The 72,089-nt window shown below is 33.3% G+C and overlaps 1 protein-coding gene across 1 annotated transcript; it reads left to right on the top strand.

Annotated features, from left to right (window-relative positions):
- Nucleotides 1-27,504: 27,504 nt before the first annotated feature.
- EMC7 (ER membrane protein complex subunit 7) lies at nucleotides 27,505-54,252 on the top strand. The gene is made up of 4 exons (XM_076504158.1): nucleotides 27,505-27,849; nucleotides 32,501-32,759; nucleotides 47,205-47,285; nucleotides 52,202-54,252. Exons 1-4 carry the CDS (start codon nucleotides 27,647-27,649, stop codon nucleotides 52,325-52,327), a joined length of 669 nt encoding a protein of 222 aa, XP_076360273.1. The 5' UTR covers nucleotides 27,505-27,646; the 3' UTR covers nucleotides 52,328-54,252.
- Nucleotides 54,253-72,089: the final 17,837 nt, after the last annotated feature.

Raw genomic sequence — 72,089 nt, 5'->3', positions numbered from 1 at the left:
AGTAAGTAACATTGGCTTCATAATTAATAGTGAGCAATTTAACAACATCATTATCAAAAAACAATTTGAATTATAATATGACATTGAAGCTTCTATATGTCCTCCTCATGCAGACACAGTAAGTCATAAGGAAGACAGAAGCGTAATGAACAATGAGGAAGTTGATGCATATTTGGCACTGTGCTAAGGATATTCAGAACTGCAGACAAATTATTGGTAGCACGAAAGGAACTAAACAAGGCTTAAAAAAGGTTAGTTTTTAATTACTGTTAAATGTTTTATTAATTAAATTCCTGGGCTGGAGAATTCTAAGAGAAACTTTTCTTGGTTAACACATTTCAACTGATAATACAATGTATTCATATGAGTCAATTAGCTTACACTTCATATCAGATGATCAGCAAAGAAAATCCCAGACATAATATTACTTCCAACGGTATAGAATCAAGCTTGTTTCACTCCCAACTTTTAAATCTCTTTTAATTTCCTTCATTATGCTTATTCCATAGAATGCAGCTGTAGAACACACTTTCTTAGTGGATGAAGACTTCGACTGATGGAAAACAATTTCAAGAAGTCGATGCTACTTTACTTGAATAACAAATCACATAAATAATACAAGTCAATAAGAACACGTTTTATAATAAATCCTAAATTAATTCTTATATGATCTTGTTACACTGATAATTTTACTGATACATTACTGAAGAAAGTTCAAACACATTCAGCCACAATGTAATTTTTTTTAGATTGAATGTAAACATGAGTAAAAATGAAGATGGAGTGTACCCCCAGGAAAATAAGAAACATTTATTTATTCATTCAGTATATGTATATGAATGTTTTACACAATTCACAATTTCACATCACTTCTCCCTCCTCAGAAAATTTCTGTAGACATGCATTAATGTACATTTCTTAGTGACTATCTACTAGAATCAAGGATCAATCTTATTGTTATAATTTGTTTCCTTCAAGCTCATCACAATAAACTTAATTTAGTCTTGTTCCTATTCCAGGATATCTCACTGGTCATTGAACAGAACATGTTGTGCAGTGACTTTTATATGATCTGAATTTTTTATTCTAAAAATACTGTACATCAAGCTTCATATACCACTTTTGAACCAACTATTGAAAATACTATGTCACCAATACTACCAAAGCTATAAAGATTACCCAAGATTCCTTGTTATCATTTCAGGCTTTCAGAAATTAAATGGAAGTAAAATGAAAAATGTCAGACTAAACATTCAAAGTTTGTTACAGGTCAAAGTAGATTTTCTAAAATGTTTACTAAAGAACTACAGTGTTGTAGCCATCCATAAATCCATCAAAGCAAAACATTACTTGGGACTAACCCTACATGTGTGAGTTTGTATCAAAGTTCACCTCTCAATTTCTTTAATAGAGTGACATTCAACTTGGTATTACATACTTGAAATCAACAGTTATCAATTACATAATTTACTTCAAATTTTAGATTCATTCACAGTTTATGGTAGATGAGTAAACACTTAATATAAAACTGTAGGATGGATAAAAGTATATTCTATTCTTCACGTGAGCATAATCTTTTATTTACTCATTTTAAATTATTTATTTTGTTACTGTGTATTTTAATTCCTCTTCATAAGATGTTGGAACTTTGTAAACTTAGATATCTTTGAATATAATATTTTACCTTATTTAAATTTATAATCCTGAAAATAGAATATTTAAAACCATTCTAGTATTAAATGTTTCAGAGTCAAATGTTTATGTTACTGTTGTCTTTTTATTCATCATCCCTGAAACAGTTATATGAATTCATATTTCATATTACAGAACCAAAGACAAGTAATTAATTGGTGCAAGAACTCACTCGGAGAAACAAAACTTATAAATTGCTAAAATTATTAAGCGTATTTGAACTCTGTACAGCTAAGAAATTCCATTCTTTATTCAGTAGCAGTTAAGTAAGAGTTTTACAAGACAACTATGATGTACATTTTATAGTAATTAAATCATCAATGTTAAAGTGAAAAAATAAATTTCCTTCATAGAAAATTGTAAATAACTATATTACTGTACACATTTATTACAAAAAACGTGATAGAGTATCAAATTATGTTAACTTATACAGTGTAAAACCTGTGAGAAAATCTAATACTTTCAAGAGACACACACTATTTTACAGATGAGCATTTCACTGTTTAGCAATAACTAAAGATTTTTAATGTTTTATATAAAACACTAAATTATATCCTGTTAACTTATGATTAAGGCTAAAATTATTAGGATAATGATTTTTCCATTTATCCGAAAGTATGAAAATAAAAATCTTCTTTCGTCAAACAAAACAGGCATAGCAGATAGCTGTTTCTAATAAAGAGTAAAATCGCGTATTTATAACACAGGCTCTCGTGTTACTGACCCTGTAGATGTTGTCAATATTTTAATGATTATTTTGCTAGGCACGGTGTTATTCCTAGTAAATCAAGTGTCAACACAAGTCTACAAGCAGACTAGTCCTTCTACAGCTGGATGGATAATATTCTAAAATTAGTGATTCAGTATTGGATCCTTAACTTTACTTGTAAATAAAATATGTACAATTAGTAAATTTCCTGAGATTATTCAAATTGCTAAGATCATTCCCATCTGCAAGGGTGGACATCGTGATCATGTGCAAAAATTATCTTACTACATTCAGTTCTATCATTGACCGTATATTTTACAATATAATTATTGTGTGTTGTTTGTAATTAAGCAAAATGCCACACAGTGGGCTATCTGGGCTCTGCCCACCACGGATATAGAAACCCGGTTTTTTGCGGTGTGAGTCCGCAGACATTCCGCTATGCTACTGTTGGGAGGGAAAATTATTTTATTTTTTGAGAAAAACAATATTTTAACTAATTCGTAGTTTGGTTTCTGTAAACAAAGATCTACTGAAAAGTGTTTAATGGATATGAATACTAAACTTGTTAAGGCTTATGAGACCAAGAAATCTGTTTTAGTCTGTGTTCTTAATAGCATATATTATTAAACTGTAGGAGTTGTGTATGTTACAGGCAGAGCAACATAGTGTACAATATTAAATTTTGGGAGTTGTTTATGGTACAAGCAGAGTAGCATAGTCTACAGTATTAAACTGTAAAAGTTGTGTATGGTGCAGATATAGATGGGATTTAAACATCCTCACGTCGCTTTTCCTCCGAAAGAACGTAAGCTAGCAATAAGGAATTGTTTGACAATATGTTAAAATTTATACCTCTTACATTTTTGTAGGCTTAGCGTACTGTGTATAGTCATTATGTTCTTTATAAAAACAAGGTTTATAGTGATCGTGTCACACTCGCTACTAGCACTCTAGTGGCATAGCGATATGTCTGCAGACCTACAGCGCTAGAAGGCAGGTTTTTTCCCGTGGTTGGCAGAGGATAGATGGCCGACTGTGTAGTTTTGTGTTCAATTACAAAGTAACAAAGAAACCGTTCACTACCGTCACATATTTGAAGAAACCAAGTAAGAGTACCTGTTGGGAACGTGATGATACAATTAAAATGTTTTGCCACGAATGTTTACAACACTGAATATGAATGGTAGTCACACTGAACATGGTTAATTTGTTGACTATGCGAATTTCGCCACTAGTGGTCTCTGGAGATAATCTTTTTTGGCACTGTTTCAGCAAGTGAATATTGTGGTTACAATCCATTATTGTAAAGCATGATAGTAGTTGTTTATCTTTTTTTTTTCGCATTTATAAGTTACGTATACACCAAAATAAAATTACTTTATATAACACACACATGTATATATATATAGAGAGAGTACTGTGTACATCCACGAATTGAGTTGTTTTTTTTTAACTTAAGTTCGTAAAATGTGCACCAACTGTATTAGTATTATTACAGTTTTCTAACAAGACCTACAAATCCACGCTGTTTTAAAAATTCAGTTTGTTGTATATTTGACTCAATCAACACTCCTCATTTCCTATATTTAGCCAGCACACAAGCTTAGACCTGTTTTAAGTGATGAATATGTTGATATGTGCACAAAGTATTTCATAACGTATAGCGTGTAGTGTTGACAGCCAATAAATAAACGTCAGTAAAGAGACACCAATGCAATTATATAAGTAGATGTTTATTTAAGTTCTCTAACGAAAATACACTGCTAGTCGGTTCGTGATTTTTAGGAATCAATATATTCGAAATTTGTTTCTGTTCTGAATTTAGCAAAAAAACTTTGAGGTCGTGTTTTATTCCATAGAACAAAATACTGTGAGATTGTTTGGTTTCGATCTTTGGTAAAGTAACATAATACGTAAACGTGTTTAAACAAAGCCTATTTTCTAGAGCTACAACTGACAAACTTAAATGAAAGTAATCGTCAAAAATAGATGTTGTGGAATATGCAAGGAAAAGAGTAGGTAAGAAATTACAATTGTATGTGTTCTTGGTTCTGTTTGTCGATTAAAGTGTGATTATGTTTAAAATATTTTTATTGTAAAAAATTTGCTTTTATTTTCATTGGTTTACAGCTCAGTTAACAAAGGTAAGTTTTAAAATCAAGTGTTTGATTTTTAAGATTCTAGCATCGAAATCTTGATATATTTTAATTTCTCTTGCTTATGTTAAAAGTAAAAATGTAAAAATAGGACAGGAAATGAAACACGTGACTTTTTTCCTTTAATATTAATTATAAGGTAAATATTGCAGTAAACAGTACGTTTTAACATTCAGCTATTCAATATTACCTATTTCAGTTGTCCTCTGTTGTAGCTGTTATTGTGCTATTTACCTTCTGAACATTTAAAGTTGTTATACTTATTTAACATTTTTCATTCAGAACTAGAATGTAAAAGCGGTTAATATTTCATTTCCCAAGTTACCAAAATCCAATTGCAAAGCGACTTACAGAATTTTATCTATTGAACGTGTTATTGGTAGATCCTACATTCCAACTTCAATAGCTGTCGGTGGGCGCTGTTAACTAGCTGTGATCCCTGCAGTTTATAGTAAGGAGCTACTACTACCAGAAAGAACTGTATAATATATTTGGAGTATTTGGTTATTTAGAGCAAAGCCAAATTGGGCTATCTGCTGTGTTGGTTCGTTTGTTTTTGAATTTCGAGCAAAGCTACACTAGAGCTATCTGGGCTAGCCGTCTCTAATTTAGCAGTGTAAGACTAGAGGGAAGGCAGCTACTCATCACTGCCCACCGCAAACGTTTGGAATGCTGTTTAACCAACGATTAGTGGGATTGATCGTTACATGGCAACGCCCCACGGCTGAAAGGGCGAGAATATCTGCTGCCACGGGAAAGCGAATCCTGGATTTCAGAGTTATAAGTACATAAACTTACCGCTGTCCCACTAGAGGATTTTTTCTTGAGGGAATTGATACAAAATAATAGTAATAAGTGACTTTATTAATAAGTTACAAGTTTTTATTTGAACTTTACTCCATATGCTGAAAAGTTCGCTAGTCATCACCTCCTACCGCCATCTCTTGGGGCAGTCTGTTACCAAGAAATAGTGGGGTTGACCGTTACATTTTAACGCCCTCACTGTTGAAAGGGCGAGCATGTTTGGTATGAGGGGATTCGAACCTGCGGATTACGAGTCGAGTGCCTTAACCACCTGGTTATGTCGGGCCTATTCTCTAAGGAGGAAGGTGAAATAGGTTTTCATCTGTACATTTATTTGAGTGTCTACGCTTGTTTCTGTATAGTTTTCTTTTTTACATGTGATGTATATTGTTTACTATGTATTGCGCAAGGCCCATCTGTGTTTTAAACTTCTAAAGAATTCTTGAAATTGGAAAGCAATAATATTTGTTTGATGAAAGCGCTCGAGAACAGTGGTAAAATATTACAAACTTGCGTGGTTCTTATAAATAAGCCCAGAGACGAAAAACGGAATATTGTTGGTGATCTACAGCCAGTGTGCTATAGGTCTAGGTCTCTTGGAAGATATAACGCTGAGGCCATCTGGCCACGCGTAAGGCGTGCAGAATAAATCCGAGGGTCGCGGGTTCGCATCCCCGTCGCGCTAAACAACCCTTCAGCCGTGTGGGCGTATAATGTTACGGTCAATCACATTATTCGTTGGTTACGGAAGCATTAAATATCTTCGGCGAAAGAAATGAATTAGTAAGGATGTGGGACTAGCTAATAAAGACGGTTTGTTTGTTTGTTTGTTTTAGAATTTCGCGCAAAGCTACACAAAGGCTATCTGTACTAGCCATCCCTAATTTAGCAGCTAGTCATCACCAACCACCGCCCACTCTTGGGCTACTTTTTCACCAACGAAACGTGTGATTGACCGTAACATAACAATGCTCCCACGGCTGAAAGGGCGAGCATATTTGGTATGACGGGGATTCGAACCCGCGACCCTCAGATTATTAGTCGAACACCTTAACCCACCTGGCCAAGAAAGACGGCAACTCAGAATTAATTTCTACTGCGTCCGGATATAAGACTCAGTATTGTCTGTGAGTTTGTAAAACTTGTATATAAAGTATCATTTGTAATAACTATTAGAAATAACCGTTATTACAAATTGTATTGTTTTTATATTAAAATATGGTTGTGTTAAAAGAAAGGAAAATATGTGTGTCAATCTTCTGGGCAAATAAAAAAGGTAATACATATTAACATTGGTTCAAATTTGAACTTTCAGTTATTTGTGATAGTTATACAGATGTTACAAACAATAATAAATCGGAGACTCATCCGAAATCAAATTATAGTACGTAACAATGTAAAATATGACATTGTTTAATTCTCATTGCTCTATCTACGTTACATCTCTTTTCATACACAGTTTCATTTCGAAACGTTTCTTAGAGTTTGTTGTTAACTAAAAAGAACGGTTGCTCGGAGCGTTGCCAACTGATTGAAAAGAGTAATAAAAATGTAAAAGCATAAAAGAAGATTTATATATCAACGAAAAAAATAACAAAAACATTTTAAGGTATTAAATTAAGATTATTTTAAAATCCTTATCAAAGCTGAACCATTGGTTAATAGATACATCTAATTCAACAACCACCGCACGTGCGACGTGCAATAACTAACATTTTGAGAACTATGTTAAACATCACTGCAAAATAGCAACTTAACGGAAATTCGTAAAATAACACAATAATTCGAATCGTGAGTAAAGTTTGAAATACAACTTAAAGTCTTAGTGAAAGAAAATATCAATATTAATTAAGTGGAAGTAAACAAAAAACAACAAATCCGATCCAGAATTCTTAGTGCAAACAAAGCAAGGTAAAACAAATTTATATTTTACAAAAACTTCGCTCACTATAAAGAATTATCCAGTAAAAATATGCCTTAGATTTTGTAAGCAGTTGCTGACTTGGGTTCAAGTCAAAAGGCCTAAAACAACTAAGTTAATACATTAATGTAATATAAGCTTATCATATTAATCTTCCCATAATCTCAATAAACATTTTAAGTTTTTTTTGCCATTACATACCAAATGGGTGTTATTTAAATACGAGTAATTAAAGATGTAAGTTGTTATTTAATTAAGCCATGAACAAGAGACTCCTCTTAAAAGTTTTTTCCAAACAAATGTCAATGGTCTAATCCAGTAGAATATTTGTGAATAAATAATTTATATCAAAACTAACCTCTAAACATTTATTACAAATATATATATATATTTTTTAACTCTTTAACAGGTGAAAATGAGTCCAGGGGACTAAATTCATTAAATGTTCATTGTTTAAGAACAAGTACAAGGAATTTGGCTGTTTTATAACTGTGCGTTTTGATTGCAGAAGGTACAGGGCGTAATGAATGATCCTGTTTATGTTTGTTTTGTTTTGAACTTCTATGTCTGTGTTTCACTTGAGTCCTTACAGCAGACGTTTTTGACATTGATTGTTGGCTGTAACAATAACTTTAAAATGAAAGGACTTGGGTATAACATTTTTAGTTTCGTAAGTTAATAGAAACTGTATCTATACCCACTTTCTTTACTTTGAGGTTAGATTCCTCAAGTGAACGAAAAGATAATAATGCATTTTTTACCACATCTTCGAATCAATATATCGCCCACCGATTTTCCGGCAGGAAAACGCAGTTTTATAAGAAAAATAGAATTATTTTAACCACAATATATATACTTCTTTGTTTCTACTTGTAAAATGTTTATTACAAAGGAATACATACATATACATATATATGACTATGCAACATTTCGAACTTCTACTTAAGTCACCATAATTCTTTCAATTTTATCTTTGGTGAAATTGAAAGAAAACTCTGGGATGTATATGTAATCATTGACATAAAATTTCTGAACGTTGCCCTTTTGACATCGTTATTCTATTATTATTACGTTTGCTCAGAGTGTTAATTACTTTGAGTCGAAACTTATGAACAGTTTGAGCAATAATATAAATATAGTTATTGACATATACGTATCGTACTTGCTTTTATAACCTTTTTCTCGTACAAAACATATGCATCAATAACATGAACATGACATCTTCAGATGCAGTTCAAATACAAAACTGTTCCAAATAGCAATCATAAAATTAACAAGTTTCCAAAGAAATTAACATTTACTAATTTAATTCTTGTGGTAATACCTCAGAATGTTTTTAATTTTCATAAATATAAAGCTTTTACTTATTATGCAACTATTTTCATATACTTTCGAAACTGCATATCACATTCCTGAAACAAATTTTGTGTTACTTACATAGAGTTACTGTACCACAAAAAGTACCGCTGCTTAAGGTTATTGACAAAAGACATTATATGTATAAAAAAATGTTTAAGAGGAATCACCAAACGTTAATTCTACCTGTTGTCTTTTCCAATGTAATTAAATTTGTATATAATATTTCGACTCTGATGATGATAATTAACAACTTAAAGTAACTGAATATTTCTACAAAATCCGAGATTATCTACTCAACGCACTTGTATGGTTTATTTTATTGAATTGTAAAAAGAAAACAATAAAATAAAACAGTTATATTGAGAAGAATTACTTTTACAAGATATGTAGCTTCTGCAAACATAATACGTTAATTTTATATAAGTATATATTTGTTTGTTATGAATTTCGCGCAAGGCTACACGAGGGCTATCTGCGCTAGTTGTCCCTAATTTAGCAGTGTAAGACTAAAGATAAGGCAGCCAGTCATTACCATGCACCGCCAACTCTTGGGCTACTTTATTACAAAGTAATAGTGGTATTGACTGTAATATTATAACGCCTCCACGGCTGAAACGACGAGCATGTTTGGTGTGACAGATCAGCACATGTGATATTTACATGAATTTGCATCTATGAAATATGACTGGATTTTGTATTCTTATTTTAGTAAAACCATATTTAATAGATGAAAATGTGACTTGAGCTGTTAGAACAACATAAGCAGAATTAGTTCGGTTCGCTACGACTTTTGCGAAAAACTACACTAAGGATATCTACGCTGGCTGCCTTTAGCTTATGAGTGATAGACTAGAGAAAAGGCAGCTAGTCAGCAGTACCTACCACCAACTCCTGGAATAATCTTTTAACAATAAAGTTGAATTGACTGTAATATTATAACGCTTTCTCGGCTGAAAGGTCAAGAACGTTCGATGACAAGGATTCAAACCCGCAACCCACAGATTGCGAGTCGAGTGCCTCAACCAATAGGTCATGACAGGCGTCAACACACTGAAGCGTGTGATGTGCACTTTTCTGGCTGCAAGTCCAAAAAAAAATTCTACAATAGGGGCTTTTTAAATCACTGTTATACATACTATATGCTATTGCTTTGTATGAATAAAATTTTGCACTCATAAAACTAGCTGCTTACTCTGAAATTACACGAAATGAGATGTTTTAGGATAATAAATTCTTTATTTATGATCATAAATTGTATTTGTCTAATACACACACGATAAGTATTTGAATTTGCAATACTACAGTCAGGCGTTCGATTCAACTCAGATGACATAACAGTCAACCAGATATGACTTTGTTATACCAAAATATTCGCACAACCGTAAAAGGTATATAAAAATCAATATCTTTTAAACTCCTAAATATCTTTGGTGAATGTTTTTTCGTAATGAAAAACATTATGCAACAATGCATAAAGATCGCTCGTGTTTCTGAATCTGCACTTAATTCTCTACATGAGAACTTAGAAATATTTTCTCAAAATATAATATTTAACATATTTTCTTTTTTTTATCATTACAGTAAAATATTTAATGACAATAATTTAAAATAATGATTGTTTCACAGTAATTGTTATATTTTTAAAGATTTGTTAGACAGCTGTGTTTTGTTTCTTTCTTGTTTAAACATAGCAAGTTCAACATACTTTAATGTTTTGTTTAGTAGAGCCGGTTTAGATCTAAGAAAGTATTGCATCAATAAATGACATCTTTTGCAGGTCTTTTTGGGGAGCGGTTTGTTTATATTTAGCTACGTATCATATGAATAAATTTGTCAGAGCTTAAGCTCTTGTTTATCAGCGATTAGTTCAATATAAAAATTTTCAAAGCTATTTTGTGTTGAACTTTCCTGCGTTTGTTACAAGCCATGTCGCCGCGTTAGATTGTATATTTTTCTAACCATCCTAAAACTTGACAACAGCTCTGTGGCGTAATTGTCACTGTAAATGTCATTGACTTGAGGTTATCGTGCCCAAAGGACACAACTCCTTCCTGTATCCTTTCCACAATCCATCTTACTTAGGATAACTAATTTTAAAGCATCATTTTTAACAATCGGATCAAACAGAAATTCAAAGATGGTTTGCATCTAGCAACGTGACCTAGCGTCTTTGCATGGATACGTGTATTTTCCAGATTCTTGAAGTATGTCAAGGTTGAACAGGAGATATAACTGGAATCCTTATCGTAATAAACCCACACACTGTTGGCCTCATTTCCAAACAGAGATCCTACTTGATTATGTTGCTTACAATTGTTTAGTTCACGTGGACGGAATTTGCTACTGATTTCTGTGTTTGTCTGTTCTCACTTCTTAGACAACGTCGTGACTTGCGGCAAATCTCTGTCTGCATGTTCTTATTCTCAGAATTTGATTCATATGACATGTTGATTTCTGATAATATTAATTCCAGTTGTTGTAAGCATGATTGATCTCACATCTATATAAACCTAGTTTAATAAATCTACCACTGCACTTGAATTAATAGCTCTTGCTTTGTCTAAGAGTAGGCCATCAAATTGAAAAAAGATTAATTTTACTGTTAAATTATTCCACAAATCCAACCAACCTGTTTGCTTATCTCCATATATTGATCTAAACCTGGCATTCAACCCTAATGATTCACATAGTTTCTCATCCCCATAATTTGTTCTTGGAATATACCTGGCAAAATCAATCAATGAACCCCTTCCCTAAATGTGTCCTTATCGACGTTTTATACTCATTAGTAAGCTCCTCAGATCTATCTTCCCTTACATCATTAGCCCCAACATGTGCCACATGATGTGCATTGCTACTAGCATCCTTAACTATCTCTCTAGTTCTATCAATTATATCCTGTACCCCCTGCTCCTGGATAACATAAACATATTCATTTACTATATTTACTCCATAAACTACTATGATCTATGTGCCTAACTAGATTCAATATCAACTATAATTTCCCTGTCTTTTACACCATCATCCCTTATTATCCCATCAGTTTCCCTTACCTGGTCCTTGTCATCATTAGAAAGTACTTGTAATCAAGTGTTTATTCTTAAACCCAAGTCCATCTTTACTCCTCAATGCATTATTTTCCAAGCTCTTAGCCCTATTTCTTTTTCTAGCTCTCTAATGATGGAGGACACCCATTTTTACTTAAGGTGTTCCTAAGAAATATTATTTCACTATGAATAGAGATGTAATCCAAGCAGATTGAATAGACTTTGTGAATAAGACTTAATACCAAGTTTAATTTGAAAGATTTTAACAGAAAACTTTCAAAGAGTATGTGTAAATCAGTAAAAGTATTCTTTCTGTACACAAAGGTGCTAAATTATTTTCCAAGACAAGAAAAGTTGTTTTGATTTTCAATGCCACAGGAAAATTTTGGATAAGGATGTTAAGAGATTTAAGTGTTTGGTGAATTTGTCAATAATGTTCATGGTTATGAAAGAGTAAGAATGTGCATTTCTACATACATTTTGTATTGTAGAGATGTACTGTCGGAAGGACGTTTCAGCAACAGGTGTTCATCAAATGACAAATATTAGCTATGGAGGGTCCTAGTGGTGAAACCATCACAACACCATCTACCTGGTCTTACAAATGACCATCAAAGACAAACTGGTTTTATTTTAAAGCTAAGTTTAATAGTTGTGCAGGCTATTGTTTGTTTAATACAACCATTAGACTGGAAAAACAGCATCTTTTTTTCTAAAGGAATGTTAGTAAAAAGAGATTCAATGTCAATACTTGTTATAATATATTGGTCAGTATACAGAAATTAAGAAGTTGCACAAACAAAATAAAAAGACTATTTGGCAATATATGCATTAGTATTAGAAGGTTTAAATTAGCAAGTTTTTAAATATTGAAAAGCACTGATTTGAGTGGGTAATTGAGTTTGTGAAGGTCAATGTAAAATTGAAAGTATTATAAGAGATTTTTTTTCTTAAATTTCTTAGTACACATTACAGTTTTTATTCACTTTGAATGGTTAAGTACATTTTTATATAAACTCTTAAAACTTATTCATATCCTGTATAATTTTTCTAATTTTGTCAATGTAATTACGTTTGTCTGTAAATACAAATACAGCACTCTTATCAGGACAAGTAACCATGATATCCTTATTGCTAGCTAGTTCTTTTAGAGCTAAGAAATTTTCTCTTGACAAAGAACAGTGAGTACTGTGCTGGTAAACCTTGGAGACAGATGATAAATCAATGTTATTTTATTTATTTTTACTAGTTTCAATAACATTACCAAGATAAAAAATGATAATACTTTTTAGGGCACGTCAGGATTTTAAGATTTTATAGGTTGTTTAAAGCAGAAGTCAAAACCTCTTAACTGCATTTTGAAGTAACAAATATAATTGTGTTCTCACATGATCAGAAAAACCTTGATTCAGGTTGGATGCTGATTGTAATGCAAGCCTAACGTTTAACTTAATGTTTGAGACTAACAACCTTAATTTCAAAAATTTGCATCCACTGTTTGTGATAAAAGAAACATATATATGACTATCATAGCCTAAATATTTATAGATACATTATACAACTGATACTAAATAATTTATAGCACATTATAAAACTAACACTAAATCATTTATAATACATTATACAACTAACACTAAATCATCCATAGCACATTATAAAACAGACACTAAGTCACTTATACATACATTATACAAGTAACACTAAATAAGTTATAAGTATATTATACAAATGACACAAATTCATATATAGATACAATCTACAAATGATATTTAATCAGTTATAGAACATTATATAACTAACACTAAATCACTTATATTATGCAACTCCCACCAATTCATACATAGACACAATCTACAACTGATATTGGGGTGCACTCAGCAGATAGCCAGATGTGGCTTTGCTGTAAGAAAACGCACATATACACACACAACTGATATTCAATCAATTATAGAACATTATACAACTGACACTATATCATTTATATCACACATTACAACTAATATAAAATTATTTATATTACATTATACAACTGATATTAAATTAGTTATTCTACATTACACAGCTGACACTAAATCATTTATAGCATATTATAAAACTGATTATAATTCATATATAGATACATTATACAACTGACACTAATTCGTATATAGGTACAATTTACAATTTATTTTAGATCACTTATAAACCATTATACAACTGACACTAAATCATTTACAGAACACTATACAACTGACAAAAATCATTTATACATACATTATACAAGTGACGATAAATCACTTATAATACATTATATAACTGACACTAAATCATTTATTGTATATTATACAACTAATGCCAAAGCATTTATAGATACATTATACAGCCCACAATAAATCATTTATGCATACAATATACAACTGACATTAAATCGTTTGCAGTAAATTGCACAACTCACACCAAATCCTTTATAATAAATTATATAACTGAAACTAATTCATATATAGATACAATCTACAACTGATATTAAACCATTTAAATAACATTATACAACTGAAAAAATCATTTATAGAACGTTATACAACTGACACTGAATTATTTAAAGGTACATTATACGACTGATACTGAACAATTTATAGATAAATTATAAAACTGTTACAAAATCATTTATTGTATGTAACAGAACTGACACTAAATCATTTATATATACATTATACAATTGTTATGAAATTATTCATGCATTTATTATACAACTGATAGAAAATTATTTATAGTACATTATACAACTGACAAAAAATCACATAAAGAACATTATACAACTGACATCAAGTAATTTATAGATACATTATACAACTCACAATAAATCATTTGCAGCACATTATACAAACAATGCTAAATCATTTATACATGCGTTATACTACTAACACTAAATCATTTACATTACATTGTACATTCAACACTAAATCATTCATAGTTACTTTTTACATCTTACTGCAATTCATTTATAGTGCATTAGAAAACTCACAGAAAATCATTTATAATACATTATACAACTGAAACTAAATCATATATACTACATTACGCAAATAACACTAATTCATATATAAATATATTATACAACAGATATTAAATAATTTATAGCTACATATATAACTCACGATAATACTGATATATACAATTTACACTTTCTATTAAATCATTTATAGTACATTATACAATTGACACTAAATCATTTAAAGAATATTATACAATTGACACCAAATCATTTATACATATATTATACAATTCACAATAAATTATTTATGGTATATTATACAACTAGCATTAAATTATTTACAGATTCATTATACAACTGATACTAAATCACTTATAGACACTTTATAAAACAGTTATGAAAGTATTTATTGTACATTATAGAACTGACATCAAATCGTTTATAACATGTTATATTACTTACGCTAAATCATTCATAGATACATTATACACCTCACAATAAATCGTAAATAGTTACAATATACAACTGAAACTATATTATTTATAGTACATTATACAACTGGCAATAAATCATTAATAGTATATTATACAACTGAAATTACATTATTTACATATTCAATATACCACTGATTCTCATTCCATTTATAGACACATTATAAAACTATTACAAAATCATTTTGTGTACAGTATACAACTGACACCAAATCACTTATAGCACGTTATGAAACTGACACTAAATTGTTTTTCCATACATTATACAAATGATATATATTTGTATATATATTACAATTATAGAACATTATACAACTGACACTATATCATTTATATCACACATTACAACTAATATAAAATTATTTATATTACATTATACAACTGATATTAAATCAGTTATTCTACATTACACAGCTGACACTAAATCATTTATAGCATATTATAAAACTGATTATAATTCATATATAGATACATTATACAATGTATAATATATTGTATATTATATATACGCTAAATGGTATATAGCGTATACACCATTATACTACTAACACTAAATCATTTACATTACATTGTACATTCAACACTAAATCATTCATAGTTACTTTTTACATCTTACTGCAATTCATTTATAGTACAATGAATATACATTGTATACAGTGTACATTCACTATACACTGTGAAATTATTATTCACAGACAATAATAATATATATTATTATGTATAATAAGGTACATATTATAAAATATACATTTTAGACATATATATAATTATGTATATATATTACACTTATATATATACCATTTATATATACATTATTATAATAATAGTGTGTATTATAAATTACACTTTATAATATATTTACATTATAAAACTGACACTAAATCTATATTGGCTCATAATACAACTGATACTATTTTGTATGTGTATACAGTCTAAACCTGATATTAAATGCTTTATAGATACATTATCCAACTGGCACTAAATCAATTATGATACATTATCTCACTGATAATTAATAATATAAATGACAATATAAAACTGACATTAAATCATGTATAGTACATTATAACAGTAACACTAAATCATTCATAGTTACATTGTACAACTTATTATAAATTATATATAGTACATTGTACAACTGACAGAAAACCATTTATATATACATTATACAAGTGACACTAAATCATTTGCAGTAAATTGTACAACTGACTCTAAATCATTTATAATGCATTATACAACTGAACTTATATCATTTATAGAATATTATAGACTGACACAAAATTACATATAGTACATTATACAACTGAAACTAACTTATATATACATATACACTATACATTATGCAACAGACACTAAATCATTTGCAGGTACATATACAACTGACACTACTCATATTTAGATATAGTTTATATTAAATAATTTATAGAACATTAAACAAGTGACACTAAATCATTTACTAAACATTATACTACTGAAACTAAATCATTTATATTATATTATACAACTGAAATTTATGGAACATTACACAATTCACAGTAATTCATATATATATATATTCTACAACTAATGTTAACTCATTTATAGAACATTAAACAAGTGACACTAAATCATTTACTAAACATTATACAACTGAAACTAAATCATTTATTATATTATACAACTGAAATTTATGGAACATTACACAATTCACAGTAATTCATATATAGATACATTCTACAATAAATATTAAGTTATGTATAAATAATAATACAAATGATACTAAATCATTAAGAGAACATTACACAACTGACACTAAGTCATTCACAATTACATTATATAACATATTCCAAGCTACCTATACTTCATCATACAACTGACACTAAATCATATGCAGTAAATTGTACAACGGACACAAAACTATTTGCAATAAATCTTTTGCAATACATTACACAACTGATGTTAATTAATATATAGATACAATCTACAACTGATATTAAATTATTTATAGACCATTTTACAATTGACATTAAATCATTCAAAGAACATTATATAAATGACACAAAATCATTTATACATAAAATATACATTATACAATTGACAATTAATTATTTATAAAACATTATATAATTCACACTAAATCATTTATAGTATATCATAAAACTAACGCCAAAGCATTTAAAGATACATTATACAACTCACAATAAATCACTTATAGGTATGATATACAAGTGACAATAAATTATTCATAGATACATTATACACTGACAATAAATAATTCACAGATACATTACAAACTGACAATAAATAATTCACAGATACATTATAAACTGACAATAAATAATTCATAGGTACAGTATAAACTGACTCTAAATCATTCATAGCTGCATTATACAACTGACGCTAAATTATTTGGAGTACATTATACAAACCACACTAAGACACTTATAGGTACATTATACAATTGACCCTAAATCATTCATAACTGCATTATACAACTGATTCTAAATCATTTATTGTACATTATACAACTCACTCTAAATCATTTGTAATATTTTACACAAACGACACTAAATCATTTATAGCAATTTTAGAAATGAAACAAAATAATTTATACAAACATTCTACAACTGACACTAAATCATTTTTAGATGCATCATAAGCTGACACCAAATCATTCATTGGTACATTATACCACTGACCATAACCCATTCATAATTACATTTTACATCTTATTGTAATTCATTTATTGTGCATTATAGAATTGACACTAAATCATTTATAGGTGTATAATATAACTGATAATCATTAATATATAGATATAATTTACAACTGATATTAAACCATTTACAGAACATAATAAAACTGATACTAAATCATTTATAGATCATTATACAACTCACTCTGAATAATTCATAGTACATTCTACAAGGGACATCAAATTACTTACAGTATATTATACAACTGACACTAAATCATCCATGGTACATTATACAATTGACTCTAAATCATATATAGATGCACTATACAATCGACTCTAAATCATATATACATACACTATACAACTGACTATAAATAACTTATAGCAGATTATACAACTGACACGAAATCATTTACAGTCCGTTATGCAACTGATACAAATCATTCATAGGTGTATTATTCAAGTGACACTAAATAATTGACAGTAAATAGTAAAACTGACTCTACATCGCTTACAGTACATCATACAACTAACACTAAATAATTAATTGGTACATTAAACAGATGACAATCAATCATTTATAGCACATTATACAACTGACACTAAATCATTTATAGATACATTATAAATCTGACAATAAATCATTTTTAGTGCATTATGCAACTGATCCAAATCATTCATAGGTATATTATATAGGTGACACTAAATCATTCACATTTACATTATAAAATGATTCAAAATCATTTATAGTACATTATACAACTAACACTAATTCATTTATATATACTTTATATAAATGACACTAAATCATTGGCAGTAAATTGTAAAACTTACACTACATCATTTATAGTACATTATACAACTTACACTAAATCATTAAGTGGTACATTAAACAACTGACATTTAGTCATTTATGGGTTCATTATACAACTGACACTAATTCATTTATGCATACATTATACAGCTAAGAATAATCATTTATAGGTATATTATACAACTAACACTAAATCATACGTGGTACATTATACAACTGATTCTAAATCATTTATAGATACACTATACAACTGACAATAAATCATTCATAATACATTATGCAACTGATACAAGTCATTCAGAGGTGTATTATACAAGTGACACTGAATAATTAGCAGTAAAATGTAAAACGTTACATTATACAACTGACACTAAATCTTTAATTGGTACATTAAACAACTGATAATAAATCATTTATAGCACATTATACAGTTGACACAAAATCATTTATAGATACATTATACAATTGGTAAAATCATTCATAAGTGTATCATATAAGTGGCAATAAATCATTCAGAGTACATTAATGCAACTAAAACAAATTATTCAAAGCTACATTATACAACTAACACTAAATAATACATAGGTACATTATAAATTGACACTAAATCATATTAGGTATATTATAACACTAACTCTAAAACGTTTATAGTACAATATACAATTGATGATAAATCACTTACACAAATTATACAATTCACACAAAATGATTTGTATATATATATTATACAACTAATACTTAAAGATTAATAGATGCATTATGCAACTGACAGATAGTCATTCATAGGTTTATTATACAACTAATATTAATTAATTTATAGATAAACTATACAACTGACACTAATTAATTTATGGTGCATTGTACAGACAACACTACAACTGATGAGACTTGTAAGTATTGCAGTTTATTTACAACTGATAAGACAGGTAAATATTGTAGGTAGTCCACAACTGATGAGACAGATACGTTTTGTAGTTAATCTACATCTGTTGAGACCGTTGAGTATTGTAGTTCATCTGCATCTGAGGAGACAGGTAAATATTGTAGTTAATCAACAACTCACAAAATAGGTAAGTATTATAGTTAGTCTAGAACTGAAGAGACAGGTAAATATTGTAGATAGTGTACAACTGACGAGACAAGTAAATATTGTAATTAGTCTACAACTGGTGAGACTGATAAGTGTTGCAAGTTGTTTGCAACTGATGATACAGGTGACTATTGTAGTAACTCTAAAACTCATGAGATAGGGAAGTATTATAGTTAGTCTACAACTGATGTGACAGGTAAATATTAGGGTTAGTGTACAAGTGATGATAAGGTAAGTATTGTAATTAGTCGACAACTGATGAAAAAGGTAATTATTGTATCTAGTCTAATATTGATGAGATAGGTAAAAACTGTACCTACTTTACAAGTGATGAGAGAGGTAAGTCTTGTAGTTAGTCTACAACTGATGAGACAGGTAAGTGTTGTAGTTAATCTACAACTGATGATAGAGGTAAGGATGATAGTTAGTCTACAACTGAGGAGATATAGAAGTATTGTAGTTATTCAACATTTGATGAGAGTGGTAAATATTTTAGTTAGTCTACTACTTATGAAACAGCTAAATATTGTAGTTACTACAAGTAATAAGAGACCTGTATTGTAATTAGTCAACAACTGTTGAGAGAGGTAAGTATTGTAGTTAATCTACAACTGATTTAAAAATTAAGTATTGTAGTTAGTCTAGAACTAATGTGGTAGGTATGTATTGTAATTAGTCTAAGACTGATAAGACACTTAATTATTATAGTTAGTCTACAACTGATGAGACAGGTGATTATTGTAATTAGTCTACAATTGATGAGACAGGTAGGTGTTGTAGTTAGTCTACAAGTGATGATAGATATAAGTATTATAATTAGTGTAACATTGATGAGACAGAAAAGTATTGTATTTAATCTACATCTGATGAAAAGGTAGTATTATATTTACTCTACAATTAATGAGAAGGTAAGTATTGTAGTTAGTCTTCAACTCATCATACTGGTGAGTGTTGTAATTAGTCTGCAATTTATGAGACAGGTAAATACTGTAGTTAGTCTACAACTGATTAAAAATTAAGTATTGTATATAGTCTACAACTGATGATACAGGTGTGTATTGTAATCAGTCTAACACGCATGAGACGGGTAAGTATTGTGATTAGTCTATGACTGATAAGACAAGTGACATTGTAATTAGTCTAGAACTGATGAGACAGAGAAATATTATAGTTAATCTACAACTGATGAGTCATGTATGTATTGTAATTAGTGTAACATTAATGAGACAAGTAGGTACTGTATTTAATCTACATCTTATGAGACAGGAAGTATTATAGTTAGTCTACAACTGCTGAGACAGGTAAATATTGTAGTTTACAAGTGATGAGACAGGTATTTTAGTTCATCTACAATTCATGTCACAGGTATGTATTGTAGTTACTCTAACACTCATGAGAAAGGTAAAAATTATGGTTAGGCTGTAACTTATGAAACAGGTGAGCGAGTGTTGTAAATAGTCTGGAATGGAGGAGACAAGTAAATATTGTAATTATTCTGCAACTGATGAGAGAGGTAAGTATTTTAATTAGCCTACAACTGATGAGAGGGGAATGTATTTTAGTCAATCTACCACTGATTTAGAAATAAAGTATTGTGGTTAGTCTACAGCTGATGCAACAAGTATGTATTGTAATTAGTCTAACACTCATTAGACAGGTATTTATTATGGTTAGTCTACAACTGATCAGACAGGGAAGTACTGTATTTAGCCTACAACTGATGATACAGGTGAGGTTGTAATTAGTTTAGAAGTGATGAGATAGGTGAGATTGTAATTCGACTAAAAATGATGAGACAAAGAAATATAATAGTTAATCTACAATTAATGAGACATGTATGTATTGCACTTAGTCTTCATCTGATAAGACAGGTGAGATTGTAATGAGTCTACAATTGATTAGACAGGTGGAATTTTAATTACTGATGAGACAGGTAGTTGTTGTAGTTAATATACCACTGATGAGACAAGTAAGTATTGTAATTAGTCTAGAACACATGAGACAGGTAAGTCATAGTTAGTCTTCAACTCATGATACAGGTGAGTGTTGTAATTAGTCTGCAACTGATGAGACAATTAAGTATTATAATTAGTTTATTACTGATGAGACAGGTAAATATTGTACCTAGTGTACAACTAATTAGATAGGTAAGTGTTGTAGTTAATCTACAGCTGGTGAGACAGATAAGTCTTGTAATTTGTCTACAACTGCTGATACAGGAAAATATTGTACTTAGTCTACAAGTAATCAGTAGGTAAGTATTATAATTTGCCTTCAACGGATAAGACAGGTAAGTATTGTAGTTGATCTACAACTGATTAGAAAATTATTTATTATATCTAGTCTACAACTGATGACACAGATGTGTATTGCAATTAGTCTAACACTCATGAGAATGTAAGTATTATGGTTAGGCTATAACTGATGGAAGAGGTAAGATTATAATTAGTCTACAACAGTTGAGAGAAGTGAGTATTGTAATTATTCTGCAACTGATGAGACAGGTAAGCATTGTAGTTAGTCTACAACTGGTGACACAGGTGAGATTGTATCTAGTGTAGAACTGATGAGACAGGTGAGACTAATTAGTCTAGAATTGATCATACAGGTAAATATTATAGTTAGTCTACAACTCATGAGACAGTTAAGTATTGTAATTCGTCTACAACTGATGAGGCTCATAAACATTGTAGGTATTATGGTTAGTCTGTAATTGATGAGACAGATGAGTATTCTAGTTAGCCTATGACTGATGAGACGTGCATTATAGTTGGTCTACATCTGTTGAAAGCGGGGGGTATTTTAGTTAATCCACAAGTGGTGAGTATTATAGTTCCCCCACAATTGATCAGACAGGTAAATATTGTAGTTAGTCTGACACTCATCAGACAGGAAATTATAATGGTTAGTCTAAAACTGATGAAACAGATAAGTAATGTCATGAGTCTATAACTGATGAAACATGTAAGTATTATAATTCGCCTACAAGTGATGAGAAAGGTGACTATTGTAATTCGTCTGCAACTGATGAGACAGGTTAGTATTGTTACTACTCTACAACTGATGAGACAGGCAAGTATTGTAGTTTGTCTACAACTAATGAGACAGGTTAGTTTGTAATTAGTTTAGAACAAATAAGACAGGTGAGATTGTAAGTCGTCTAGAACTGATGAGACAGATAAATATTATAGTTAGTGTACATTTAATAAAACAGTTAAGTATTGTAGTTACTCTTCAACTGAAGAGACAGATAAGGTTGTAATTAGTATAGAACTAATGAGCAAAGTGGGATTATAATTCATCTAGAACTAATGAGACATAAATATTATACTTACTCTTCAACTGAAGAGACAGATAAGGTTGTAATTAGTATAGAACTAATGAGCAAAGTAGGATTATAATTTATCTAGAACTAATGAGACATAAGTATTATAGTTTGTCTACAATTGATGATACAGTTATGTATTGTAGTTAGTGTACCACTGATGAGACAAGTGAGATTGTAATTAGTGTACATGTGATGAGACAGGTAATATTCTAGTTAGTCTACAACTAATGACACAAATAAATATTGTAATTAATCTGCGACTGATGAATCAGGTAAAAATTATAGTTAGTCTACAACTGATGAGACAGGTACATGATGTAGTTAGTCTTCAACTCATGATACAGTTGAGTATTGTATTTATTCTACAAGTGATGAGACAGGTAAATATTGTAGTTAGTCTACAACTGATGAGACAGGTTTATATAAAAATTAGTCTAACACTGCTTAGACAGGTATTATAATAGTCAGTGTAAAACTGATGAAACAAATAAGTATTGTTCTTTTTGTAAAACTGATGAGACAAGTAAATATTGTAATTGGTCTACAACTGATGAGACAGGTGAGATTGTAATTCATCTAGAACTGATGAGACAGATAAATGTTATAGTTAGTCTACAACTGATGAGAAGATAAATATTGTACTTAGTATTCAACTAATGAGACAAGTATATATTGTAATTAGTCCAGTATTCATGAGACAGTTATTATGGTTAAGCTAAAACTGGTGAGGTAACTATTGCAGTTAGTTTACAACTAGTGTAAAACTGATGAAACAAATAAGTATTGTTCTTTTTGTAAAACTGATGAGACAAGTAAATATTGTAATTGGTCTACAACTGATGAGACAGGTGAGATTGTAATTCATCTAGAACTGATGAGACAGATAAATGTTATAGTTAGTCTACAACTGATGAGAAGATAAATATTGTACTTAGTATTCAACTAATGAGACAAGTATATATTGTAATTAGTCCAGTATTCATGAGACACGCAGTTATTATGGTTAAGCTAAAACTGGTGAGGTAACTATTGCAGTTAGTTTACAACTAGTGTAAAACTGATGAAACAAATAAGTATTGTTCTTTTTGTAAAACTGATGAGACAAGTAAATATTGTAATTGGTCTACAACTGATGAGACAGGTGAGATTGTAATTCATCTAGAACTGATGAGACAGATAAATGTTATAGTTAGTCTACAACTGATGAGAAGATAAATATTGTACTTAGTATTCAACTAATGAGACAAGTATATATTGTAATTAGTCCAGTATTCATGAGACACGCAGTTATTATGGTTAAGCTAAAACTGGTGAGGTAACTATTGCAGTTAGTCTACAACTGATGAGAAAGGTGAGTATTGTATTTAGTCTATAACTGATGAGACATGTTAGTACTGTTATTAGTCTACAACTGATGAGACATGTTAGTACTGTTATTAGTCTACAACTGATGAGACAGGTAAGTATTGTAGTTAATCTAACACTGATTAAAAATTAAATATTGTAGTTCATCTACAACTTATCAGACAGGTATGTATTGTAATTAGTGTTACACTCATGAGATATGTAATTATTATGATTAGGCTAGAACTGATGAGACAGATATGTATTGTTCTTTTTCTAAAACTTATAAGACAGGTAAGTATTGTAATTTGTCGACAAGTGATGAGAAAATTGAATATTGTATTTAGTCTACACCCGATGAGACAGGTAAGTGTTGTCGTTAGTCTACAAGTGATGATACAAATAAGTAATATTATAATTAGTGTAATATTGATAAGACAGGTAAGTATTGTATTTAATATTCATCTGATGAGACAGTAAGTATTATAGTTAGTCTACAACTGATGACACAGACAAGTATTATAATTAATCTGCGACTGAAGAGACGTAAGTATTATAGTATGTCTACAACTGATAAGAGAGTTAAATGTTATACTTCGTTTTCAGTCGTTATACAGGTGAATGTTTTAATTAGTCTGCAACTGATTAGAGAGTTAAGGATTATAATTAGTTTATTACTGATGAGACAGTTAAGTATTATAATTAGTTTATTATTGATGAGACAGGTAAATATTGTAGTTGGTCTACATATGATGAAACAGGTAAATACTGTAGCTAGTCTACAACTGATGAGACAGTTAAGTATTATAATTAGTTTATTACTGATGAGACAGGTAAATACTGTAGTTGGTCTACAACTGATGAGACAGGTAAATATTGTAGTTGGTCTACATATGATGACACAGGTAAATATTGTAGCCTGTAAGTACTTAACTTGATTACAATAGTTAGTGCAATAGCTATCTCGTCATACTTATTGAAATGTATGTATTACATCATGTTGGTTCTACTTTATTGCAGTAATTTGTTTGGTCATGTATCGGATTTACCGTTATACGTTTAATATAATTCATACGCTTGTTTCACTATGTTTCATTTTTTGCATGTGGCAAATATTCTTGACTGTGTATTGCCTCAGTCCCGCTTTTCACGAAATTTGTAGAAGATTCTTAAGAGTGAGAATGAATAATATTTGTTTTATGAAAACACTAGTGCGTTGTCGAACATTGTCGAAACTTCGATAAACTCGCTTGATTCGTATAAAAGCTGCTAGCAGAGGGAAGGAAGAAGATCATTATCAGCCAGCTACAGTCAATTTGCTATTGGTCTCGGAAGGTATAATTGTGTTTTACGCTTATTAATCGGAAAATTACAGAATTGGCCAGGAACGTTTGTAGATTTCGACCATTACGAATAGTATAACTTCAATGTATTAACTACAGACATTATACTACAGGGTGTTCGGAAAGTCACTGTGCACTTATATATTTATTAACAGACAAAACTGCACAGTGACTTTCCGAACACCCTGTAGTATTTCTACGAGGACATTATCTTATGGAAGCTCTAGGCTTGCCGTCAATAGAAGTGTAGGGGTTATCTGCTGAATCCACTGAGGGGAATCGAATCCCTTATTTTAGCATTGTAAATTCGTAGACTTACCGCTGTACCAGCGGGGGAGGTATGGGTGTATGAACCATAATTTAATTTGCTTTCTGTGAACATCGATAACAGATTAAGTTCCAGACCAGATATAAGATTCAGTATAGTTTGTAAGTGTTTAAAACTCTTCTGTATAAACTATCATTAGTAATAACTATTAATAATAACCGTTATTATAAATTGTATTGTTTTTTGTTTGTATATTAAAGTATATTTCTGTTAAAAAAGAAAATGGCGTGTATCAATGTTGTTGGCAAATACCATAAATGTGTTTGTTTTGGAATTTCGCGCAAAGCTACTCGAGGGTTTGTTTGTTTGTTTTGGAATTTCGCACAAAGCTACTCGAGGGCTATCTGTGCTAGCCGTCCCTAATTTAGCAGTGTAAGACTAGAGGGAAGGCAGCTAGTCATCACCACCCACCGCTAACTCTTGGGCTACTCTTTTACCAACGAATAGTGGGATTGACCGTGACCTTATAACGTCCCCACGGCTGGGAGAGTGGGCATGTTTGGCGCGAGCAGGATTCGAACCCGCGATCCTCGGATTACGAGTCGAACGTCTTAACACGCTTGGCCATGCCGGGTCCCCATAAAACTGATACATATTAACAATTAATTAACTTCTGAATTCCATTTCAAATTTCCGGTTATTTGAAAGAGTAATACGAAACGTATATAGCAAAATTAATCAGAGAATCGTCCGAAATAAATTATGATACGTAATAGTCGTAAGATTAATGAGACTGAAAAGACTTAGCTGTCCTTGCTTGTTGAGCTATCAAGCAGATTCTCAGTAAATGCTAGATGCTTGTACATTGGAAGTTGTGACCGTTGTTTACTGTCAGATATTATGTATGCACTGCACTATATGGTTAACACTTAATCAAAAGAGAATAAAACAGCTGGCGTATGTAAATATGATACCTAGTACATTAACAGTTTCTACAAATGAAGATGATAGCTGGAAGTTCGAAAACTCAGTTGAAATAATTTTGCCACCCTTGCTACCTAAGCTATTAAGTGGTATGTGATATGCGATGCAAACTCTTCACTTTTTTGATTGCCACTTGATTCACTCCATAAGTTAGAATGAGCATATGTTTGAAAAAATCATTGACTGAAAAGCACAGTAATATTTTGTTATTGTTTTAATAAACTGTATGAAATACTTTGTTCATTTGTCATTTTGAGTTGTTAAAGAATGGTTTTAATACTCATCTCTGAAAACATTGCATTTGTGAGAAAAGGGGGTTCGCGGTACACAAAATACGAAAAGCAATAATGTAAACGTTATGATGAAGATGAACAATTAATTGTTAACATTTGGTATTTTTTGCAGAAAATATACACATTATTATTTCTATAAAGCTATAGAAATTATCATAAAATGATTTGTATTGTCATTTTTACTTTTTCGTAAACTGAATGTCCTTTCGCACTCTCGACCTACCACTACTTTGTTGAGCAAAAGGCTAACGTGGTTACCGATTGTGTGTTGTAATTAATACTAAAATTTGTTAACGTGTGTTGTGTAAGAATATTGTAATATACGTCCCTAGTCCTGTAGTTAAATTTTGTAATGAGTGAACATTGTATTATTGCTGTTTTCCTTTTACTCTTTGTCCAGACTTCATTAATAAATATTACACGAGCGGATGAAGATCTAATTAGTGATACGTATTCTATTGACGGGAAGGTAATTCCTCCTGATTCTGTCAGTTCAGAATGGCTTGTGAATACAAGAATTTTGGTCAATGGTGGTGAACGTGTGGGATTTTTAAGGTGAGCAATCAAATTTGAAAATGAGGAAAAGTTTTAGGATAAACAACTTACAAGGTAGCAGGGGGCCATTTTGTTCATCTTTTAATTTAGTTTATCTAACACTCACCAAAAAGTTACTATATGAAATGTATTACTTTAACAGCTCAGTGGTACTAGTACTATTAGTAGTAATAATAATATATGAATTAAATAACCTACGCTATTAAGGACAATTAAAATTGCTTATAGTTTCATAGTTGCTCAGTTTGTCTTGAAGGCTCAATAGTATTACTAAAAATGATTATGACAGAATACAGAATGTGTTGAGGCAACATTTGGACTAAAAATTTCACCTTGGAAATATTGTAAGAGCACTGTTCCTTCGTATAGTGTGAACTGTATGTGTTTATTTACACTACGTTTGATATTTCGTGAGAAATTTGTAATCTTTCTCAGTGTTAACTACAGTTTCCTGATTTTTAGCTATATCTTGTCATCCTATAATTTATATTTTTGGAAAACCTGTTTCAGGAACCATTTTACCAGTCTAGGCTATCAGATTTTCTCCTGCCTTAATGTAATACAGATTGCATATGGAAATACATTTTCCTATATCGAACCTTGATCTCTAAAATTATCCATTTTTCCTCTTAAAGTTTTTGAAACCTATAGCTGATACTGTATCTAATGTTTGTAGTTGGTACCTGTGCTTGTTTATAATAGGAAGAATTATAGTTCATGGCCACAGGAGCATGTTAATGCAAAATTGCAGTTTTGAATATATAATACTCGCATAAATAACATACAAATGATTGAACACCAAACAAGAAATGGAAATCATCTCTATTATTAATACACATTGATTTGGCATGATATGTTAAAATACCACCATACTCCCACTTGTTGAAATTGGCTTTAAAAGCTATCTCAATTATTGCTAAAGTCATTGTCCACCTATTGTCAGCAACCAGTGAGCAAATATTAAAACCAAACCTAATGTGTGAGTTTGAATTGGCTTGACCAATAAAGACTAGTGATACATCAAGCATTAACTTTCTTCATTATCTACTTTGGTCTGGCCAGTTTCATTTGATTTACAAGCATTTACTATTTGAAAACAACACAGATAAAACTTTAAAACCATTTAAATTCTAAGTAGCCATTGAATAGATAAAAATAAGGACATTTGCAAGTTTAAAAGAGAACCAGAGCCTCTGGCAGAGAGACAGATAACCCGTAAGAGGAGTGGGGATTCTGGAAGGGTTTGGAAGCCAGGTAGAGGGGCTAGAGAAGGATTGCACTACCATATTCTTTCACTTCCTCCAAAAACTGGAGGATGTTATCACAGATAGAATTATGGGAAAACCTGAAGGAAACAGCTAAACCTCTTTCTGTCTGTGCTACTCCTTTGCCTACAGACTGTGCAACATCAAGAATAGTAAGGTGACCTTATGCAGCAAGAACCTTTCTAGAAGGTCTTGGCTCCACACCATGCTGATGCTCATACCTGATTAGCTGCCCAGGAAGAAATATGCCAAATGTGGTCAAGATCTTGAGCCCCGATATCAAGTAGGCTTTTGTGTGATTTACCCTGTTCAATGTCAAAGCTATCCTCAACCACCAGTTTCTTCTGATAGTCATTGGTCCTTTTGACAGACTGATTGCAGTAACAAAAAGGCTTGGTAGCCCTGGACACTTTCAAAGACAATTTTTGTCTCTTTTGTTACCTTGCCATCTCATGAGGCACTCGAGCTTTGCAGGGATGGATATGACCCTCAGACACACGCAGAGTACGTAGTAGTACTCCAAGTACTACGACATGGAAGAAGACTGGTTCAAGCAAGTACTGAAACAACTGGGTGTCAAAGAAACATAACAACCTGACCTTGAGTCACTACAAAACTGCTCTTGAGGGTAGTATTGACTGGGATGAAAACTGAGGCTTCCACAAATGTGGCAGGGTCATGACTACTTACAACCAGGCCAAGTTGTGACTTTCCATCGACTACAACAAGAGACTGGTTCTTGCAGACAGGATTCACACAGAACTGATAAAAGTTCTATGTGGCTGCTGTTCCAGCTAGAAAAGTGTGATCTGTCATGAAGGTGATGCTGTTGTGTATTATTTCATTGCTGTAGCAGCTAGAAGCTGTGGCAGGCCTTGGAAAATTGTTGCATTTACCCTACTGTCACTGGGGCTGGGACAGGTTACAGTGTTTGGATGTTGCAGCATAGAAGCTGTGATCCATCAACCTTCTGGTAGATATGGCAGGCCCCAGAACACTGATGCATGACCTTACATGATATTTACGTACACAGTGGCCAGTATTGTAACTTTCTTAATTTTAGCTTTTAGATTGTGCTAGATCATATTAGTTATGGACAGCATATATGGCAGTATGTGTATAATATTGCTTCGTGCTCTTCCTATGAAATATCCAGGGGCTAGGAGCCACAGTGTCAGTTTCTTTCAACTTTTTCCTTGGTGCCTCAGCAGGTAACTGCCAAATTTAAAATTTTATTTCTATATTATGGTTACAGTACTGTTATATATACATGACTGTTTTAATTTAAATATGGCACAAGTGTTAAATTTTAAACTGTACTAACCCATCTCACTCAAAGTTATCTTGATCCTGTTCTGCTCTCTAAGCATTGCTAAAAACAAATTTTGCTTCACCACACCAGAGTTTATACCTCATCAGTTTTGCATCATTTCAAAACATGCCAATCCTGATTCACTTTCTTGGTGCATTATCTTTGAGGCTGTGGTATCTTTGAGACTGGGAAGATGTTGCTCCAGTAAGGGCCAAAGAAGGCTGACACACAGCAACAAGTATGACACAACAAGGAGTAGTCTGGATAAGGAAAAGACTCTGAACAAGAGAGTAATTGGAGGGTAAGTATATGAATTAAGACCCCTCCAATCCTAACTGAATGCATCTACTTCTACAGCAGAAGGGTATAAAACCAGAAACTAAAGGGAAGGAATTCTGGCATTCCAGTGTAGCAAAAGATCTATATTTGGTTTTCCAGTTGAGAACACACCCACTGAAACATCTGAAGAAGAAGGGAACACACTGTGGGGAAATAGGCAATTGCCCACCATAGTGAAAAGAAATGATACAGAGCTTGAAAAAATGCCAAGAGTTCCAGGATGTTGAAAACATAGAATAGCCTCCTTGATAGATCATTGACCAAAAATCTCTTGGGAATGAAGGAAAGCTCCTAAACCCATCAAGGAAGCATTGGTAAACAGATGAGACGATAAATATAGTACATATACTATCATACAATACTGACATGGCAACACTTTGGAACAAAGTACTTGTTGAATGTATATTTCTTATGTAAAGCACTTCCCCTGGGTGTTTTGCCTGGGTTGATTGTACTTGATCTAATCCTATGTATCCAAGGCACTCCCCCCAGGTGTTGCCCTGGTGGACTGTACTTGTAGATGTTTTTGCCTGGATGGACTGCACTTGGCATAAGTAAGCATATTCCAAGGTTCTCACCCTGGATGTTTTTTGCCCTGTCTCCACTGTGTTACTCTCACTTCATATGTGCTGCCTATTTGGCATTTTCCCCTTCTCTCCTTACAAGCAACATCTGGGGACATTGAAGGGGACCATAAGTATGCTTCTTCTCAGGTCAATTATTTTTGTGTCTTGTAACTAATGTCTTCTAAGTATATTATAATGTAACTCACTTGAAGAACTGTAAATTGAAATGATTGTATCTGGGATTAAACCAGTAGGAACATAACTTTAAAGGACAACAAGAGAAATACTGGTCCATCTAGGCCATCCTGTCCACTAAATTAAATGCTAGAAAACTCAAAACCAGCCATTTTAATTCAAATATATACCAAGCTTTCCTTTAAATTACCTTAAATTAACTACATCTATCATATCTGAAGGCAACATCTATACCTTTTTCTTCTGTAATTAAGATGTGTTTTCATATGCATGTAAAACAGTATAAAAATATATTCTAAGTTATCATTAACTTTGTACTAAAGATGTTACAAAATTTACTTGCACATTTGTAATTATCAAGAAGAGAAAACTTGGATTTGAGGATAACAGTTTTTGTAACATCAAATCCAAGTTGACCACAAAACCAGCTGAAAAGGTACAACTTTCTATTGAATTGAGTGCAGGATCCATCAAAAGTAGAATATTTCATAATATTCAAGCCAAAGTAACCATTTAAACCAAATTAATTCAACCTATGTTATTCTGTTGTAACTAGTTGAGCACTTGTTTTGTACAAATTTGAAATATTCTATTTTTTGTCATTATTATTTATGAATCTATTATGATTTCAACAAGTGTGTGAATGTTGATAGTTTGAACTGTTTTATTCTTGTACTTTTTTGCGTTTTCCTTTTTATTATTGAAAGTATTGTAAATTGTTTCTGTTTCACTTGGACCATACTCTACATTTTTCACAACATAAACTTGTGACCTGTATGATTAAATATAGGTGTTCAAATTATATTTGAAAAAGATTTCAGGAGTTCTGTGTATCACTGTTAGTGTATATGTATGTTTTAATACCGTGTAAAATAGTTTAAAAGTTTCACATTTGTTTACAAACTTTAAGTGTAATTACAAAAATATTGTTGTTACATGAAAAATAAGTGAATATTTTATATACATTCTTTCAGAAATGATGGTAGTTTTGTGGTTAATAACTTAGTGCCAGGATCATATGTTGTGGAGGTGGCTAACCCAAACTACATGTACGAACCAGCTCGGGTTGATATAAATTCTAAAGGCAAATTTAGAGCCCGTAAGGTAAATTATATCCAAAGTTCTTTGGTTCATCAAATTAGTTATCCATTGAAGTTGAAGCCAAGAGGACCATTTAAATACTTCCAAGTTCGAGAAAGCTGGAGAGTAACTGATTTTCTTATGAATCCTATGGTGAGTTGTGGATGCAGGTTTTGATGAAACTATTAATAGGCAATAATGTTAATAACTATGACGTGCATGTACCTAGGAATAAAAAAAACAAGAAATTCCTGGACAGCCATAAAACTTTTAGTGTGAGTACAGTTTCTATGCAAAGAAATGCATCAATTTAAATGTTCTCACTAATGGTACCCATATTTACTGAAGTTAGATTCTGCATTTGCTTTTTCAACTAAATGATACTTTTTGCAATGAAATATACGAAAAAGTATGTTAAAGATAAATTATTGTATGCCTTGTCATTTGTGTATTAACTCTTATCATACTGAATTGTTGGATCTTTACTTGTATGGAAAATTGCACCATTGAATTAAAACAATTGTAGAAATAAACTTATCATTCTACCAAATAATTTTAAAAAGAACTCCAAGTTTAAATTTATTCAATAAAAAAATTGTGAACATAAAATAAACCACAAATTTAGAATTTTCATTAATTTCAACATGTTTTAAACATAAAAAAAGGTGTTTCTAAAATTCATGATTCTGAGTATAATATGGAATTTGTAGTCCATAGAAGGAAAGCTGAAACAGTTTGAACAAAAGATGGTTAATTTGACTTTGCAACTTCAATACAAAAGCATTTTTATCAACTTAACCAGTCACTGCATTTCAACTTACATTGTTATAGTGAGATTTATGTAATTTCTAAGTTTTGAAAAATCATAGGCTAGAGATTGGAACATAAAGAAAAGTTGTTTTTTTTCAAAATGTAAAAGCTAGTGTGGCTTCCAGTTTAGTAGAGAATTGTATAGAGATAAGAACAAAGTGTTACAAGTTTTTTGTTTCTTTTGGGTGACATATTGTTTGAAATTTACTTGTGAGAAAACCCCATAAAGAATCTTGTTATTTTTAGCTGCAGCATAGCAGCTTGTAGAATAGCTTTGAGAATTTTTTTTCTTCAAGTACAAACTTTTAGCTAATATCTCCTTCACCTCTTGACTGATTTGAAATCCAATTACAGTTTTGGACTCAGATGATTAAGCCCTTTTATTTGATGTGGTTGACCTTGCTCATGATCTTGTAGATTATTTTACTCTAGTCCTGCCAAAACAAATTTCAATTTTTATGTCAGTTGGTAGAGATCCTGATAAGTAATAAAATTGAATTAGGTATATACAAGCTTGGTATTGCTGGTGCACTAAAATATAACTAATAAAAAGGAAAAAGTGGCTCATAGATTAATTAACTCTTGAGGAATGTCATGTGCCATGGCTATGGAGGATTCTCTCTTTTTTTTTTTTTTCATTATCTTACCTAATCTGGTCTAGTAACTTTGTTTTGATTTTACATCTTAGTTATTTTCGTAATAGTAAATATTGTTTTATATTTTGCCAACAGTGTACTTGTTTGTAAAAAAGTAATTGGAGTATAACCAAAATAAAGGTTGCAAAGTGCACAATAAAAGATATAGTATTATTTGTATTGATCACAAAGTTTCAAAGTACTTATTGTCAAAGTCACTTTTTCACATTTATGTAGTTATTTTATTGTTAGGAGCTGACTTAAAAACTTGACAGAACAAAAGGAATAGTATTGTCTGTTCTTTTCAGTATGGATCACATAGTTCTAAAATAAACCTCCTGAAAGTTTCTTCTGATCTTTTCTTGTACTTATTATACTGCTAATGGCTGAAGTAGAAACCTGCTAGATATAAAGCAGTGACTTGCCACTCTTGTTTGTGATACTATACTTTGACACAGTCTGTATCAAATAAGCTTGTGTATTAGAATTCCCAGCAAGTTCCCTGCTTCAAAAACACAGTGGGGTAAGATCTGTTGACTTGTTGACAGTTTAATGGTTGCAGTGAGAAGTGTCTAAACTACTACATAGAAATATAATAGAATGCTTGTGTTATGGCTTTGTAGAATGTCTGGGCCTAGCCAATGCACATGGTAGGCATTTGAAAGTTAGTTATCTTTTTTGATGTTTTCAATAAGTGGATATTTTATTTAAAGCCTATTCAAGTCCTTGCTCTGAGACAACAATGGGGTAGGAATTAGAGGCTTGTTTTCTAAAATATTGTATAAAAGAGAAAATAGTTATGATATGGCTCTGTATAAAGTATGATCTGATACAATAAACTTGTTGGTATTTGAAGGTTAGTTATCTTCCCAGTGGTTGGATTTAGTGGCAGTATAGATGTAAAAGTACTTATTAAAATCCTATTTCCTATTTTACACAATAATCAATAAATGCCTAGCTTCCAATAATGACTGTGACTCATTTTAGTTTAGCTAGTATTTTTTACTTAATCTTCTTACCAACCAGTTTGGAAAGAAATTATTTACCAGAGAATTGTAAGCTCAGTGGGTGTTTACAAAGTGCTAACTGTACTGCCTGGGGGTCTTGCCTTAGCAGTAGTCCAGTAATTAGTTATTACTGATTTTCCCTTCTGAGAAGGCCCAGCATGGCCAGGTGGTTAAGGCACTCCACTTGTAATCTGAGGGTCATGGGTTTGATTCTCTGTTACACAAAACATGCCGTCCTTTTAGCCATGGGAGCATTATAGTGTGATGGTCAATCCCACTATTCATTAGTAAAAGAGTTGGTGGTGAGTAGTGATGACTGTCTTCCCTCTAGTCTTAAGTTGCTAAATTATGGATGGCTAGTGCAGATAGCCCCCCATGTAGCTTTGTGCAAAATTCAGACCAAACAAACCCTTCTGAGAATCTTTCATCACAAGTTCAGAACAGTGCACTGCAATCTTACATTGTACACCTGTTACCATCCCTATTTGTGTCCACACCTGAGAATGTGCATGGATCTACAGTTGATTACAGTAACACTTAATATGTCATTTCAAGATTGTCTAGGATGTTGAGGTGTCCTGTTGAGAAGAATATCTTCTTTCTGAGTGTAATTTAATTCTTTCTTTTGTGATATTGGTCTGCATCACTTATTTTATTCATGAATCTAACCCTTTATCTTTTATTCTGTTTTGAAGCTCATTTTTTTTCATAAACCAGTGGCCCTTATGACAGTTTTGTTCCCTTTTCCATATCATCCATAAACTGAATTTTACTATTTTAAAATTTAACTAAATTTCAAATTGACACTTGTTTCTGAAAAACATTTCTACCCACTCCACACAAGTGTGTGATATATATTATTTCATCATTACTGCAAACAAAGAAATTAGTTTATTATGTGAAAGCAGATCTTATCTCTATTCCTAAGTCATGAAGTTGGGAGTGGGGAGAACATGGATTAACTTGACACACACATTCTGTATTATATCATGGATGATGATAACTTCCTTGTATGATTGTTGACAACATGAAAGCAGACCCAGTGTATACACTTGCAATTTTTATTATATTTATTTAATCAGTATAAATCAATGTATCATTGACTTAATGTTTTACTTCCTAATACAAGTTGTATCTTTGTGAGAAAAATCAAAGCTCAGAAATGATACCTCTCTGCAACACTAAGAGTTATTATCCTACATTCAACTGACATGGAATTTCCTTCACATGTCAGAGATCTCGAACAAATTCCTAACTCTCCATGTGCCATGTATTGCACCAGCCAAAGAGGTAATAGCCATAGTGCTTGTTACATATTATAATTTATTTTGGACAAGCCTCTGATTTATTGTGTTACTTGTGTTAATGTGTTACTATTTTAAATAACTGGAAGTTTGAACTTGTGTTTAGAAGTTCTAAAATGTTAACTGGTATCATATTCATGTTAGTTGCTAACAAGATTGATAAACACATTTCCTTTTTCAACACAAATATATTTTAATAAACAAACACAAAAACAATAGAATTTATAATAATGTTTATTACTAATAGCTGTTACAAATGATGGTTAATATACAACAGTTTTACAAACTTACAGACAATACTGAGACTTGTATCCATTTTAAAACTGAATATTTTATCAACGATCCACATCCATGATGAGCAAATTAATTCTGAATTAATATTATTACACCTCACTTAAGCTAGCTAGCTTGTTTGGTCGCACAGTGCTGATTTTTACTATTGAAGATAATTAATGCATTTGTAGAAATTCTAACATCTAAAGTAATTCACTGAAGTTGAATGGTTTGTAATGTTCGAAATCTATAAACCTGGTCAAATTCTGTAGTTTTCAAAATAATAGATATTAATCACAGTTATAGCTTCCTGAGACTATAGCACATTGACTGTAGCAATTGAATAATAATAATCTCTTTCTTGGCACATCAGTTTTTATACAAGAATCACATGAGTCTCTCAATGTTTCAACAATATTCTAGCACGTTTTTGTAAAACAAATATTGTCAATTTTCACTTTCCAGAATTTTCTACAAGAATATACATCACATACAAAAAAGAAAACCATACAGAAACAAGCATAAACACTAAAATAAATGTACAATGGCAAATCCATTACATGCTGGAACCTTCCACCAATATGGGGTTGACATGACTCATATGTGATAATCTTTTAAACACTAGTACATTGGCATTGCATATATTCAGACATGTTTTACCTATACTTTTTTGAGTTTCTAATCAGTTGCCTTTGTTTTTTTAGTCCTATATTGCTTTTGTCCTTATTACACTTTGTTCGCAGTAACTGATTTCTGTAGCCATCACATTTCTGCTTTTGATATTTTGCAACTACATCAGTAAAGTAAAATATTATTGTCTCAATGCTCCTTTATGATGAATAGAAACTTCCTTCTTTTCTGTTTTCTACACTCTTGAATAAGGTATGTGATATTCTGTCTTTTTTATATCATAATGTCATTTTAGTTGTTTTACTTTGTGTGCTTTCTTCTGTTCTACCTCAATGTAGTTCCAAGTTTTATTGCCCTAGTCCTCTTATGGACTCCTTTTCTATAGTTTCAATTTCATGGCCTTTTATATTTCTTGGTCTCCAGTCTCTTGTGTCATTTCTTTTTACCTTTTCTTTTAGAACTTCTCTATGAGCCCTAATTCATTTTGGTTGGGCACTCATGTCCCCTTCATTAGGCTCTTGAGGATCATTAGAATATGTCAAACATGTTCTGAATCCTTTACCCACTTTTATATCTTTACCTTTATATCTCTCTACCATGATAGTTTAACTGATTTAACACAACTAAAGGTATATCATTAACCTCTGTTGGCCTTTATTTTCTTGCTGTGGTCTTCCTTTCTTGAGTCTACAATTACTGCATTCACCTTATGACATATCATTTTCTTGGGGTTATTACCTGATGTTGGATCACTTTACTGACTTTGACGGGATCTATCCCACAAAGTTGTCTTTACAACCTTTCATTTTTCATTGGATTTTTTATCATTTTGGGACCCCTTAGATTGATGTTTAGGTAAATCCCACTCTGTCATTTTTCACAACAAGGTGTTTTACTTTTGTCTTCATGCTTGACATTTGTCTCATTTCTTTTGTGACATATTGGATTTTTATGCTGATAGCCCACTTTCTATCTCACTCATCTGAGCTTTCTACTCTTAATGTAATGTGCTGTCTACTGCCAGTGGTCCTTCTGCCATTCTCTTCATCCATTGCAGGTTACTGTGGAATGTCATCCACAACCTTCCTCCTCTTACCAGGCAATTATTCTTTCCTCCTGTTCCCTTGTCCAGCCACTCTTCCCTACCAGGACTTCTGTGTGGTTTTTGAGCTTTTACTTGTCCTTTTTGTGTCATTAGTCCCCTGTTTGTTGTGTCATTTGTCTCCCAAAACACATTTTCTCCTTGTATGTGGTTGTTGTTATTTCAGACATTTCAAGACATTAGTTGCCTCCAGTTTACTTTTCTTCTGAAGACTTGGACTGACTGGGAGGACAATTGGATGTTTTATCCCTTGTCTTTCTCTCCCTCTGTTTTATCATTGTATCTTTCTGATCCTTATCATCTTTTGTGTCCTGTATAGATAAATTTTCCATTGCCCTCTTGCTTGGACAACCTTCTCCTTTTGGTACTTATTCCCTTTAACTAGTTAGATTCACATATCTTGTATGTGGACTACTACTAACACATTTGTCTCCTATTACCTTCATCATTGGGCAGTTTCTTGGGCCTCTCTTTTTTTGTCTCTGTTCAGTTGCCATTCTCCAGTCTACCCAGAAGATCTAGTGTGGTGTGTTTTGCCTCTTTTTTTTCTTTTTCTTTTTTCAGTTACCTCCATTTCATTCATATATTTTATGGTATCTTCACGTGTGTACCATGGTTTTTATATACATTCCAACATATTGCAAGTTCCTTATCAAAAACAAACTGGAGGAAGCAAGACTTATCAGCTCAAAATGTTGATTGAGGTACTGCACATTATATTTCTTGTTCTAGGTGCCATTAGAACCCATTAAGTGGCCAGCATTGCCTAAAATGGAATACCTACCTAAAATTTGCATTCTAAATGGGACAATGGGCAATACTAAACCTGCCTGTCCTTGCATAGCACTCAACATAGAGATGAGTTTTTTTTGCAAGATTGTTTTGGCACTAAATTTGTATAAATGATGTGGCCATTTCAAAATTTTTTACAAAAAACAGCAGAGATGTTGTTTCAACCTTACACCTAGCTTAAGCTTGCTGTCTTTAATTGCAGTAACCCATTGGATTGCCTGTCAATGGGGACTTTATTCTAGATGATTGTGCCTGAAGACACTGATCCACAGACATTGTTGTTCTCCCTATTGTGTCTTCCTCATTCCCAAGGTGCTTGGGATGTAAATATAGTTTCTTAGTAAGAGACCAGTTGGACTATCTCCCTCATTTGTAATATAAGGTTGAGATGTTCTCTGGAAGTGTGGTACAGAACTCTCTTATTATGGTATCTCTAAAGCAGTTCTCAGTGAATGTTCCCAACCAGCTAGGACTGGAATTTGCCTTGGGATGTAGGTGTGAGCTTCTTCTTCCTCCACCTGTCATTACAATATCTATTTCATGTAAGTATTTCAGAAATATGGAACAACCTAACCATACTATGCACTTTTGAGTATTACCCACTTTTCTAACCTGTTATCACAGGTAGTGATTACCCAATAAATTTGACTGTAAATGTTTCTTTGATGTAAATGTAGTATAGGAATAAATATAACTTGTTGGATAAAGAGTGTTCCTTGCATGGGAAGGTTCTGTTCTATCTGGTTACCTTCTCTGGGATCTAAACATCCACCCACGTGTTTGCCGTGCGTGGAGACCCGTGAAGGGGAGGAGAGGATCCTGGTGGTTGAGGGGTCCAATCCTAACACACCACTTTGGCCTCGAATTCCTGTAGACGGGCGGCATTTGGGTGGCCCCCCTTGGGTCAATCGGCTGGCACACTTGGGCTAGAGTCAACCAAGTACCAGTGTTGGAAATTCTCAACGGGTGTTGTGGACATTGTGCCTGATGCTGGTGTTTGGGAATAGTGCTCACGAAACCCTGGCGTTGCTGCATTGTCCTTGCGTGACTTTGTAGTGCGTCCCCTTGTAGGGCTCCATGGTGGGTGGGGTCAGTGGGTACTGAAATTTTTTTTCTTTCTCCTATGGATCCTCTAAAAAATTTAAATAAAATTGTAAAAAAACAGTCAATGGGTAAATGACCACGTCTTGAATACTCAGAACAGCAATCTTCAATATCAGTAACACACGTACTTCATTTTCTTATATTACATTCTCTTTCCGGAAAAACCTTTAGGGCAAATGTCCCCTTTTTTTATTCAAAAGGGACTAGAGGGACTTGCTGGCTCTCCAAAATCAGTAAAGAAACTTCAATCTGGTGACATATTGGTTGAAACATCCACATCCCAACACAGTGAACTCCTCTTGAATTCAAAGGCAATTGGGGATATACCTATTGAGGTTACACCCCATGCTACCTTGAATTCTTCACAAGGAGTTATTGTTGAAAAGGATTTGAAGAACGTTCCAGAGTCAGAGATTCTTGCTGGTCTCTCCACTCAAGGAGTTTCTGCAGTGAGGTGCATCTCCACTCGCAAAGATGGAGTTACACTGCCAACAAATACCCTCGTTTTAACATTTACTTCACCACGTGCACCTGCCACCATCAAGGCAGGTTATCTCATTTGCAGGGTTCGGCCATACTTACCAAACCCTCTTAGATGTTTCCAATGTCAGAGATTCGGCCACTCAAAGACATCCTGTTGTGGTTCCCTGACATGTGCTGGTTGTGGAGGCAAGGATCACGATGCCTATGACTGTGACATGAACCCACATTGCGTAAACTGCAATGGTTCTCACCCTCTTACTTTCATTTTTGCCCAAAATGGTTGGAGGAAAAAGAGGTGCAGCGTTTGAAAACGACACATAACATTAGTTATCCTGAGGCTCGGAAATTGCTGTCCACAACTCCATCTCGGACATATGCTGCTGCACTTCATTCCACAACTACAGTGGGAGTGCAGACAGATCTCTCTGTGCCTCCAAGAGAATCGTTTTCAAAACAAATGAAAAGCCTTTTGACCTCCGTGGTTAAAAAGGTTGATGAATCGACTTCCACACCTATCTCTGTTCCTCCCATACCTTCCAACAAACCTCAAGATCCACGTCCTTCAGTTTCAAATACAGGCATTTCTTTTGAAACATCTTTTTCTCCCACCACAAGAGACAAAACAATTATTCGTTCGCATCCTCAGTCACTGGATTCCCCTTCCAATAACAAAAACCTGCCCAGCCGATACAGAGCAGGATCCATGGAGGTTGATAGACCTCCTCCGACTAAAGACAGTAAAGAAAAAAGACGTGGTCATAAACCAAAGGGTTCTCCAGCCATTTCACCTACCCGTTCTTAAAAATGGCCACCTTGATACAATGGAACTGTCGAGGTTTACGTTCTAATCTGGATGATATCAAAACGCTGATTGCTTCCTACCATCCTGTTTGTCTTTCTTTACAAGAAACATTTCTCAAAACTGCTGATACTGTCTCTATTCGGCAGTTTTCTCTGTACAGAAATGACAGGTTGTGTGATGGTCAAGTACATGGAGGGGTGGCACTGTTGGTTGATCAACACATGCCCACCCTGTCTTTGTCACTCAACACACCCTTGGAGGCTGTAGCCATCCGTGTTTCCTTGGGTCATACTATCACTGTTTGTTCTCTGTACCTGTCCTCTGGAGAGACATATGATCAATCAGATCTTGATGCTCTCGTTGAACAATTGCCATCTCCATTTCTAATACTAGGGGATTTTAATGGACATCATCCCCTCTGGGGAAGTGCTATTATTGATGGGAGGGGCCGATCTGTAGAGCAGATGCTCTCTGATCACAATCTTTCTCTTTTCAATACTGGTTCTTCCACTTACTTTCATGCACCTAGTCAGTCCTTTACTGCTATTGATCTCTCAGTTTGCTCCCCTTCATTATTCTCCCATTTTTCATGGAGGGTTGACAGTAATCCACTAGGCAGTGATCATTTTCTGATCCTTTTGAGAGAGACTGGCCGTGGTCGATGCCACCCTACCCGCATGCCCAGGTGGAAGCTGGATCAAGCAGACTGGTCCACTTTCACTGCTCTCGCAGAACTTGATCCTGCCATCAATAGACGACTGTGTAGCAGCTGTAACTGACTGTATTACACATGCAGCTGCTCAGTGTATTCCTAAAACCTCAACACGTTTTCCACGATATCCTCGTCTGTGGTGGAATCCTGCTTGCCACTTAGCAGGGAAGGCTCAAAAGCGGGCCTGGGATACTTTTAGTAGATATCCCACACTTTCAAACCGGGTTGCTTTCCAACGGCCCGTGCACATGCTAGGTGGGTAAGGCGTCACAGCCAGAAGGAATCTTGGATTAAGTTCACAACCAGTATATCTTCTACCACCAGTTCCAAGATCATATGGGACAGGATTCGAAAGGTTAATGGACACTACAATTCTATCTCCCTCTCGATCTTACTCTCTGATGGTCAGGAGGTGACTGATGTTCGGAACATCGCTAACACTCTAGGTGAAAGCTTTTGCGGGTATCTAGCACTTCTGCTTGTTCCTCCACCTTCCTGGCCATCAAGACTCGGGCAGAGCGATCACCTCTTTCCTTTCGAACTGACTGTTTCTTTGACTATAATTGTCCCTTTACCCTGGTGGAACTAAAAATGACCCTTCATCGGTCTGCCAGTACATCTGTTGGACCTGTTGATATTCATTATGACATGCTGCACCATCTATCTCCTGCTTCTCTTGATGTCCTTCTGATTGTTTTCAACCGGATCTGGCAGGAGAACATTTTTCCTGATGCCTGGCGCCAGGCTATTATTTTACCTTTCTCTAAGCCAGGGAAAGATCCCAAGATTCCTTCGAACTACCATCCAATTGCTTTGATGAGCTGTCTCTGTAAGACATTAGAAAGGATGGTTAATGCTCGTCTTGTTTGGTTCCTTGAATCAAACAACCTCCTCTCGCCCACCCAGTGTGGGTTCCGTCGACAGCACTCCACCACAGACCACCTAATTCGTCTTGAAACATCTATCAGAGAAGCCTTTCTCAACCGCCAACATCTTGTATCAATATTCTTTGACATAGAGAAGGCTTACGACACAACATGGAGGTATGGCGTTTTGTGAGACCTCCATACATATGGGTTACGTGGCCATCTACCCATGTTTATTAAAAAATTTTTAATGGACAGGAGATTCCAAGTTCGTGTGGGTTCGACACTTTCCCGTTCTTTTGTACAGGAACTTGGAGTCCCTCAAGGCTGTGTATTGAGTGTTACACTCTTCAGTATAAAGATAAATGCCATCACTGAACAACCCCCTCTCACTGTTGCGAATGGGCTGTATGTTGACGACTTTCACATCTCATGTCAGTCATCAAACATGAGATATATTGAGCAGCAACTACAAACCGCCCTCAATTGTGTTCGGAAGTGGACTCTGGAGAACGGCTTTAATTTCTCTCTCTCCAAAACTGTATGCCTGCACTTTTGCAGTCGACAGGGTATTCACCCTGATCCTGAACTTCATATCGGTGAAGTTTTGCTGCCAGTGGTCCCGGAGACCAAGTTCTTGGGGCTTATCTTTGATCGTAAACTGACCTTTATACCACACTTAAAGTAGCTTCAGGTCAAATGCACAAGAGCACTGAACATCCTCCGTGTTCTCTCTTCTACCAGTTGGGGGGCAGATCGCTGTTCAATATTAAAGGTATATCGTGCTCTTATTAGATCAAAACTCGATTATGGATCAATGGTCTATGGCTCTGCCAGACCCTCGCCTTAAAGATGCTGGACCCGTTCATCACCAAGGACTTGACTCTGCACTGGGGCTTTCCGTACCTCTCCAGTTCAAAGTATATACATTGAATCTCATGAACCTTCTCTACACCTTCGCCGTTTGCAACTATCTTTACAATATACTTCGAAACTTCATTCCTTACCAAAGCATCCCACCTGGAAATGTGTTTTCCTTCCTCGGTGGGCAGTACTTTTTCAGAACAGATGATCTGTCATTGCTCCGTTTGGCCTTCGCATCCGGGACAATTGGATGAATTGGGTCTGTCCTTGGATAACATTGCAGATTCCACAGGTCGGCCCATCCCACCATGGCTTATTACAGCCCTCAAATGTGACCTTTCTTTCAGTCACCTAAAAAAGGCAGATACTCCAGATTGGAAGTACCGTCTTTTATTCAATGAATATCTTTCAAACTATCATTCAGTTCCCATTTATACAGATGGTTCCAAATCAGGTAATTCAGTGGGCTCTGCTATGGTTTGCTATGGGTCAGTAGTTGCGTGCAGAATCCCTTCTACAGCTTCTGTGTTCACTGCTGAACTGTATGCCATATCTCTTGCCCTGGATCATATTGCAGCTGAGCAGTACTCCAACTGCACTATTTATACTGATTCGCTTAGTTCTATACTTGCCTTGGAATCGCTACACGTTAGCTCACATCCTATTCTCGCTGATATTCGAAACCGACTGGCCCATTTCTCATTAGCAGCTACTTCAATCCAGTTTTTCTGGATACCAGGCCATGTTGATATTCGTGGGAACAAGCTTGCAGACATGGCAGCTAAATTTATCTGCTTCAGCACCATCACTCTTATGCCTATTCCGTACATGGACTATGGTGTTGTCTTCAAGGCTCGGCTCCGTGCCAGCTGGCAGTCCACTTGGAATGAGCAACGTGACAACAAACTTTTTCAAATCAAACCCAAAATTGGACTTTGGCCATCTAGCTTCCGTAAAGTTCGGAAGGAGGAAGTTGTTCTCGCTAGGCTACGCATTGGTCACATTTTTTTAACTCATCATTTTCTTTTATCTGGAACTGATGCACCAATGTGTAGTTTGTGTAACACTCAAATCACTATCAGCCACGTTTTACTTTCTTGCCATCGTTACAATTCTTAACGACGGCAATATTTTAAACATATTTTTTCCCAGGGTCAATCTGTAACATTGGACAGAGTTATTGGTGATGGTGACTCTGTCCACCTTGATAATGTTTTTAATTTTTTAATGGCCATTAACCTTTTTAATCTCATTTAAGTGTTGCATATTTATTCATTACACCTTTTTAATTGTGGTTCCTTTTTTACAGTTTTAATCTCTCTCCTTCAATTTGACATTGGACAATGCCCAGAACATTAAATAACTCGACATCAGGACTAGAAAGGCCAACTTCAGGTGACTAACGCTCCTGTTTGAACTACTCGTTAGTCATCCTGGCAAGTTGTTATTATACTTTTGCTGCATATCATTTCACACTTTTACTACTTAACTTTTTAATACTGGCCATATTGACTCATAACCCGGAACCAGGACTGGAAAGACCAACTTCAGGTGACTGACGGTGGTTTTTATACTTACCTGTTAGTCTTCCTGGCGGGTTACGATCATTACCATTCTGCTACAGGTAGTTCTTTACAACTTTGTTGACTGGATGTCAATATTGGTTTTTACGCCATTTTCTGTTTTAATTGTCGTTTTGCTTTTATCTTCAATTACTTTAACAAATTTTACTCCATTTACTTGACTTTTATCTTTTTACTGGACATTTGGCTACTCATTATTACGATTTTGCGGAGTGTCTTTTAAATCTTTTATTCTTTTACATTTTGATAATAGCTGCTATGACACATAACCCGGAACCAGGACTGGAAAGGCCAACTTCAGGTGATTGACGGTGGTTCTTGAACTTACCTGTTAGTCTTCCTGGCGGGTTATGATGATTACCTTTTTGCTAGAGTAAATACCTTACAACTTCTTATACTCTGCCTTCTATCTTAACATTGTAGACTATGTGTCAACATTGGTTTTATATTTTTTTGTTTTACCTTCATTTCCATTTATGTCTATTACTACATTTATTTATTTATTTTTATTTTTTTACATTTTTACCGAATGTCTGGTGCAGATAGCCTCGCTACTTTGTGCCATAAAACACTAAATCAATCAATCAATCAATCAATTGTTCAAGGTTTGTGACATGTTAGGAGATTCCACAGTAGTTGGATGTGAGATAGTTGCTATTAGTTGTTCAGAGAGGTATCAGAAATACATTTTCAGGTTTGAAAAATGTTAATGTTTGAAGCACATTTTGATTAGAATGATGCAACTTTCAAACATTAGTCTACTTTTCCAGTTTCTAATTGTAATTAATTTGTGTTACAGTTCTGACAGTGGACAATCATTACAGCTGTTGATAGCTCAGTGTAACTTTCCTAGTTCTTTGTTTATACACAAAAAATTATCTTTGAAATAATAACAGGCCGATATGATGTCATACATGTTGTTTACAATTATATTGTAAAAGCGTAAAGGAAATAGTAGATGGTACTATCATATCTTTAATGATACTGTAATACAACTATTTAGACAAAAGGTCATAAACATAAAGCATTACACATAAGAAACAAACAAATAAAACTAGAATATAAATTACACTGTAAAAAATTAAAATTTGCCCTAATAAGAGGGATTACTGTAGAATAGGATTATACCGTATTAAGTTTAATTTCAATTTGTAAACTTTGTATATGGAAAATTAAAAAAAAAGCAGGTATTGGTGTACACAGTATCTCACATCTAAAGCTACCATTCATTATTTTCAGCTAGTTGTGGGAAAGTAGTTGGCAAGTGCAGGTAGTTTTGTGTAAAATCTGACAGACAAGCAAACATTTTGCTTCTTACCTTTCCCTCTCCATAAAAACATTCTATTACAAGCAAAACAAACAACTGATGTGTAGAAACTATTTATGTATAGTGTCTAGAATACTAATTTATGTACCTAAAAATAAGGAAAATGAAGAATTTGGTATGAAGAAAAGCTTTGAAGTTTAGGGGTGTGTGTGTGTAGTTGTTACTATTGTTTTCTATATTTATTAATGCACAAAAACTTCACAACCTTTTTATTTCAGGATTTCACAGTTTTAAGTGTATAATGATGCCTACATTTGTGTGAACAGTAAATTTTTAAGTATAATTTATTTTTTTCTTTTTATAGGTATTGATGATGGTGTTACCACTGCTGTTGGTGATGGTCCTTCCAAAAATGATGAATGCAGCTGACCCAGAAACACAAAGGGTAACTTTTGCATTTCTTTAATTTGCATTAACTTAGAGTTTTGTTATTTTGATATGTTATAAATGATTTTGGTTTCTTTTTTTTGTTGCTAAATTACTTCACACATAGCTATTAATTTGTGGATTTTATTTCTGAAAAAATCAAATTAAAGCTAAGGAAATGCACTTTTTGAAGTATTCTAAAATAGTTTTGATCCACTAATAGGTAACACAAGGTTAATATGAAAATATCTTCATATGTCCTCTTCATTCCAACTCTTATTTAAATTCTGTTAATGATAACATGCTTCCCAGTTGCTGTTAGGTACAAGCCTATAAGGAAAACCACATTAATCTTCTTAGTAAAGGTTTTATTACTAATCACTGTCTTATGGATTTAAATTGTAACTAAATTTCATAATTTGATGGGTGTTCCTTTAATATACTTAGCACATATTTTGGTCATCTTTTGGACACACAGCTTGATTTCTTATTAAGTTGTAGTGTTACAAATCCAGAAGCTGTTTAGGCTTGATGCTTTCCAGTGAGTATTTAACTTCCTAATGCCCAATTTAGAAACACAGAGAGAGAGAGAGAGAGTTCCATATGCTCTCCAACCAGATGTATGTGTAAAGGAAGTATAAACACCTACATATAAGAAGGTTAAGAATATATAGACGTAGTAGTGGTCAATAATATCATCAATTATTTGAACAAACACTGTTTCAAATTAAGTTGGTGAACTCTCATTTTTATGTTTTATGTAAGTCATTAGAGGGAATGAAAAATCAGCATCAGTAAGAAACCAGAACATTGGAAAAAACTAGAACATTCATCTGTGAGACATCAATGAGCTTAAGTATTGTTATTTCTATATTTGATAATTATGTAGGGACTGGTGATATTAAGATAGGCTTGAGAAAATCTAATTGACAGCCTTGATTCAGAAACTTTTGAAGTTTTCTTTATGATCATATCAATTAAAAATTCAAGTGCTACTGAAATAGATTTACTTACAAAGATGTAGTTTGATGGGTTTCTATAATTTCTTGAGATCCAATGAAAAAAATTATGGTGTATTTCTGGTATCATAAAATACTGCTACTAATTAGCCCCATATAAGATTGCTTTATCTGCTTTGATCCTTAGATGGTATCTAAACATCCCAGAAAAGGCATGAATGCCTTAAATTGTAATGACAAGCAAGTTCTAAGGATCAACAGAGAAGTAGGCCATAAATCTCATTCCCTCTACTTTTCACCCATTTGTTTAGAATAGCCTTTTTTATATTTAGTGGCTATTTCTGTGTATAATAACTTAAATGGAACCTAAGAGTGATAGAGGTAGACATGATTTGATCAAAGTTTGAGAGAGCAGATGTACAACAAAATTCTCAAGGTTGTTTGCAATAATTAAGAACTTTTGCATTACAATTTGAAGAATACTATGAACAAAATAAAGTCCACAGATTCCTAAATTATTTTCAATCTCATACAAAGTTATGTATTGGATACTAAGTGCATGGAACTTGTGAATTTCAGACACAAGAAATTGGTCCAAAGTTATGTTGTTTTTTCAGTAAGATTATCACGATATCAGTATCGGTTTTAAAAGACTCAATTTATAAATGAGTGGTCAAATATTAGTCCTATTGGACACTGATTTCTACAAGTAGTGTGACAGTATTTCATGAAATGACTCGTTTATTTGTTAACTGGTCTGTAATTTCGAATATTTGAACATGAATTAAAGTGACAAAAGCAATTAATATGAATATTTAGTGTATCAAAATAGCCTGGAATGCTCCAGAAATCACATAGACCATTCTGGCTTATTGGCTGGGATTCTTGATCAACCAAATGCTTAATTTTCTGTTCTCACCCCTGTATCTAATAATTATTTCTGTAAAGATTTATTTACTTAACTTTTACTTGGTTGGTTTAGTATCTTGAAGAGTAATTTAAGAATACACTTTCTAAATGTGTTTTTATGTCTGGGGAATAATGTCTTCAGCTCTTATGGTACTAAGATTTGAGGATTGGTTGTGGTGTATGTTGGTCATGATGTACTGTGTTTAGATTTGGTGTACTAAAAGATTAGTCCTATGACTAAGTTTATTTTTTACAATCTTCAACATTTTCTTTCTATACAGGCTTTCTTGTGTTTCCTAAGATTTTCTGGAAGACTTGCATTCCTTTACGTGACAAATATGAACAAGAACTTTTCAACCATTAGGGTTTATTCACTAATAAGTGGGAGAGACAGAGAGACAACTTAAAACTGCCCAGAAAATTTATATATTTTTTTATCAGCAATCGATGTTTTACAATAACAAATTTAAGAAATTAATTAAAAAAAACAAGAAAAACAACATATCATGCTATAATGGAACTCTTGCTTATAATCATACTGGAAAAACTATTATGTGATGTGTAACCCCCATCTTCACAAAATTTTTATCTTGTGTGCATGTAGATTTGCAATAGGGGTCACAGTTTTCTTGTTTCACCTCTGTTTCCTGTCAGAGAATTTTATTTTTCTTCATTCTTAGAGTGCAGATATAATATGAATATGCCACACAAGGATTTAATGCACTGGCACCATTTATATAAATATAATAGTACTGTTTTCTGCATGTCCATGCAAATAATTTGCAGGGTATTGGATGAATTTTCACCAAAATTGGTATGGAGGTTCATTTTGTCCATGAAGAAATAAATTTTCAATTTTGGATTTTGCATTTTTATTAGTGTTTTTGAGGGTTTTTTCCCACTACTTTGCCCTTGTTGATGGATCTTCACAAAATTTAACATTAAGGTTTATTGGGTCCATGAGAAGATATATGTAAATTTATGGTTTTAAATTTTGTGTTTTGCTGTTTTTATGGCTATTTTGTTGTTGTTTTTTTAAATATATATAAAGGAAACAACTTTTCAGGTCATTAGATAACCTTCATTAATCATGAATTTACATAAATTTCATCCAGGGTACAGGTACCCCAGCTAGTCATTATAACTATATATATATATATTATCTGATTGAATCATTGCTCACTTCTTCTCTTCTTGTTGCTCACATGAATATGGATTCTAAAATCCTTGCACATGTTTAAAGTTTTATTTAAATTTCATCATATAGATACAGTCATTTCATTGTTTTGTGGAGATGTTGTCCAGCGTTTGCAGTAGTACTGGCGGTACCAGTAATGGTTCTGGAGCATCTCTGATTATAAGACTTTAGCAGTTAAAAATTCAGCTATTCTTCATGGTGTGTTTTTGCAGGGAATATTTTTTTCACGTTAAATTATCAATTATCTGTAACCGGCATTGTATGACAATTATGGAAACAGGTCTTTAGAAATATAGGCATTCTATTGATTACATATTTAATGAGAGTCATCCTCAGAAACATATATTAGCAAATTGCAAGTTAGAACACATCAGAGGAAAAGTGGAAAGTGGTTGCTAAATTTACATTGATTGCTCTTTAGCCTCATAATATAGAAGAATATAAAAATATAGCTTCAGAATATCAGTGGTGAAATTATAGAGAAAATTGTATGTTATGTTTTGTAATGTTTTATGGGATGGACTTAAAATCCAGAAGATGAGACGGCTCGTGTTTTTAAGTATTTTCTTATACAGTCAAGAACTTAAAACTTATATAATATTAAAATTTGATTCATTATATATGGCTTGACGTCAAGCTTATCCACACTCTAAAATAATTAAGCAGTTTAATTAAATTTTAAATCTAACTCACAAAAACAGTTTGATCTGCCCACATGTTAAGGGACAGTCATGCATACACTTACCTGATGTGCAATAAGTCAAGTAGACACAATCACATTTTCTTCCAGAATATTGGAGTCACCAGTTTTCCATATTTCTCACTATTTGCAGTTTTCACAGTAGGATTTGCTTATCAGTTAAAGTATGAAGTCAAAACTACCACATCAAACATTTATAATTCTTAAAAAGCAAAGCTGAAATGCCAGCAGAAGCATTTAGTGAAAACTCCAAATATTGAACATGTGAAAACAGATATTATTCTGAACATGTGATATACTATAAACTAGTACTGGACAACGAGTGCCACGGGTACAAACTTTGAACCTTGATGTGGCATGTGGTTTTTGATCAAACACATATTAGAATTTGAAGGTAAATTTTGTAAAGAGCTATAGTATAGTAATAGAAAATAAATAATGTAAAAGGAAAAGCTCAGAAATTTTGAAGTCAGATATCCATTATAATCAGTTGAATAATTATGTTAAAGTAATACTGAAATGAGTAACAAAACTACTATTTATTATAACAATGGGGATTTTAACCAAAATTTAAAAGTAATAAGTGTGTTGTAGGTTATATTAAAATTATTTTTGGGGATTATGTAAATAACTAGCTGAAAATCTGGTTATATTTGTACCTGTTAACCAAATAGATTTGTAAAGAGAATATTTAAGTCATAGGAGATAAAACATTATTTTTGTGATGGTATTAGTTTCTTTTAGGTAAATAAAATATCTACATTTCTGTGAAAAGTAAAGAGTGTTTAAGGAATTGTGACAAATACAAAAATCTAGATTGTGAATATACATTGCACAATATTTAAATAACTGAAACTTTCAGGTACTTCAGTGAAAAATTTGTAATAGCTACAATAAGCATGTCATTAGCTTACCCTTAGTACATGTCAAAATTAATTTTCATATAACCAGATTATAAATCAATATAACAAGTTCTGTGCATGTAATCAGCTGATGCAGTACTTCCTTGATAGTAATTTATTGTTTCATTATTGTAATGTAGCTCTTTAGATGACATGCTTTAAAAAATGGAGCTTTTGTAAAAAAACAAAAAAGGCTTAAAAATACGAAAAATAAATTAGATCCATGACAGTAAGAAAATTTCTGGTTTGGATTATTTCATTATACAGGAAATGCAACAGCTGCAGATGCCCAAGTATGACATGCCAGAACTTTCTGAAATGATGACATCCTTGTTTACTGGAGGAAAGAAGCCCCAGCCAAAAAGTTCAAAAGTATCTAAGAAAAGACAATAACTTATGAGTATATTGTTAATATTACATTAAAATATGCCAGTCTTTACTGTGACTATAAACACAATCTAAAAATGATTTATGTATTGAATTCTTTTAAGATATTTATTATAGTATTCCTATTGATAAGTTATTTGTAAGCATAAGCAGAACCCATAACTTTTAATGATATAATGAAAAACCAACCAAGGAAATGTTCAGTTGTATTTATATACATAAATAATGTGTATGTATCCCAGTTTTTCAGTATTAATCCAACTTTGAAGTATAAACAACATTATACAAAATTTAAAGTTTTAGTGAAAATTTTGATTAGAATATATAACCTCATGTTAACAATGTAAAAAGTTTTTTTTTCTTGAATTCTGCCAGTAAGCATTGATAAACACTTTGGGTGAGATGGTAATAGACTTGTTTTATGGATTCTAAAACTATTTGTGTTGTTATGAAAAACAAAATATCCCATTCAATTTGCTAAGTAATAGCATAGTACACAAAATCATATGAGACGAGGTAAGTTTAAGGAGCACTAGTTTCTTTTGAACTGTAAGTACATTAATTTATTGAAGGAAATATGCAGTGACAAGTTTTTCTTTCTTAATTAGATGAGTAATGACAAGTTTGTTTTTCTGATTAGCTAAACATTAAATTATATTCCAAAGTTTTTGCTTGTTTTAATTTCTGTATAGAATTTAATAATATGAATTTAACTTAACCTAAGATGTTGAATTTACCTGCCTGTAACAAGATTCATGACAAAAATTATTATGTATTGATTTCTGAAACCAAAAAAAGACATAAATTTTATTCAGTTATATTCATTTGTTCTTTAGTTTTCTTGTTCTGAAATTTTCTCTGAATTATATTATTTGGTTGGTGATAAGATAAGGGCAGTTAAGCATACCAAAATTCTTAGGTATGTTTATGAGCAACAAAAATCAGTATATCAAATATGATGTTGAACACATAAATATAAATAATAAATATTGCTCACCAACAGCTTATGGTCAAGAACAAGAATTTTGCAAGTATATTATGTATTTTGCTCTTTAGGCTGTTGTATTTATATTACTTTTATGTGCACCTATTATTTTTGTATCATATCTTTCTTTATTTGCCAATTATGAATTTGAATCTAGAAACATAACTTTTTATTTAAATTATCCAGACAGCAAAAGATAGCAAACCTCAGTAGTTGACTTACTATTCATTTTTGTAATCCTCATGTGTCCCTGCTGGGAAAGCATTTTATTGAACCCTGAAATTTATCTACAAGAAAGGACTTTATGTAGACAAAAGTCTTGTATGAAATGTTATATATTAAAGTATTTACAATTTTTTCACAAGATCTATGATATATATAAGCTAAAAATCAAAATTATTTTTCAGTTTATTGTATGTGATAAAATGTGTTTGATTGTAGATTAGTCTGTTGTAATCATAATGTTTAATTCCTTAGGGATTAAAAAGTAAAGGCTTTTGAAAATACCATTTCAGGCCTTGTTTTTCTACAATTTCATAGACTTTAACACTTTATAGACTTATGATTTTAAATATCAATGATAAGTTTCTCTTATGGTTCATTTATTGTAAAAAAGAACTTTTTCTTATAGTTTGATTTCTTTACCCCCATTATATTCTTAATTTCAGTTTCTGACTTTAATCCTCAGATTTTTTAAACATATTTTGTTCTGATAAAATTAAAAAAAATTATACACAGTAGCTGTTCCAGAATGGTTTTTGGTTTGATAATACTTATCATTCCAAAACCGACTGGCTTTAAGAGCCTGAGTGTGTATGTTTTACTTGAACTTAAAAGCTGTTCTTAGAGATGTATAACCCTATATGATTGTGCAGAAGTAAATTTACTCTGATACATTGAAACTGTATAACCTGATTTTAAATAAATTGAGGGGACATACTAAAAATATATATCTGCATGTTTGAATAAAGCTTAAGAATTTATAGTTGCTAAAGCATTTTTGTGAACATCTTGTCATCAAACAATTCTGAGATGATAAACTCCTCACACAGAAAGTTATCTTCTCTTAGCATCTGTCTTAGAGATTTGCATGTCACTAGCCTTTACACAACTTCCACCTTATTTGTTGAGTTTAAATGGGAATTATGCAACTGAATAATGTTGTTATACAGCAAAAGTGCTCCACTATTAATAGGCTAGTGACACAGCTTCTGTGCCTATTAATTCCTTCTATGCTTTTACACTTGTGATCTTCATTCTCTTTCCATGATGTTAAATGTATCAGACATGCTGTTTGTTATTTTACAAATTACTGAGATTAACTGTAGATGCTGGAAATTTGTTTCTTTTTTCAAATAAGGGCTCTCAATTCCAATACAGTATGTTACATCTACTCACATATAGTTATTCTCACCCAGTGCTGTCGTCTATATACAAACGTTTTTTATTTTTTTTGCATGCCACAAGCCTTTTACCTACCTTCCACTATAAATGACTAATTCCAGTGTAAATCATCATGCAACAGTCCTTCACCAGTAAGTGTGTGACATGCACTCTTGCTTCTCCTGTGACTCTCACTATTAAGTTCTACCTAATTATCGCTTAAAGTTTGACATTGCCCATGTTCAAACATTTTTTTTTTGTGTTCTTTGCATTTGTAAATTTAATAATTCTAATTCTGAAGTGGATTTCTTTATTAATAATTTATGATTATATTGCTGATGCCTTTTACTTAAATTCATTTTTCAGTCTCTGTTCATTTTTTTATTACATATTTGTATTTCTATATCAGCTATTATCCACCGAGAGATGATCATTATATGGGCCAACCACCTCATCCTGAACTAGCTGAACCTCTATAGGCCGTGACATTTTTATCACCATTTTCTACCACGTTTCCCTGTGCCACACTTGTGGCATTTTTAGCCATGACTTGTTAGATGTATGATGTTTATTCATTTCCTTGATTTCCTACGATCCCTATCTTTTATTACGTAATAGTTCTTCCTTAACTTCTTTCGTTTTCCCACCCTTTTTGAATATTAGTGTTTATGTTCAACATTTTCTTCACAACTGATTGAGGGTGTTAGCATGCCTCACACCTCACTTGTTACAAATCAGTTTGCTTTGACTTAGCATCAAGCTGACTGTCCATTTCTATACTCCCAGCAGTTGTTGTCTGTTTTACCTGTTTGGAAGGCAGTCCCTGAAATTCCTGCATGTTTAACCCCTGTCCAGTTTTATTCCTAACTTCATTTCTGTGATATTCGTACACCATCCATCTCCTCTCCAAAGCTATATGCCATGATCCTGTGTGTTTTTCAAGAGACAGCCTCTCCCTTATTACCTCCACAGTGACTTGTCTGTCATTTTCAGCTCTTACTTTACATACATGGTTTATCTGTTATTATAATCTTCTGAGTTGTGATGCAGCCTTGTCCTAGTTTTGTTTGCTGCTCACTTATATGAGAAAATTACGTATATCTGCTTTTCTTCAGTGGTATGTTGTTTTTTTTATCATGTACCTGAGACTTTGGAATCACGTGGAATCTGTGTGTCAACATTCTGTCCTTTCCTCTTTTGTAGCTTACTTGTTGCAGTCTGAATCATGACAAGCCCTTATTCACACTTCCTGTCCTTGATCTCCAAATCATTTACCTGTTCCTTCTTCCAGGGGCTCCTTATCTTGTTTCATCCAACATAGATGGGCATGACACCAACAGTACCGGTGACTACCTGGTGTACCTCAGTTGTGCAAATTTGTTCTCCTCTGGTGATCATTTGCCACAGATCAGTGAATTATTCTGGCTTTTTCAGAGGGACTTGTACTATAATTTCTTTCCCCACTTCTTATCTGACATGCACATTTCCTTCCCTCTGCTTTAGAACCCCAGCACCAGCCAGTGTCTATCAGGGGCAGTACTAGACTTTTTGTCTCAACAGGCCATGAAACATGTACATCATCATTTTTCAGGATTTTAATCCAGGCTGTTTGTTGTCCCTGAGAAAACCAGAGACTGATAGGCTGTCACAGATTTGTTTTGACTCAATCAATTTCTCAGCCTCTCTCCTATTTACCATGGAATAATTTATCACCCTCAGGTAATCCCCTTCAGATTTGTGGATGATCAAGATGGATATTGTAAATGCATATTTTCATATCCCCATATTTCAGCAGTTGCAAACCATATCTTCGGTTTATCCATCAAGAGGTGATTTATCAGTCTTGTGCATTACCCTTTGGGATTGCTTCAACTGAGTATGTTTTTTGTTGGTGGTCCAACTGTTTGCTCATCATTTGCATGCTCTTGAGTTGCACTTTCATCATTATGTGAACAATTAACAACTGTTAGCTCATTCTGAAGTCCATCCATCACATTTTTCATGTGTTAATGAAATTGGAGAAGTAATTCCTTCAACCTACCCAGTATCTGATCCATTTGGGTCTTTTTCTCAACACCCATTTCAGTTGGTTACAACTTTCTCCTCTTCAACTTGTTCAATGAGGTTTTAACTTCTCCACTTAGCAGTTACTGCTACCTCTATTACAGTTTGTGAGGTTCTGTTGCATTTGAGGACATGATCTTCCATTGCAGTCCTTATCCCCTTAGGTTGTGCTCACATGTGGACTTTTCAGTAGGAGTTTGCATTGGATCCTTTGAAGGCTGTTATTACCCTTCCTCCTCCATTCAACAATCTATAGTGTAGTTGGACAATCCCATATGTTGACCTATGTCCTGTTTCCTTCTCCTCATCCAAACTTGTAGATATATATATATAAGAGATGGGGGAATGGTCAAGCAACAGGAGACTTTGAAGTGTTAGTCTGTGGCCAATAGATCTTATCACATCAACACCCTGGAACTTCTAGCTATATGTCAGGCTTTGGTCCATTTCTTCCATCTGGCCAGGCATCATCTAGTCATTCTAACAATTTTTCAGTGGTTGCTTATCTCATTCACCAGCCTGGAACCCGTTCTTGATCCCTACATTTTCATACATTGTACCTTCTTTTTTTGCATCCACTCAAAAAATATTCATATTGTTGCATATCATGTTCCAGTAGCTTTGAATTTTGTTGCAAATCATCTTTCCTGTCTAATTAAAATCTATCTAATGGAGAGGTCTTTAAATCCTTGATTTCTATGGCTTTGCCTTCAGTGGGGTATTTTTTACATAGATGCCTTTGTCACATTTCTTAACCTGCCATTCATCTTTATGTTAGGTAACAAGCCTGATATCCTTCCCACAATGGGTAGCTTCATTTGTGGCCTGTTCCATTTCCCTTTCTCTGTGGATGTTTATCAGCATAAATTGAACATTTTACACCATTTATTTCTGGGCCAAGGATTTTCAGTTGATCAGTCTACTGCAGATTTTCTGATTTAAGCTTTTGATTGGGAGTCTTCTGTCTCTTTTATTTTGGGTTATTGGGTAACTTTGTCCCACACCTTTTGTTTTTCCTAATACTGTAGTGTTTTTTAACTCTCCTACAGTTTCCCTGCTGATACGTTCCTTCCAGGTTCATCATTCTCTGCACAGGACTGATATGTTAATGTGGTTCTTTATTGTTTCATTTCTCATCCATTCGAATCACTTTCCATGTGCTCCTTGTATTACCTTTCCCTTGAGACTTATTTTCTTCTCCTCATAGCCTGTGGACATCAAAGGTCTGATTTACTTACCATTGATGTTTCACCTACTCTTTATCATCTTATACAAACACACACACACACACACACACACACACTTTCTTATCCAGATTGTTCTTTTCCCCATAAAATTTCAGTGACTTGTGAGGTTTACTCTTCTCCAATTTCCCTTCCTTCTGTTTCTCACTTTTATTCTCAGCCCAATCAGGATAGACTTCTGTGTTTTGTGTATGCTCTTAACTGTTATATTATCCACATAGCTGTGGTGCCTGTTCCTGCCTCCTTATTCCTTCACAGCTGTTTTCTGTTTGTGATCTCTCTTCTTCCACCCTCACCAATTTGGCTTATGATTTGATTGGCTTATTCCTCTTTATCATCTTCATTCTTTGTTCTGAGTGTCTTTTCATCAAGTCTGACACATTACCTTTTCTTTGGCACCTCATCTTCGTCGTTCATTTGAAGAAAGTTTTCAGTCAGGCATGTGGGCTACCCCTAATATGCTCATCCCTTACTACTTGCTTGGGATCATGGTTTTTCTTCGCTGGGCTATAGTCTTCTTCCTGTAGCCATTCTACAGACTTCAGTGAGTCTTTGACAGGGTAAATTTTTTTTTATTATTCTTTATTTCTTTTCAGGGGCCTTTTTCCCTTTTTCATATTACTCATTGTTTGTATCCTACTCTGTGGTGAACTGTGTCTGATCTGGTATTTTTTAATCTATCAAATCCACACTATAAAGCCATGTCAACTTATGTGGCTATGCAGTGCACTCTGCTAAGATAGTGAATTTCACAAGATTACTTGTATGCTTATCCTTGCAATGGAATTGCTTAATAAATTTGCCCATTCCAGATCATGCTTGCCCAACCTCGCCATGCCTTGCATTGAATAAATTGATATGGTTTACTTTTAGAAATAGGGTTTTGTGGTCAGCCATTGCACTGTCTTTTGTATTGTGGTTATTCCAGACTGTCCACCACATTTTTTCTCCTCCCCTTTTCTTCTAGTGGAATTTAAAAAGCCCGTACCATTTTCCAGTTCCAAACCACAGGGATGGTGGACTATGGAGGCATTCACCTGAATATTTTAATGAAACACAAATGAAATATAAATATGATTATAAATCATTGAGTTTAAAGTTGGATGTTGGTGCTCTGCTGGTGTAGATGATGTGATATCCATCAATATAGTACACAAATAAATAGGAGTGAGCTGTTAAATTGCAGTTCACTCCTTTGATTGGTATTCCTCATCCTATTCTGATATGGATGCTAGTTCTCAATGACTGGATTTAGAGTTGAAACAATTAACTTGAATCCTCACACCTATATTATAGATGTCAATATTCCTCCCTCGTTTATACTCTCATTACTCCATCAGTGTTTTCGGTCACAATGAAGGTACTTGCAAATTATTTTGGTTCTTTTCTTCTGCTATTTATCAATACTTATTATTCTGAGAATGTTATTGTGATTGATGCAGTTCTGGTCAATTTCAGTTTTGAGGGAGATGGTCTACTTTATGTAGACATCTCTTTCATACTGGGTGTTGGGTTCCCAGATTGATGTATTAATTTTTTATATATGAATTTGTGCCCTGTTCATAAGTCTCAAGGTTCTTGATTCTCTTCAGTTTCATGAACATGGAGTTAAAATGGTATGATCCTCTTTCTTACCCCAACATAGTTGTTATTTCCTGACAGCCTGGATTTTGAGTTGTAGTTGACTCACTGGTGATATGATCCACTTTCCTCTCTGTGCAAAAATGTTGATACCTGGTGTCAGGGTTTTGGATGTTAGTTCCCAGTGGCAAATGTTTTGATTGTTGTTGACTTGCCTTGTACAGTCCATTGTGCAATAACCACTCTACACATAGGACACATCATTTTCATTTTACCCATTTTTATGTTTTCTTCGATAGAGTTGCCTGAATGTTATATGGTTCAGACGTTCTCTGACTTTAGCTCTCTCCCACTCAGATGTGCTTCTTTGTTTTCTGCCTGTATGTGTAACATCTTTCTGTAATGGGCAAAGAGTATACCTGGTTCAGAAGTGATGTGGTTCCTCACATCAAATTTTAGAATCTGACTGTCTCTTCTTGAGAAATGTCCTTTATATATGCTCAAAGGATACTTTTTTCCCTTGCACCAGTCCCTCCACCTGTTCAGTGTGGGATTCTTGCTATTTATGTGAGTGAATGTAATGTACCATTTTGAAAGTTATAATTTTCCTATACTGAAAATTTATTTCCTTTAGGTACTTACCATCACTCACACTTCACACCTTTCCTCCCCACTGAAAACCAGTGCTTTCATCGTCTGCCAAAGCTCGAAGTGATAGTTCGGTAGTATTGAATAGAAGGGGTCACATGTGTCATAATATTATGTTGCACTCTTATTGGTGGAAGTTTGATGCATGATGATTTGCATTGGAATCAGTCGATTCCAATGAAAGGGAGATAAAAGGCTTGTGTATTTTTTTTTGCATATAAAGAATAGCACTGAATGAAAATAATCTATTTATTTCCTCCTAGCCTGTGGTTGCTGTTATTCAGATCTCTCTGCTCTAGACTCTTCATGTACCTTTTTCATAATTCTTATACTCTAATTTATCTTGCCCGATCCTCCTGCTCTAAGGCTTCAGCTACTTGGGAAAAAAACTTTCCTTTTCTTTTATTTCTCTTCATTTGATTTCACATCTTTATGGTTGATAAATTCAAGACATAGTATTGTGTTCTTTTTGTGTCATTCATTGCTACCTACCCTATACCTTTGATTTTCATGGCCCTCATATGTGCCTCTTTATTCCCTGATATTCTTCTTTTTCCATGGACTTATCTCCATCTACCCTTACAGGCTGAGTTTATAAACTTTTCCATTTGATCTACTCCTTTATGGGAGTGGATAACTGCAGACTGTTTTACATTTATTCCCATCAGGTTTGCCACCTCACTCATTTCTGATGACCACTGGATGTAATCCCTCAGGCTACTTATGGACTACATTTCACACCTTTGTTTCACACTACCTTCATCATCTGGCCATCTCATCTCCTGAAAGTTACTTTGGAACTTTGTTTACTCTCCTCCAACATACTAACTGTCTTTAGACTCTTATGTATATTATATTTTTAATGCATTGCTTACAGTATTCCCCCCATGTAATTGATGGTACCTCCCAGAATACACTTATTTTACAAAATTCTGTACTGAGCCAGGGTAAGGGAAAACGCTCATACCATCTGCCCTAGCTTCATTTATGCTCACTGTTGAGATCAGGTGTTTTGCAAAACCTTTTGAGGTATTCTTGTTGTATATTCTGATATCTGACTACTGTCCAACTCAGACTGTTCCTATTTCATGGATTGTTGTGCAAAAAGCCAGCACCATGAGGCTGGTTTCCTACCTTCCTGGCTTGCGTTTGCTAGCTTTTCAGCGTAGGATTATGTGGTGCCTTTTGCATTGTGTCTAGTGAAAAATCTTTCAGGTTGAAAGAGGGCCAATAGCAAACCAAACATTTTCTCTGGTTTTCCTCACCTTTTAATTCAAGTAAAGCATAGGAAACCCTTACCACTACCAGTTCCTAACCCCTGGGACTAAAACAAAGGGTGCTGATCAGTGGAAGCTAGACAGTGATGACACTGTCATTGTAGTGCAGGTCATCCCTCATTTTTATACTTATGACATTCCAGAAGTACATCATGCAATATTGTGACCTCCTGCAGTTAGCATCTGTTAAATTGAGTCAAGTGAACACATGCTATACATACATGTCTTCCTCCTGTAGTTGATGACTGTCCAGTTGAGTTGATCCATCCACTCTTAATATTATACACTTTATGACATGAATTTCTGTGCCCTTCTTCTGCATAGAGTTGTGGTGAGCACACATGAACATTACACACTTTATGAGAATGCTTCTGTGCACTCCTCCGTAGATAGTGTTGATTCATGAGTCTGCCAATAGAATTGAGACAAATATGCACTAATAATTTCTGTGCACTTTTCATGCAGCTGGTGTAAGTACATTTTTGGTGTGCACTAGGTATGGTTTGAACACTCCTCAACAATTCTACACATATTAGCTCCCTGACCTCTTGTGTGAAAGTACTCGAACAGCAAGGTTCTTATTCTGCTCATATCTGTGACACATGAGACTTATTTGCCTCTTCTTCCTTTCTATTCTGGGTAAAGAGTGTACCTGGGAAAAAATTGGATGCAATCATGTTCTTGAGCATCCTGCCTTCAGGAATCATATTCCATGGGTTTTATTTGGGTGCTTCCTGAAAAGAGCTCATCCAGGTATATTTTGCATTAGGCCCTCAACAATATCAAAGTGGGATTCTGGCTTTTTTATGAGAGGTGTGTATCATCTTGAAAGTTAACATTTTTCTTATATTTATATTATATATATTTTTTATAGGCACACGCACGCACAAACACACACATCTATGCATACTTCATCCCTAATTTTGGTGTAAGTTAATATTCTGTGCTTCATAGAAAAATGAAGGCAGTGAATGCTAAAGCATAGAGGGAGTTAGTGTACAGTTGTTAGCCAGAATTAGCTTCTGACATCTTCTTGGTTCCACCTACTTTGGTTCCAAGATGTAGAATGATAATTTGTTCATGCCCTCAGTTGCTGCATCTCCATCTACTGACAGAGACCTACCCACTCGACCCAGGGCAGAATCCATTAAGGTCATAAACATTGCCATAGATCAAAGTATTCTCTACCTAAATGAAACTGGCCACTTTGATACAGTGAAATTGTCAAGGTGTCTGTTTTAATCTGGATGACATCAAAGTCTTGATTGATTTCTGTTATCCTGTGTGTCTTTTCTTACAGGAAACATATCTGAAATCTGCTGATAAAGTCATCTTTTGGCAGTTTCCTTTATACTGAAATGACAGGTTGTCTGATGGACAAGTGCATGGGGAAGTGGCACTGTTGATTGATCAGCATGTGGCCACCCTGTCTTTGAAGCTTAATACACCCTTGGAAACCACTGCCATTTGTTTTCTTGGGTCATACCATCACTGTTTGTTCTCCCTATTTACTTCCTAAAGAGACGTGATCAATCAGACCTTGATGCTTTCGTTGAACAGTTGCTCTCTCCCCTTTTAATCTTGGGAGCCTTCAATGGACATAATTATTTCTGGGGTGGTGGTGCTGATATTGATGGGAGGGGCCATTACATAGAGCATATACTCTTGGATCACAACCTCTCTCTCTCTTCAATACTGGTTCTTGTACTTTTTTTTCATGCATCTTATCAGTCTTTTTCTGTCATTCACCTATCTATCTGTTCCTGCCAACAAGATATATATCCTCGTCCTGAGCTCCATCTTAGTAATGTTGTTCTTCCTGTGGTTAAAAGTTCTTAACTTTGACAGTAAGCTGAATTTCATTCATTACATCAAACAACTAAGTGTCATGTGTACGAGGACACTGAACATCTTCTGAGTTCTTTCTTCGACTTCTTAGGGAGTAGATCAATGTTCTGTGCCCAAAATCTATTGTGCCCTCGTTTGCTCCATACTGTACTATAGGTCTCTGGTCTGTGGCTCTGCCAGGACCTCAGCATTGAAGATGTGGACCCCATTCAGCATCTGGAGCTATAGTTCTGCACAGGAACTTTCCATGTTTCTCTATTTCAGTGTTTGTACTCTGTGTTCCACAAATTTTATCTTTACTTTGCAACTTTATTTGCAGTATGCCATTAAATTTGATCCTTACCACAGCATCCCACCTGGTGTTATGTCTTCCTTCCTTAATGGGCTATGCTCTTTTGGAATAGAGAGTCTGCCCTTCTTCATTTTGGCCTTCTTATGAAAGTGCAGCTGGTTAGTTGGTTGTTTAATTGGATAATGTTGCTTTCACTGATCAGCCTATTTCACCATAGCTTATTACCATCCTCACATGTGAAATTTGAGTTATCTGAGGAAAGTGGATACTCCTGATATGAAGTAGTATCTTCTCTTTGACAAGCATCTTTTGAACCATTCTTCCATTTCGATGTATAAAGATGGTTCAAAATCAGGTGACTCTGTGTGTTCTGCTATGGTTTATTGTGACTTGGTGGTTACTAACAGGATCTCCTTCACAGCTTCTATGTTCACTGCTGAGTTGTTTGCCATTTCTTTTGCCCTGGATCATGTGTAAGTTATGGTGTACACAGATTGTATTGTTTACGCCAACTCTCTTAGCTTTCTACTGGACCTGTAATCACATAGCATTAGTTCTCACCCTTTTCTTGTCAATATTTGCAAATGATTAGCCCATTTTTATTTTATCCATATCTAGTTTGTCTGGATACCTGGCTATGATGGTATTCACAGGAATGAACTTGCTGACACTGTGGTGAAATCCAACTTCTCTGGTGCTGTTACAGGTGTGCCTATCTTGTATTGACAGGCTTGGTTTCATGCCAGTTGGCAGTCAACTTGGACTAAGCAATGTCATAATAAGCTCTTCCAGATCAATACTGTTATTTGTTGGCTTTTCATAAGGATTAGAAGGATAAAGTTGTTCTAACTAGGCTATGCATTGGTCAGTTTTTTAACTCATTTTTTTCTATTACTTGGGACTGATCTGCCAATGTGTATCCTTTGTGACACTCAAATTGCAAAAACCCACATTTTACTGTTGTTACAACTGTGAGCAATGGCACCATTTAAAATGTTTTTTCTGTGGGTTTACCACTGATGTTGGACAGTGTAATTGCTGTTGGTGATACTCTCCAACTTACTCATGTTTTTAATGTTTTACAAGTCAGTGGCTTTTTTAATTCTATTTAAATCTTTTATAAACATTTTATAGCAATTTTACTTTTCCAGTTTAATTAGTTGTTTAGCACAGATAGCCTAGCTACTTTTCACAAATAAATGCCAAACAAACAACTATCCAATCTTAAGTAGAATGATGATGCTGGCTTAACAATAGCATTTAAAAAATTCAGTAAAATTCATTACTTTTTTAGTGACTGCTTGTGTATGTACAATAGTTTATATTTAAAAATAATGTAGGGGGAACACAACTGATTTAAGCTTGTAACACAATATTTACATTAAGTAATACCATAGATCCCTATTGCAGCATCCATTTCAATATATAGTTCAACACTTCCCACAGAAAATGTTTATGATTACAGCATTTTCCTTGTGAGCACTATATCCTGTTTATCTTGGGACATGTACCCAATGATAATGTCAGTGCAAGTTGGTATCCTGCTTTTTCACATCTTTTAAGAAAGTTATTGTCACAGGATCTGTGTTTGCTGTGATTGCTCAAGTCCTAAAGGAAAGAGAATTTGTTTCTAAGTCAGGCATGAATGAGACAGAACCAAATAAAACATTATGGAATTATTACAGTAGAGAGAGAGCAAGAATGTAATAGAATTTGAATGCTGTAAGGTAAGCTGTTTTATTAAATGGAATTTCAATTTTTTTTTTTTACTGTTACAAAATGTACTGTAGAATCTACACAATGTTGTATTAGAGATCATCTAACTATAGATATAAATTCAAGCAAAAATACTGTTTTGCCCAAATTTATATGCTTTTACATATTACAGTTCTAAATGTTATTATTAAATAATAAATAACCTGTTTTAATTTTGATATTGTAACTGAATGTTTTTACTATCTATTATGTGGCAGAATCTATTAACATTGTATGTGTGTATACATACGTTTGCATACAAATTTTTATATTCATATATCTGAAACAGTTTACTCTGTTTAAAGAATCCTGCAAACACTACTAAACAACATTTTAAGGAGCAAGGTAGATATGTAGTCTATTATGAAAATAATTTAACTGATATATGTATGTGTGTTTCTGGTAATCTAGTACATTGGCACTTAATGGTTACAAATATATGATAAATGCAAGTTCTTGAAATATTAGAGATATCAATTTAGAACAAAGACAGCACAAAAAATCTAAAACAAACTCAAGTATACAAAAATAGATCAAAACTTTATTCACTTAATGACCAGTTTCAAGTTTGGTATTCAAGACTACAAGACAGCAGTTACATGGCAAAGAATTTGGAATAACATGGAATAATCTATAATAATGAGGACACACTTATGAAATCAGACAAAGATTCAAACATGGGATCCCCCAATCTTACTTTAACCTTGAAATGAAAATTGCCTTCCTTCAGGAGGACACGATATAGAGTAATAATTGTGTAATGTATGTAACTTTTTGTCAAAGATAGAAGATTACTTAAGTCTGTCTTCCCACCTCTGCCTTACAAAGATGTCATAAGTACATGCAAACACATGCGTATGAAGATTTAGAAAAAAAATATGTGATTTAAGATGCATTTTTCACCAGTTATGAAGAGGTAAAATATGATGATATATAATCGTTATGCCATAGATTTTTACTAGTGGTGGCTTCACTTTTCACTTGGAAGTGTAGAAATTTAAGTATTTAACACATTTTTTTATATTTCTATACTGAACCAAAATATTTTCTTCACTCTTCAACATTCTTCAATTTCAGTATCATAGAAATTAAGGGAAATGTCTGTAAAAAAAATAGATAATTTAAGATTTGTTGAAGGTAAATGAAAACACAGAATTGAAGAGAAGACATTTGTGATGATGAGAAATCCACTTGAAGTTAAAATGTATCTCAGGACAGCTGGAATGCCTGTTAACACATTTACTAATAAAGCAGACAACATTTCAACCTTCTCAGGTTGTCTTCAAGTTAACAAAAACTTTTTTGTTGTTGTAAACTTGAAGATGATGTAAGAAGGTAGAAACATTGTTCTCTGCTTTATTAGCAACAGGGTTAATACCCATACCAGCCATTCTAAGATATATGGAGAAGGCAGTTGTACATTTAACCAAACTCCATGTATCTTAAATTGTTTGAGTGTAACAACATTTCTAACTTGTGAATTTTCATCACACTGATCACTATTTTTTTAAATAGTATATTGATAAAAATATTTAGTTGAACCAAATGTGTGTCAAAAGCTGAATTCTGGTTGAATCAGTAATAGTATCTAGAAAGATTCATGATTTTAGTTTGAAATATTTCTAACAGAGTTGAAATCATATAAGATTTATTAGCCAGTTCAAATGTGTGAATATTTGTTCATTGCATAGATATTTATACAGCTAACATTCTTTATAGCTGTAATCCTCGTGATGATTCACAGTGTCCAGTCAGCTGAGGAGATGCTTGCTTCCATTAGATATTTTGTTTTTTATGCAAAAAACAGTATGACATATATCATGCTGTATGTTATTTTGAACTACAAACTGTACTGCCCTAATAAAGCAATGATAATGTGTTTAAAAAAAAGAAACTATCTTTCTCACTAAATAAAATGCCCTATTATTGACCTAGTTGATCTGACTTAGATTTAATAGCCTATCCTTAAACACTTGTTAGCATATGAAGTTGGTAAACCCTCAAAGGAAGAAGAATGGAAGTTTTCTTTTATAACATATAGATAGATAACAGTTTTGCAGATCTCCATTGGTTGATGAAATGAATATGGCATGAATAAACTAGGCAAAAATAATTAAAATGTATAATTGTATAATTTCTACATGTACGATACTGTGTGTGTTAAACAGCTTGATTTCGTCTTTTTGTTTAATATATTTCACCCTATCTAATGATTGTGCTGACTTGCATATTAGTCATGTCAAGTATTTCTTCCTTGTTAGACTATATGTTAGAGTGAGTAAATTCTGTTGTGTTATTTTGGTATATCTAGGTGAACTGAAGTAACACTGAGCTATCAGATAGGTTTGTTAAATAAGAAGACTCGCTCAAGGTATTAAAAACATAACAGATTTACCATTATATGTTTATTTTAATACCTACACTTGTTTCAGCAGAGTTTTCTTTTTGCATGTGATGTATATTGTTAGCTGTGTATTGTGCAGCTCCTGCTTGTTCTGCATTTTATAGAAGAGTTTTGAGACATTCCTTTTAGTCAAAAATTAGGCAAGATGTTTCTCATATTTGTAAAACTTGTCAGACCTGTCAGGTGATCTGAAATCCTAACCACAAAATTCCCATTGCTCCTTTGAAACCTATCCCAGATTTTGAAGAACCCTTCAATGGTATGATCATTGACTGTATTGGGCCTTCACCAAAAACTTGATCAGGGAACCAGTATTTGTTGATTATCATGTGTGCATCCACTCAATCCTCTCAAGCTATCCCCTTAACCCCTTAGCTGCAAAGTTTTATGAAATAAATTATCAACCAATCAAAATTTAATAATCAGTTGGGTGCATTCCACAGGTTGTTGCTCAAAAGAACATAAAGTTCACCTTATGGTGTGTTCTGCAATTGCTTGTCAGTTTATAATTGCACCCTATCACATGTTCTGCAGCTAAGGGGTTAAGAAACATTTCAGCAAAAATAATTTCCAAGGTTTTAATTAATTTTTACTTTTGTTGCCTTGCTCAAAGAAATTCAGTCTTTTCAAAGATCAAATTATATGTCTGTGTTGTTTCAACAGGTTAAATACCACCTCAGTTCTAAACAAATCAAATCTAATGTGTACTATCCTTAATCAGAGATTTCATTTTACCTTGAAAAGTATGCTTCAGACTTACTGTCTAGATAATGAGAAGGAATGGGACAAAGGAGTTGATTTATTATTTGCTGTTCTTGAGTCAGTTCAGGAGTCATTAGTATTTAGCCCATTCAAATTGTTGTGTGGCTATTCAGTGCATGGCCCTTTTGAAGTTTCTGAAGGAATAGTGGTTGGAAGATCATCAGAAAGAAATTCTCTTACTGGATAACATTTCCAAGATTTGGTTCAGACTGTTAGATGCTTGTGAATTGGCTCGAAAATTTGAAGTCATCCCAAGGTAAAATGAAAATCATTTATGACAACAAAGCTGAAGAGCATAAGTTCTGCCCTGGTAACATGGTCTTAGTATTTTTACCCACTATGGGACATCTGCGTAAAGCTAGGTACCATGGTCCATATGAGGTTGTTCAGAAAGCCAGTGAGACAGGCTATGTTGTGAAAATGACTGATCACTGAAAAGCTACCTAGCTGTGTCATATCAATACATTGAAGTTTTATTACATTCAAGATGCTTCTAAAAACATTCTTGCTGTCAAGTGTCTTTGACTCAGACACCTATAAATGTGAAAATATTGGTGATGAATACAACATCAAACTCAGTAATTCTGACGCCTGGTCAAATTTAGTGTGTAGCCTTTGTGACACTCAGGTCACAATATCCCACATTTTATTGTTATGACCATGAGTTATGGCACCATTTTAAACATTTTTACCATTGGTTCAACCTGACGTTGAACAGTGTTATTGGCGATGGTGACACTGTCCATCTCCAGGAGTGTTTTTTTTATTTTAAGGGACATTGGCTTTTTTAATTCTATTTAAGTTTTATATGACTTCGGGCCAGTGTTTTATCTTAATTAGTTACTACATTTTACAGAGATTTTAGTTTAAAATGTATTTGTTGTTTGTTTGGTGCAGGTAGCCCAGTTACTTTACACCACTTAATGACAAATTCCCAATCAATCCTAAATCTGATGGTTCAGTTAGAATCTGTGCAGACTTTTCCAAAATGAATGGTTTGACAAAGATTATTATCCCATTCATAGAGTGGAGGATTTTATTGACAAAAATTGTAAAAACCAGATGTGTCACAAAATTATACATGCTGTTCCTCTTACTTACATAGCTAATGAAATCTCTGCTTTTGTTTCTCCTGATTTGGCATACCGGTACAGTGTAATGCCGTTTGGGATGAAAAATTCTCAAGTAATTTTTCAACGAATAATTAATCAATGTTTCAACAATCTGGCAGATGCTGGAATTTATTGTTGATATTTCAATTTGCAGTAACACGTGTATTAGTGTTTTTGAGAGAATTAAGAAAGTCAATCTCACTGGAAACTGTTGATCTAGTTTAACAATTTCTAGTTGATTGCACTGTGAATTACCTAACCCTCAGAAACAAGAAAGATAAAATTTTGGGGGATGGCTGGTTGCTACAGAAAGTTTTATAAAAATGTTGCTGAAATCACTATACCATTAACAAACCTATTGAAGAGAAGTAAAAAAAATGCAAGTGGTTTGAAATATGCCAATCTGCTTTTCAAAAGGCTAAATTCTTATGATGCAGTTATCCTGTATTGATGGCACCTGATTTTTATAACTATTTCATATTCGCTGTTGATGCCAGCGATTGTGGTGCTCGTGCTATTCTATTACAATCAGATGACAGAGGTACTGGAGATTCTGTTTGTTATTTTTTTAAAACGACTATCAGCAAAAGAACTATTCAACTGTTGGAATAGAAACATTGGCCCTAGCATTAGCTTTTGAACATTTCGATAAGTATATGTTTGCATCTCAACAACCTATTGTCATTTACACTGATCACAACCCACTGATGTTTTTCAACCAAATGAAGGGCAAGAACAGAAGACTTAAATTGGAGTTTAACATTACAGAATTATAGTCTGAAGATGGTCCATGCTAAAGGGGTTGATAACATCTGTGCTGGTGCACTTTCACATGGTATATAATTTTATTATCATAAGGTTATTTGTACTGTATTATAAATTGTAATGATTATTGAAGTCGTACAATTCTTTGACAATGTATTTAATTTAGTGTTATCAAGGTGTGTGTGTGTGTAACAGTTTAAAATTGTATAATGCCAATTTTTAATTCTCTAACGTGAGAGTTGTAACGAATTTACCATTATACGCTTATTTTAATACCCACACTTGTTTCAGTAAAATTTTCTTTATGCATGTGATGTATAATTGTTGGCCATGTATTGTGCAAGCCCAGCTTATTCTTGAACTCTGTAGACGATTTTTGAGAGTAAGAATCAGTAATATTTGTTTCACGAAAATATTATCTCGTTTTTGAACATTTTTTAATCTTTGAGAAACTCGCGTAATTCATATAAAAATGGCTATCTTACAGTAGAAGAAGAATAGTAGTAGTCAGCTACAGTCAGTATGCTATAGGCCTTGGAAGCTACAATTGTGGTTAACGTCTGTTAATCGGAAAATTACAGAATTCGACCAGGAACATTTATAGATTTCGAACATTACAAACCATTCAGCTTCAGTAAATTAACATCGGTCGTTGAAGACATTAGATAGCCCGGCATAGCCAGGTAGGTTAAGGCGTTTGACTCGTAATCTGAGTCAATGGTTCGAATCCCCGTCGCACCAAACATGCTCGCCCTTTTAATCGTGGGAGCGTTATACTGTGACGGTCAATCCCATTCTTCGTTGGTAAAAGAGTAGCCCAAGAGATGGCGTTGGTTGGTGATGACTAGCTGCCGTCCCTGTAGTCTTACACTACTAAATTAGGGACGGCTAGCGCAGATAGCACTCGTGTAGCTTTGCGCAAAATTAAAAAAACAAACAAACTTTAGATATTGTCGCCAGTAAAAACTTACGGGTGCGTCAAGTTTAGCTAGCCGTCAAAAGAAGTGTATAGCTGTAGCAACAAAAATTTAATTTGCTCTCTGTTAACGTCGATAAAAGATTCAGTTCCAGACCAGATATAAGACTTAGTATTGTTTGTAAAATTGTTGTAAATAAACCATAATTTGTGATAATTATTAGTAATAACCGTTATTATAAATTGTATTGTCTTTTTTTTGTATATTAAAATATATGTGTTAAGAAAGAAAATTGTGTGTGTCAATCTTGTTGGTAAATATCATAAACTTAATAATTATTAGCATTTAATTAACTTCTAAATTAATACTAAAATTTCCAGTTATTTCAGATAGTAATATGTAACGTACATAACATGATAAATCAGACTCGTCTGAAATAAATTGTAATACTTAACATAATAACCTGGGAACTCGTGTCCGAGATCTAAATCGGAGACAAAGTTCGATATAAGTTAAAATACCAATCTTAAATCAATTGATATTTATCAGTGCCAACATGCTCTGATCATCTCATTACCAAGGTTTTCTTAAATCACCCTCCCTCGAACAACTAGAAAAATATAAGAAAAGTTAATTGCTTGAAATTGCCAAAATCTTGGAATTATAGATTAAAAATCAATGAGAAAAAATGAACTAAAAGATTGTATTGTTGAAATAGTAGTCGATGATGA

Source organism: Tachypleus tridentatus, chromosome 6, assembly GCF_004210375.1.
Source record: "Tachypleus tridentatus isolate NWPU-2018 chromosome 6, ASM421037v1, whole genome shotgun sequence".
In the NCBI taxonomy this organism is placed as follows: Eukaryota; Metazoa; Arthropoda; class Merostomata; order Xiphosura; family Limulidae; genus Tachypleus; species Tachypleus tridentatus.
This window is presented reverse-complemented; position numbering and strand designations above follow the sequence as displayed.

What these genes read in the sequence shown, in the direction of transcription:
- EMC7 (XM_076504158.1), top strand. Translation starts at nt 27,647, where the DNA reads ATGAGTGAACATTGTATTATTGCTGTTTTCCTTTTACTCTTTGTCCAG. An exon ending in ATTTTCTTATGAATCCTATG is followed by an intron (nt 32,760 to 47,204) that starts GTGAGTTGTGGA and finishes TTCTTTTTATAG; the next exon opens with GTATTGATGATGGTGTTACC. An exon ending in CTGACCCAGAAACACAAAGG is followed by an intron (nt 47,286 to 52,201) that starts GTAACTTTTGCA and finishes TTCATTATACAG; the next exon opens with GAAATGCAACAGCTGCAGAT.